A 72,089-nucleotide genomic window follows, 5' to 3' on the forward strand; every position below is an offset into this window, starting at 1 on the left:
TGAGAAAAAATTAAATTGTGTGTGCAGAGTATGAAGAGGTGAGGTGCGAGAGAGCAGGAAAGTGAAATATTGAAGCAGAGCTCATTGCAGCTCCTGGTCTATGTGTTTACCTGAAGATAAAGATCAGGAATATCCCTAGAAAGGGTCTATGAAGCACTTCAAGAAAGCCTGCCTGATGTTTTACAATTGGCAGAAGAGGCTGCCTGGCAGTTTGAATCCACCCAGAGGTGATGCAGAAAAACGTTCTGGCAATCTACTTCTGAAAGATCACAAACATTGAAAACCCTATGGAGTGCAGTTCTACTCTGACACACATGGGGTTCCCAAGAGTAAGAGTTGACTCCATGGCATCAGTTTTTCTTTTGTTTTATTTTATGGGCAAAAGAAATCTGGCTTTAAAATGTCATAAAAATTAATATGGAAAATACATTGAAAAGAGAAAAGAACATGTGAAAATAAAAGTAGATTACTTCATGATTAAGGTACAAAAATTGCTCTTCGAGAGACATGAAACTTAGAACAACACATCTGGTGCTGATTTCGCTTACAGTAGGAGCACTGACAGCTGGATACTGCTTCAGGTGCTTGCCTGCCCTTTCCATTAAGCAGATAGCTCCTTTTATCTCAAAGTGTAGGTCAGTTTTTTCCACTCAATACATACTTCAATATAGTAATTACTTTTTACAGTGAAAATGTCTTAATATCTTTTTCTTATTGTTAACACAAAACTGGCTCATTGTAAATTTTTTAAAACTATAGAGAAAAGTATAAAGAAGTACAAATTGCCCAAAATTCCTCTGTGCTAAATACTATTTAATTTTAGGTGACCATCTCCAGAGATCTATCTATCTGCACACCTGAATTTAGAGACTATCTGAAGAATAGATTTGATGCATTCAACACTAGTGACCGAAGACCAGATGAGTTGTAGCATGACATCAAGGACATCATCCATGAAGAAAGCAAGAGGTCATTGAAAAGACAGGAAAGAAAGAAAAGATCAAGATGGATGTCAGAGGAGACTCTGAAACTTGCACTCGAATGTCGAGCAGCTAAAGCAAAAGGAAGAATTGACGAAGTAAAAGAACTGAACAGAAGATTTCAACGGGAAGCTCGAGAAGACAAAGTAAAGTATTATAATGACATGTGCAAAAGCTGGAGATGGAAAACCAAAAGAGAAGAACACGTTCAGAGTTTCTCAAGCTGAAAGAACTGAAGAAAAAATTCAAGCCTCACCTTGCAATAGTGAAGGATTCTATGGGGAAAACATTAAACGACACTGGAAGCATCAAAAGAAGATGGAAGGAATACGCAGAGGCATTATACCAAAAAGAATTAGTCGATATTCAACCATTTCAAGAGGTGGCATATGATTAGGAGCCGATGCTACTGAAGGAAGAAGTCCAAGCTGCTCTGAAGGCATTGGCAAAAAATAAAGCTCCAGGAATTGATGGAATATCAACTGAGATGTTTCAACCAACAGATGCAGCACTGGAGGTGCTCACTCGTCTATGCCAAGAAATATGGAAGACAGCTTCCTGGCCAACTGACTGGAAGAAATCCATATTTATACCTATTCACGAGAAAGGTGATCCAACCAAATCTGGAAATTATAGAACAATATCATTAATATCACACACAAGCAAAATTTTGGTGAAGATCATTCAGATATGGCTGCAGCAGTATATTGACAGGAAACTGCCAGAAATTCAGGCTGGTTTCAGAAGAGGACGTGGAACGAGAGATATCATTGCAGATGTCAGATGAATCCTGGCTGAAAGCAGAGAATACCAGAAGGATGTTTACCTGTGTTTTATTGACTATGCAAAGGTATTCGACTGTGTGGATCATAACAAATTATGGATAAAATTGCAAAGAATGGGAATTCCAGAACACTTAATTGTGCTCATGAGGAATCTGTACATGGATCAAGAGGCAGCTGTTCGTACAGAACAAGGGGATACTGATTGGTTTAAAGTCAGGAATGGTGTGCGTCAGGGTTGTATCCTTTCACCGTACCTATCCAATCTGTATGCTGAGCAAATAATCCGAGAAGCTAGACTATATGAAGAAGAACGGGGCATCAGGATTGAGGAAGGCTCATTAACAACCTGCATTATGCAGATGATACAACCTTCCTTGCTGAAAGTGAAGAGGACTTGAAACACTTACTGATGAAGATCAAAGACCACGGCCTTCAGTATGGATTACACCTCAACATAAAGAAAGCAAAAATCCTCGCAACTGGACCAATGATCAACATCATGATAAACAGAGAAAAGATTGAAGTTGTCAAGGATTTCATTTTACCTGGATCCACAATCAACAACCACGGAAGGCGCGGTCAAGAAATCAAAAGACGCAATGCATTGGATAAATCTGCAGTAAGGACCTCTTTAAAGTCTTGAAAAGCAAAGATGTCACCTTAAAGACTAAGGTGTGCCTGACCCAAGCCATGGTATTTTCAATCACATCATATGCATGTGAAAGCTGGACAATGAATAAGGAAGTCCGAAGAAGAATTGATGCCTTTGTATTGTGGTGTTGGCAAAGAATATTGAATATCCCAAAGACGGCCAAAAGAATCAACAAATCCGTCTTGGATGAAGTACAACCAGAATGCTCTTTAGAAGCAAGGATGGCGAGACTCATCTTACATACTTTGGACATGTTGTCAGGAGGGATCAGCCCCTGGAGAAGGACATCACGTTTGGTAGAGTACAGGGTGAGTGGAATAGAGGAAGACCTTGAATGAGGTGGATTGACACAGTGGCTGCAACAATGAGCGGGGGTTTGGGGACCATGGTTTCAGGGGACATCTAAGGCAATTGGCATAGTAAAATCTATTAAGAAAACATTCGACATCCCAACTTGTAGAGAGGTGTCTGGGGTCTTAAACGCTAGCAAGCAGCCATCTAAGATGCATCAATTGGTCTCAACCCACCTGGGTCAAAGGAGAATGAAGAACGCCAAGGACACAAGCATAATGATTGTAAGGATGGCTCAGGACAAAGCAGTGTTTCATTCTGTTGTGCACAGGGACGCTAGGAGTCGGAACCAACTCGACGGTACCTAACGACAACAACAACAACAAAACATATTAGATATACGTATAAAGGCCTGGTTGTGCAGTGGTTAAGCACTAGACTGCTACCAAAAGGTCGGTGGCTCAAAACCACCAGCCACTCACAGGACAAAAGATGTGCTAGTCTGCTTCCATGAAGATTCACAGACTTGGAAACCCTATGGGGCAGTTCTACTCCATCCTACAGGGTCACTATGAGTCAGAATCAGCTCAATGGCAGTGCGTATGGTTTTGGTTTACCACATATATCTATATTTACCTATATGATCACAGCAGACATGATGTTTCTATAGAAGCCACCCTTCATTTTTTCCTTTCATCTCCCTTCCTCCATTCCTTCTCTTCTGTCTCCACAACCACCTCACACTCTAGCTAGATAAACAGTATCAATAATTAATAGCCCTCATCATCTTCCATGGGCATATAATTTCACACGTATATACATATACACACACTTTTCACACGCATATATTTACACACTCATGCACACATATACACTTATACACATATGGATTCACATAAATTTGGATTTTACAAATTGTCTTAAAATATGGAAAATTCCTTTCAGAATAAACTAAATTCTTCAAAGGCCAGCGTAGCAGGGGCGGGGGTTTGGGAACCATGGTTTCAGGGGACATCCAAGTCAATTGGCATAGTAAAATCTATTATGAAAACATTCAACATCTCACCTTGTAGAGAGGTGCCTGGGGTCTTAAATGCTAGCAAGCAGCCATCTAAGATGCCTCAATTGGTTTTCAACCCACCTGGATCAAAGGAGAATGAAGAACACCAAGGACACAAGGTAATTACGAGCTCAAGAGACAGAAAAGGCTACATAAACCAGAAACTACATCGGTCTGAGACCAGAAGAGCTAGATGGTGCCCAGCTACAACAGATGACTACCCTAACAGGGACCACAACAGAGAACCCCTGAGGGAGCAGGAGAGCAGTGGGATGCAGGCCCTAAATTCTCTTTAAAAGACCAGACTTAATGGTCTGACTGAGACTAGAAGGACCCTGGTGATCATGGCCCCCAGACCTTCTGTAGGCCCAGGACAGGAACCATTCCCAAAGCCAACTCTTCAGGCAGAGATTGGACTGGTTAATGGATTGGAGAGGGATGCTGGTGAGGAATGAGCTTCTTCTATCCAGTGGACACTTGAAACTATGTTGGCATCTCCTCTCTGGAGGGGAGATGAGAAGGTAGAGGGGGTTAGAAGCTGGCTTAACGCACATGAAAAGAGAGAGTGGATGGAGAGAGTGGGCTGTCTCATTAGGGGGAGAGCAATTGGGAGCATGTAGCAAGGTGTATATAAGTTTTTGTGTGAAAGACTGACTTGACTTGTAAACTTTTGCTTAAAGCACAATAAAAATTTTAAAAAATATGGAAGTTTCCATGCTATAATGTAAATTTCTCAACCTTGTTTTTTTCTCCCTTAACATTCCATTGATGAATTCCTTCAAAGTCAAATGGTATAGATTTTAACTCATTCCTCTTATTAGCTATTTAATAGTTCCTTTACCCACTATTCCCTATTTAAATGTATTAACTTCATTTTTGTCCTTTTGTCCCTAGAAACAATGCTGGAATACACATGCATATATAAATAAATGTGTGTGTGTGTGTATATATATATACTTGCATTTTTATTTTATAGGATAGATTCTCAGTGTATTTCTGGGTCAAAGGCCAATGCATATAATAAATATTATCAGATTACCTTCACTCGAGGCAGGACACATTCACATTTCCACCAACAATATGTGTATCATTGCTTTAAATTCTGCCACCTGGTAGGCCAGAAGAAATAGCGTATTGGTTATGTCATTGACACTTCTTTTACTAGTGATAATGTTGAGAATTTTTTTCCTATGTCATTGACCATTGGAATTACCACTGCTACAATTTTTTCTCTAATATCTTTATCTATTTTTAAATTGTTTATATTTTTCCTAAGAAATCTTTTATATTTTAGAGATAAACCCTTTATCTGTCATATGTATATAAATTTTTCTCTAATCCATCATTCACCTTTTGATTTTGTTTGTGGTATTTTTACGAAAATTTGATTACACGTACAGAACTTTTTTATACTAGAAGTTAGAGATTTATAAAGACTAAAGACAGGTCAATTTGGATCAGCAGAAGAGGATTATACTTAATGTCCCTCTTCACCAAATCAGGAATTGTTGGTACCACTGGGTTATAAAAAGGCAATTCACGAGTTTGGTTAATTCTCATTCCAAAAAAGACATGAGGGCAAAATTCAGACCCTTGTCAAGTAGGCTATGGACAAAAGGGTTTGAGATTGGTGTCACTACAGAGTGTATTCTTTTGATAATGTAGTAAATGCCTGCCTTTTTTAAGTACACCCTCCAATGTGGGACTCAGAGGATGGAATAGATATTCTATGATGGGGATGATGGCTCAGGACAGAGGTATCAGTCGGTTCGTGACACACAGAAAGTGAACAATAATATTAGAAAAAGATGAAAATGACAAGTGTATAAGGACACCAATGAGGGATCAGGGGGACACCAGTACGCCAAGAGCCACTCAGTCATGACAGTAGGGTAATGGAGAAGTTCTGATAATATTCAAAGTAAAATTTTAGTACAAACTCAATTTTTTTTCAGCCTTAATTGTCTGATGATGAAAATGCTCAACAAGTTTCATATACGAATTTTTTCCAGAAGTACAAGAAAATCCTCTAAGAAGGCTAAAAAGGCAAAAGACAGCCAGAAGAGGAGAGGAAAGGAAGGGGGAAGAGAGGAAGGAAGGGAAGGAGGAAAAGAATGAAGAAAGGTACCAGAAGAGAAGGAAGGAAAGAAAAGAGGACGGGAGGGAAAGAGAAAGTCTCTCTCTTGCAAGCACCCATACAAACACAGAAGAAGGGAAGGAGGAAGGAAGAATTAGCCAAAGCAACAATGGAATTTAAAAACAGAAAATGAGGATGGCAAACCTGATACCAGAAGAGAATATTTAAAAAGAAAAAAAAAAAGTGGTATCATTCTGTAGTTGTTGATAGTCCTGAGCTAACCATTCATACAGACATTCTAGGAAGAAGATCTGGAACTACCCAACAGGGGAGCTCACCTGAAATCATTTGGCTGCAGAAAATGATAGCCAGAGTGGGGTGAAGTCTCCCACACTTTTCCTACTAGAAAATGGTTTTAATTCCGAGAAATGACTTCCACTGCGTGGTATCAGAAAATGTGAGCAGCAGAGCAATTTTTGCAGTTCTGCTTCTAAGAGAAGTGGTAAAAAGCTTCTGCTCACCAGTAGCGAGTGTCAACCAAACTGTGGCCTCAGAAGGCAATATCATCTTCTGACATTTCTTTCCATACTAGAATGCTTATTGCTGATATCCAATTAGGGGAAAGAATCAGTGATGTATCTGATGAATCCTTTATTCCTGCAACACCTTCACGCATACTCCAGATATGAATCTATATATCCTGGTGTGTTATGGTGCTGTATAAACTTCTGCCTTTGAGGAAGAAAAAAAGGAATAGAGAAATAAAGGAAGTTATGAAGGAAGGGACAAAGGTCCCATCAAGTGATTTTTAAGAAGGAGATTGCTGCTATCAATAATGTGTACTTCATGTTTCTGAGTATGTATATTCCTGAAAATTTGGCTATAAAGCAAGTTTCTTTAAATTACATTTCTTTAAATTGATTCACCTCATTAAGTGAAAATGAATTCTCTTATGGATTGAATTGTGTCCCGAAAAATGTGTGTCAACTTGGCTAGGCCATGATTCCCAGTGTCTTGGTCATCTAGTGCTGCTATAACAGAAATACCACAAGTGCACGGCTTTAACAAAGAGAAGGTTCTTTTCTCACAGTAAAGTAGGCTAAAAGTCTAAATTCAGGGTGTCAGCTCCAGGGGAAGGCCTTCTCTCTCTGTTAGCTCTGGAGGAATGTCCTTGTCCTCAATATTCCCCTGGTCGAAAGTTCCTCAGGCACAGGGACCCCAGGTCCAAAGGACATGTTCTGCTCCTGGCACTGCTTTCTTAGTGATATAAAGTCGCCAACTCTCTGCTGGCTTCCCTTTGCTTTTATCTCTTGAGGAATTAAATGTGCTGCAGGCCACAATACAGGGAAACTCCCTTTACACTGGATCAGGGAGGTGACCTGGGTAAGGGGGCTGTTACAATCCACCCTAATCCTTTTTAGCAAAAAATTAAAATCACAAAATGGGGGACAACCACACAATACTGAGAATGATGGCCTAAATCAAATTGACACATATTTTGGGGGGACACAATTCAATCCATGACATCCAGTATTCAGAGGCTGTCTACCATTTTGTCATCTGATATGGTTTTCCTGTATGTTGTAAATCCTACCTCTGTGATGTTAATAAGGCAAGATTAGAGGAAGTTATGTTAATGAGGCAGGACTCAATCTATAAGATTAGGTTGTATCTTGAATCAATCTCTTTTGAGATAGAAATCAGAGAAGCAAGGAGAGACAAGGGGTCCTCATGCCACCAAGCAAAAAGAGTCAAGAGCCTGTGCATCTTTTGGACCCAGGGTCCCTATGCTGAGAAGCTCCTAGACCAGGGAGAGCTTGATGACAAGGATCTTCCCCCAGAGCCAAAAAGAGAGAAAGCCTTCCCTTGGAGCTGACACTCTGAATGCAGACATCTAGCCTCCGAGACTAAATGAGAGAATAAATCTCTGTTTGTTAAAGCCATCCACTTGTGGTATTTCTGTTATAGTAGCACTAGGTAACTGAGACAGACTCCTACAACAGCAAATATGATCTTAACAAATAATTCAGAAAAAGCTCATTTTATGAAATAATAACAATAAAACTCCCTTCCAAAATATTAATGCTAATTTCAGCTCTGAAATCTCTTGTGGCTTGGGAATACACTTGCCTGTATTGCTCTGTTTTACCTACATATATTTATTCAAAATGTATGACAGTGGAAGATATATAGTAGATGTTGAGTAAGAACTTGTTTCATTTCCAGGATAGCTATGCACAGGGCCAGGAAAACTGTCTTCCTGAGGTCTCCTGCTTCAATGCTGTTATGGCTAAATGGATTTCCTGAAAGACCTTCCTTTTTTTGTTTGTTTGTCTTGTTGTTTTGTTTTGTTTTTATGTTTATTAGAAAGAAAAGTGGGACAATTGGCAACAGTCAAAAAAAGTCTCTAGTTAGTAGCATGCTGTCAATGTGAGTTTAATGATTTTGATAATTATATTGTGCCTATTGAAGATGTTCATATTTGGGGAGTCTCAGCGGAAAACATACGTGAATTCTTTGTACTGCTTTTTCATGTTTTTGTAAGTTTGAAATTATTTCAAAATGAAAGCTTAAAAATCACACCTCCCACCCATCATCTCTTCTTTCTGGAAAATCAGAAGAGGTCCTGTCCCCAAAACCACTCACTAGAGTTCCAGTGAATAGCTTCCTGTATCTCAGCCATCTCAGCCTGTGTCACTTTGACAGATTTTTCCCTTAGACAGCTGGCAGGCACACTGACTGAGCTTAAAAAATTGATTGATTATATCTCATGCCAACCCTGAAAAGTTTGGGACCGTAAAAGTTAACTTCTTCTGGAAAGGAAAACAAACGCAGAAGGCATCAATGTCTCCAGAGAAGGCAGGCCCCAGAGGAAGGGAAGAATCAGCAAGAAACAACCTCCTGACACCATTCTCCTTCTAGAAGTGGTAAATTGATCCTCATGGAGCAGGGAAATAGGACTCACTCCCTGGAGGTTAGGCTTATAATCCTTCCATCCTCCAACAAACACCAGAAAGCTTCGCCCCAAACCTATTGCTACTCCTTTGCTCTTTGATGGTTGTTGTAGAGGAGAACACCTCTCCATTCCAGAAAGATCAGAAACTGTAGGAGAAACTTCAGGTTTGGATTCATTTCCCTCTTGCCCAGAAAATGACATTGTGTAATACTTAGAGGACAAGATAACTCTAATAAAAAAAAAAAAGAGAGAGAGAGAGCTGGAAAAAACTACTGCTCTCTAAAAAGGCACCTACTTACTTTGCTTCAGCTATACATTCTACAGCTGTCAATTCCTAAGCATTAGTATTTGTCAGACCTAGAGAAGGGACTTCCACAAATGTTACCTCATTCAGAGTGCTCAGCTCTTTGATGAAAGGGTTACAGGTGCATTTTACAGGCAGAAAAATTGGGTAATAATTAATATAATTGTCTTGACCAAGTTCTCACAGTTGGTAAAGTATGAGTTGTAATTCAAACCTAGGATCCTTACTCCTAATCCATTGCTTCTCTATTACATCTTAGCTGCCTACCATTTATCACAAATAAGAAAATTGTTGTTCATTTCAAGGGCTTTGCAAAATGGGATGGATGTGACCAAACGTCCAGATCAAATGAAATAGATGCTTATGCTGGTGTGAGAGACGGCACAGCAATAATGCTTCTAATAACTGTGCCTTCTTGGACTAGCCTTAGGGAAAAAGTAAAAATCAGAGAAACATCTCTCTCTCATTTAGAGCACAGGATCTGCCTCACTTGGGTCTGATCTATCCCAACCTTCCTGAGATATAATGGGAGGCGGGTTAGAGTTTGTTTTGTTTTGTTTTGCTTTGCTTTGCACATAAACTCATTCTGAGCAGCCTATGTACATTAACACAGCTCTAACACCACTGTACCCATATTCTCACTCCCTCTGCACAGCATCTTCTATGCTGGTTCAGGAAACTTTGGCTACCACATAACAGCTCCTGCATAGACTTCTTCTGGGTAAACACCACAGTTGATCTCTGTACAGTGGAGCTAAGTAGTAAAAGGTGAGCAACAATAGTATTGTTAGAAATAGTTTTCTGACCCACTATTAATTTAGTTAGGTCAAATGTAAAAGGCTGTGGGTACACAGAGAATCATTTTTCACACCTTGTTTTCTAGGGCAGATTTTTGAGACTCTCAAAGCTGGAGAATTACCCCAAGGGGGAACTGGCCTGGATCTTGTGGCTTTGATTATAAGTGACAAATTCTCCAACCAATGTTTTTGTCTGAGAGATAAATGTAACTAAAACATCTATGTCTATAAAGCCTTGATTTCGTGTGCAGTTGTCATATATTTGGGATAAGAATAAGCATTTTATATTGAAAAAGCATTAAGAATCACATAATCGAACTCTCTTATACTTCGTAAAGTTTGAACGATTCCACTGGAGTGACTAAGCAAGTGTACGGCAATGCTAAACTTAGAATCTCCACCCCACCTCCTCTCCTACTCCTACATCCAGGACTGTGGGGTCCTAATCATCTGTAGCCTCAAGACAGGAAACCATCTAGGGTGGAACATGTTCTACCACCCAGAGCATTCAGTCTCCCATTACTTCCTTTAAATGGAATTCCCCTTAAGCCTGGGTGAACTCTCTAGTAGCCTCAAGTCATTTGGAACCTTTCTTGTGTATGCCAGCCCCTCAAATTTCATCTTACAGGTTTTGTAAAGTTCAAATGAAGTAACTGGTTAAGTATCTATCTACTTACCTATCTCTTTCTCTCCTTCTCTCTCTCTATCTCTCTCTCTCTCTCGTGTATGTATATATATATATATATATACACATACATATGTAGAGAAAGAGTATACTTATTTTCTGTGTTTGTGACAGTGTAGACAATCATCTTTAACAGATATTTACATAATACCTACTTTCTTCCTCAGACTTTGCTGGGCATGGGCATAAACAGTGAGCAAGAAAGCAAAGACCTGATTCAGGAAAGAGCTTGGCTGTTTTTAGAAACAGAAAGAAAGGCCAAAGTTATATTACTGAAGTTTAATATAAGTGTTGGGAAAGGCTATGAGCACATGAGTGTGTCATTGTGTGTGGGGGGGTGTGTCTGTATGTAGAGACATATCACGCTGGCTTTGGAAACTCACTTCAGTAACTTAGCTGAAACCTGGCCCAGCAGGTTTGAGTTAGCTCAGTAGAAGAACAGGCTGATTCCAGCTGCTGGCCTATAGAGGCCCCTGCTTTCTAACAAGGCCACTTGCTCAACCAAGGAACTTCCACTGTTCTATAGTCAAATTGATGGTCCTTGCTTTCCTGTCCCTATAAATACATAGAGCAGGAGTGAGCAAATGATGGTTCATGGGTCAAATCTGGCCTGCTGCCTGTTTTTATATTACAGCAAGCTAAAAATGCTTTTCCTACGTTTTTAAATGGTTGGAAAAATTCATTGGAGAGTAACATTTCATAAAACATTAGACATACATGATGTTAATTTTATGAAATTCAAATTTCAGTGGACATAAATTTTTATTAGAATACAGCTATGTTCTTTCATTTAGGTATTATATATGGCTACTTTACCTTACAAAAATGGAGTTGAATTGTTATGACAGGGACTATATGGTCCACAAGCCTAAAATATTTAAGAAAAATTTGCCCACCCCTGGTATAGGACATTACAGGGGTATGGAAGTCCTTCTCTACTGAAACGCAGACCTTGAAGAGTACACTCCAAATATTCACACCTCTCAGTGGGATCATGAGAGCTCAGGGGAAGGTGGGCCCCCTGATACTTTTCACCTAGTCAGTTTTTCTCTAATAAACCCTATTTTGTATGTGCAGAGCTTATATTAGTAGAGCCTGTATGCACATCCCATTTGTATAACACTGTGTGCGTGTGAGAGAATTTGATTGCTAGAACTGTGAGATGTGGTTGGAGATATTTGTTGTTGTTGTTGTTAGGCACCATTGAGTTGATTCCGCTCAGAAGAACCCCATACACAACAGAATGAAATATTGCCTGGTCCTAAGCAACCTTCACGATGCTTCCTTTCTTTGAGCCTATTGTTGCAGCCACTGTGTCAGTCCACCTCGTTGAAGGTCTTCCTCTTTTTCACTGACCCTCGAATTTGCCAAGCATTATATTTTTCTCCAGAGACTCGTTCCACCTGATGACATGTCCAAAGTACATGAGATGAAGTCTAGCCATCCTCGCTTCTAAGGTGCATTCTGGCTATACAGATTTGTTTGTTCTACTGGCACTCCATAGCATATTCAATATGCTTCACCAACACCGTAATTCAAAGGCATCAATTCTTCTTTGGTCTTCTTTACTCATTGTCTACCTTTCACATGCATATAAGGTGATTGAAAATACCATGGCTTGGTGTTAGACACACCTTAGTCCTCAAGGTAACACCTTTGCTTTATAACACTTTGAAGAGGTCTTCTGCAGTAGATTTGCAAAATGCGATACGTCATTTGATTTCTTGACTGCTGCTTCAATAGGCATCGATTGTGGATCCAAATAAAATGAAATCCTTTACAACTTCAATATTTTCTCCATTTATGATGATGTTGCTTATAAGTCTAGTTGTGAGGATTTCTTTTTTATTGATGTGTGATCCATACTGAAGGTTGTAGTCTTTGATCTTCATCAGTAAGTGTTTCAAGTTCTCTTCACTTTCAGCAATCAAGATTGAGTCATCTGTGTATCGCAGGTTGTTAGTGAGTCTTCCTCCAGTCCTGATGCCATGTTCTTCCTCATATAGTCCAATTTCTTGAATTATCTGCTCAGCATGCAGATTGAATAAGTGTGGTGAAAAGATACAACCCTGACACATATCTTTTCTGATTTTAAACCACACAGTACCACATTCTTCTGTTCGAATAACTGCCTCTTGGTCTATGTACAGGGTCTACAGGAGCATAACTAAATGTTCTGGAATTTCCATTCATTGCAAAGTCACCCATAATTTGTTATGGAGATGTTTATTATGGAATTATTGTGGAGATGTTTAGAGGGGACAAATCAAAAACCAAGGTCTAGATATTTTATTCTAAGTGAATTCAGAAGCTACCTAAAGTCTATGTACAACAGAAGGAAATGATCTGATTTTCTTTGTTTAAAGCGTCACTTGGGCTCTGGCATGGAGGGCAGTCTGTTGTGAGGTCAGAATGGAAGCCAATTAAGACACTATCACAGTGGTCCATGGGAAAAAATGATGACTCGAACTAGGGTGGAGGCAGTGTAGCTAGGAGAAGCTTAACCAAAGTTTTGTTAACAAGCATTTCATTTCTGATTGATCGGTGGGAACAAGCAGTTCATAAGCTCAGTTAAGTAATTATGAGGTGAAGATGTGAATTTGGAGGATCTGTGTCTGACCTTGTCATAGATCCACAAGAGAGCATCAAAGAGTTGTATCTAAGTCATATGAAGAAGGATTGTTACCTGCATTGAGCCATTTTCCTGAACACAAAAGGCAAAGGGATTTCTTGAACCGTGGCTGTTTTCCAGGATAACAGGATTCAGGTAAAATTTAACATTGTCAGGTGATATATACATATGTATTCTACTAAGAGTAACTCTAATATAAATACCTCTACAGCACTGTACTTGAAGAGCTTATCAGTTCTGACCAAAAGTTTACTTGAGCCCTTAGTGAAAATGTGAATGAGAACAAAAAAGCGAGCTAGGAAATCTCTCAGCGTTGAATGAAAACAGTAGCAATTGATATTTAATTCTTTATTTTCTTTCCCAAGGTGTTTCAAATGTAAATCTGGGTCCCCATCTGTCTTTACACTGTTATTCAGTATTTGCTGGTCTTTTACAGCTCACAGACACATGAAAATCTTCAACACCCTCAACAACTCCAACACCATTGATGGCTTCATCCTCCTGGGCTTCACTTGCTCCAGGGAGGGTCAGATCCTCCTCTTTGTGCTCTTCTCTATTCTCTACCTCCTGACCCTCATGGGGAACGGTTCCATCATCTGTGCTGTGCGCTGGGATCAGAGACTCCACACACCCATGTACATCCTACTTGCCAACTTCTCCTTCCTGGAGATCTGCTATGTCACCTCCAGTATCCCCAAAATGTTGGCCAATTTCCTCTCTAAGACCAAAGTCATCTCCTTCTCTGGGTGCTTTCTCCAATTCTACTTTTTCTTCTCCCTGGGTTGTACAGAAGGCTTTTTCTTGACGGTTATGGCATTTGATCGATACCTTGCAATCTGCCGGCCTCTTCACTATTCAACCATTATGACTGGACGTCTCTGCATCAATCTTGTGGTCAGTTGCTGGATATTTGCTTTCCTCTGGTTCTTGATTCCTGTTATCATCATTTCCCAAATGTCCTTTTGTGGATCCAGGATTATTGACCACTTCCTATGTGACCCGGGTCCCCTTCTAGCACTCACTTGCAAAAGAATTCCTGTGATGGAGCTTCTCTTCTCCACCTTAAATCCTCTCCTCATTATTATTCTCTTTTTCTTCATGATGGGATCCTACACTCTGGTCCTAAGAGCTGTACTAAGAGTCCCCTCAGCAGCTGGAAAAAGAAAAGCCTTCTCTATCTGTGGGTCTCATCTGGCTATGGTTTCACTTTTCTATGGCTCAGTACTGGTCATGTATGGGAGTCTATCATCTCAGCAAGAAGAAGGAATGCAGAAAATTGTGACGCTATTTTATTCTGTCTTGACCCCACTCCTTAACCCTGTGATATACAGTCTTAGGAACAAAGATATGAAAAGAGCCCTGCAGAAATTTCTGGGAATACAAAAAACAGTGTTAATCAAGAAGACCCTTGAGCAATATTAAACTCATATTTAATCTCTTGTTCAGATTAAAAAAAAAATGGTATAGTTCATATATTTGTTCATCCTAGTATTGATCCAAAACCTTAATCACCTGTAAGTCTGCTTCTACTGTCTATTTCTTCTCTGAGTTTTTGATCATTTAGAACTATTTCTTAGCAGGCCTCAATTTTTTTTTCTTTTTTTTGAATGCAGGACTTTGCATTTAAAAAATTCTGCAGACATTGTGTGTAGCAACCCAACCAAGATAAGGTGTTCTTTTTGCAGGTAGATAGAGTAGAGGTAGATAATTTTAATCCCATTTAAAAGTTATCTTTATGTGTTTTAAAGATGATCCATGTCAGTAGTGCTCTTTCTGCTGGGATACAGCCCTTACTCAGGAACATGGCATTCATGAGATCTCAAATGAAGCCAGGACTATGTACCAGGGCCGCTCCTGTTTAGTATGCCCTGACTCCTATTTCACCCTCCGACTCCTGGAATCTCTCCCTAAATCTTCAGACTCTCAGTTTCTGCTTTCTTCTAGATTTCTTGAAGTATCATCTTGCATATTAACAGATTCAAAAAAAAAAAAAACCCCTAAACCCATTGAGTTGATTCCTACTCATAGAAATCCCATAGGTCAAAGTAGAACTGCCCCATAGGATTTCCAAGTTGCAGCTGGTGGATTCGAATTGCTGACCTTGTGGTTAGCAGCCACGCTCTTAACCACTACGCCACCAGGGCTCCATAAACAGTAAAAAAAAAAAAAAAAAACCCATTACCATCAAGTGGACCCCACAGGAATCCAAAAATGCCTTGAGGGAAGATTTCATCAAATTTTGGGTGTCATTCTCTGTGGTCCGCCTCTCTCAAGAATTTGTTCCTTTTGAAAACATAGTGAAATGAATGAATTTCTAGAAAATCTTTACCTACCTAAACTAACACAAACAGAAGTAAAAAAAAAAAAAAACTAAATAAACCCACAACAAGAGATTGCAAAGGTAATTAAAAACTCCAAACAAAAAAAAAAGCCCTGGCCTGGAAGGCTCCACTGGAGAGTTCTATCAAACTTTCAGAGAAGAGTTAATACCACTACTACTCAAGGTATTTCCAAGCAAGGACAAGGATGAAATACTCCCGAACTCATTCTATGAAGCCAGCACATCCCTGATAACAAAAGCAGGTAAAGACACCACAAAGAAAGAAAATTACAGACCTCTATCTCTTGTGAATGTAGATGCAAAAATCCTCAATAAAATTCTAGCCAGGAGAATTCAACAACATATCAAAAAAGTATTTCTCCATGACCAAGTGGGATTCATACCAGGCGTGCAGAGATGCTTCAACATTAGAAAAACGATTAATACAATCCATCATATGAATAAAACAAAAGACAAGAACCACATGATCTTATCAATTGATGCATAAAAGGCATGTGAAAAAGTTCAACCACTGATTCATTATAAAAAAATCTCAGCAAAATAGGAATAGAAGGAAAATTCCTCAACAGAATAAAGGGCATTTATACAAAGCCAGTAGCCAAAATCATCCTAAATGGAGAGAAAGTGAAAGCAATCCCCCTGAGATCGGGAACCAGACAAGGATGCCCCTTATCACCACTCTTATTCAACATTGTGCTGGAGGTCCTGGCCAGAGCAATTAGGCTAGACAAAGAAATAAAGGGCATCCAGAATGGTAAGGAAGAAGTAAAAGTATCTCTATTTGCAGATGACATGATCTTATACACAGAACACCCTAAGGAATCCTAAACACAACTACTGAAACTAATAGAAAGTTCAGCAGAGTATTGGGATACAAGATAAACATACAAAAATCAGCTTGATTCCTCTACACCAACAAAGAGAACATTGAAGAAGAAATCACCAAGTCAATACCGTTTACAGTAGCCCCGAAGAAGATAAAATACTTAGGATTAAATCTTACCAGAGATGTAAAAGAATTATACAAAAAAACTATAAGACACTACTGCAAGAAATCAAAAGAGACGTACATAAGAAGAAAAACATACCTTGCTTATGGATAGGAAGACTTAACATTGTAAAAATGTCTATTCTACCAAAAGCGATCTATAGATACAATGCAATTCTGATCTAAATTCCAAAGACATTTTTCAGTGAGATGGAGAAACAAATCACCAACTTCATATGAAAGGCCAAGAGACCCTGTTAAGTAAAGCATTACTGAAAAAGAAGAACAAAGTGGGAGGCCTCACTATTAAACCACCACATTAGTCAAAACAACCTGGTATTGTAAAAAACAGATACATAGACCAATGGAACAGAATTGTGTATCCAGATATAAATCCACCCAAATATGAGAAGCTGATATTTGACAAAAGCCCTAAGTCAGTTACTTGGGGAAAAGATAGACTCTTTAACAAATGGTGCTGGGGTAACTGGATATCCATTTGCAAAAAAATGAAACAAGACCCATGCCTCCCACCATGCACAAAAACGAGCTCAAAATGGATCAAAGACCTAAATATGAAAGCTAAAACGATAAAGATCATGGAAGAAAAATTAGGGGCAATGCTAGGAGCCCTAATACATGACATGAACAGTATAGAAAACATTACTAACATTGCAGGAAAAAAAAAGGGAGATAACTCAAAACTCCTAAAAACCAAACACCTATGCTCATCCAAAGACTTCACCAAAAGAGTAAAACAATAATCTACATATTGGGAAAGAGTTTTTAGCTATAACATTTCCCATCAGAGTCTGATCTCTAAAATATACATGATACAGCAAAAACTCAACTACAAAAAGACAAATAACCCAATTAAAAAATGGGCAAAGTATATGAACAGACACTTCACTAAAGAAGACATTCAGGTAGCTAACAGATACATGAGGAAATGCTCACGATCATTAGCCATTAGAGAAATGCAAATCAAAATTACAATGAGATTCCATCTCACTCCACCAAGGCTGGCATTAATCTAAAAAACACAGAATAATAAATGCTGGAGAGGTTGTGGAGAGACTGGAAGTGCTGGTGGGAATGTAACATGGTACAACCACTTTGGAAATCGATTGGGGGCTTCCTTAAAAAGCTAGAAATAGAACCACCATACGATCCAGCTATCCTTCTCCTTGGAATATATTCTAGAGAAATAAAAGAATTACACAGATACATGCACACTCATGTTTACTGCAGCACTGTTTACAATAGCAAAAAGATGGAAGCAACCAAGGTGCCCATCAATGGATGCATGGATAAACAAATTATGGTATATTCACACAATGGAATACTATGCGTTAATAAAGAAAAATGATGAATCCATGAAATATTTCAAAACTTGGAGAATCTGGAAGCATTATGCTAAGTGAAATTAGTCAGTTGCAAAAGGACAAATATTGTATGAGACCACTCTTATAAGAACTTGAGAAATAGGTTAAAGAGAGAGAAAATATTCTTTGATAGTTATGACAGTGGGAAGGGAGGGAGGGAAAGGGGTATGCACTAATTAGATCGTAGACAAAAACTATTTTAGATGAAAGGAAAATCAACACACAATATGGAAGAAGTCAGCACAACTGGACTAAACCAAAAGCAAAGAAGTTTCCTGAATAAACTGACTGCTTCAAAGGCCAGCGTAGCAGCGGCAGGGGTTTGGGTTACCATGGTTTCAGGAGACATCTAGGTCAATTGGTATAATAAAATCTATTAAGAAAACATTCTGCATCCCACTTTGGAGAGTGGCATCTGGGGTCTTAAATGCTAGCAAGCAGCCATCTAAGATGTATTAATTGGTCTTAACCCACCTGGAGCAAAGGAAAAATAAAGAACACAAAAGACACAAGGGAATTATGAGGCCAGGAGACAGAAAAGGCCACAAAAACCAGAAACTACACCAGCCTGAGACCAGAAGAACTAGATGGTGCCCGGCTACAACTGATGACTTCCCTGACATGGAACACAAGAGAAACCCTGAGAGAGCAGGAGAGCAGTGTGATACAGACCCCAAATTCTCATAAAAAGACCAGACTTAATGATCTGACTGAGACTAGAAGGACCCCAGAAGTCATGGTCCCCAGCCCTTCTGTTTAGCCCAAAAAAAAAAAAAAAAGACCTTCTGTTTAGCCCAAGACAGGAACTATTCCTAAAGCCAACTCTTCAGACAGGGATTGGACTGAACTATAGGACAGAAAATGATACTGGTGAGGGGTGAGCTTCTTGGATCAAGTAGACACATAAGACTATGTGGCCAACTCCTGTCTGGAGGGGAGATGAGAAGGCAGAGGGGGTCAGAAGCTGGCTGAATGGACAGGAAAATAGAGGATGGAGAGGACTGTGCTGTCTCATTAGGGGGAAAGCAACTAGGAGTATATAGCAAGGTGTATATAAATTTTGGTATGAGAGACTGACTTGATTTGTAAACTTTCCCTTAAAGCACAATAAAAATTAAAAAAAAAAAAAAAAAGAATTTGTACCTCAAACACCTGCTGCTTAGGCAGCTGCAAACTCCAAACCTTCTATGTCTTCAGTTCACAAAACCCACTGCTTTCTATTCAGATTTTATTCCTTCATCCCCCAACCCCGTCTCTTCCCCATGCCTCCACACCTCTATATTCCCCCCACCTAATGAATTGTCCGAGCCCTTGTGGCATAGTGGTTAAGAGCTACAGCTGCTAACCTTCAGGCTGACAGCTTGAATCCACCACCTGCTCCTTGGAAACCCTGTGGAGCAGTTCTATTCTGTTCTATATGATCGCTATGATTCAGAATCCACTCCAAGGCAATGGTTTTTGTTTTGCTTTGTTTCGTTTTGTTTTTAGTGAATTGTCAAATATCCTGAGGCGGGGGGCGGGGAGGTGAATGTGGAGCCCACTTCCCTGCTTTTGCCTTCTTCCAGGAATTATAGTCCCTGAAGTTTTACCTGTGTAGATTGCTCTCCAGTACATTCAAATGGTTGCTTGTATTTTGTCCAGATTTTATAGTTACTTCTCTCAGAAAGGTTAGTTGCTAAGCTGCTAAGTCATGACCATAACCCGGAAAGATACGCTAAAAAAAAAAAGCAAGACTGAATTGGATTTATACCTGAAAACTGCATGTTTGATTTAAAATTAGAAAATCAATGTAATTCATCACATTAACAAAGTAAAAGTGTATAAACATTATATCTTTTCAAAACATACAGCAAAACACATATTAAAACTCAATATAATCCATTTTAAAATATCTTAGTAAAATAGGGATAAAAGAACTGTTTCTTAACTGATAAAGAGGTTTTATTTAAAAAATAAACCTACATTAAATGCACTTACTGTTTTAGTTTGAAAGTTTTTCTCTTTGAGATTTGCAATGGAGACAAGGATGTTGATTACAAACACTAGTGTTCAACATTGTACTTCAGGTTCTAGCCAGTGCAATTATGCAGGAAAAATAAATTAAAGTTACAAGGAGTAGAAAGTTAGGATATAAAATTGAAAAAACTGTATATATTTATGTGCAATATCTAAAAGAAATTAAAATGGTATAATTATACATGTATTATGTCCAAAATAATCTCCCAAGAAAATATCACATTTAACAGGTGAATTTTTAAAAATCATAAAAAAAAGTTTTTTTTTTAATTGAATATGAGTCAATATATAAATTTTAATTTTATTTCTATATACCAGCAACAAAAGCTATATTTGAATGATACCACTTATAATGGCACCAAAAAATTACCATACAGAAAAAAAAAAAAATCTAACAAAAGAGGTAAAAGACCTCATGACAGAAGAAAAATTGTTGAAGATTTAAATAAATGGAGGTTGTATTATTTCATCACAGGGTTGGCTGGGGGTTATTATTTCATGAGTTGAAACTCAGTATTGTGAAGGTATTGATTCTCTCCAAATTGCTCTGTAGTTTTAACAAACTATCAACCAAAACTGCAGCAGTTATTTTTGGGAACTTAACAAGCTAGTCCTAATTTTAAATGAAATGATTGAAATAATCATGAACTGAGAACGGGGAAATAAATTGCAGTGTGTTCATACAATGTAATGCTAAATACCTATTAAAAAAAACAGTGAAGTAAAAGGAAAAGGAGGAGAATATGAAAGAAAGAAAAAAAATACACATGGTTGACATATTCCTAGACATCAAGACTTATTACAAAGGTAATGACATTGTGATATTAGGGCAAACATAAGCAAATAGGCCAAAGGAACCAATTAAAATCCAGTGCCCTCGAGTCGATTCCGACTCATATTGACCCTACAGGACAGAGTAGAACTGCCCCATGGAGTTTACAAGAAGTGCCTGGTGGATTTGAACTGCTGACACTTTGGTTAGCAGCTGTAGCTACTAACCACTATGCCACCAGGGTTAGCAAGTTCACTAAAAGACCCGCAGATATAAAGTCACTCGGTTTATGACAAAAGTGACATTGCAGTGCAGTTACAAAGGGATGGTCTGGAAGTGAAAAAAGGAATGAACTCTAGGGAGGATAAAAATGTGGATAAATAAAAACCTGTTTATAAAATAATTATAATATCTTGTGGGATTTATAACATATGTAGAAATAAAATATATGAACAAATACATTTAAACCATTGTTACAATCTTAAACTGTTCAGGAAGTGGTAAAAGTACGAACTTAAGATATACCAAAACTAACCCAAGCCCATTGCCATATGGTCAATTGCACCTAATAGCAACCCTATAGGACAGAGTAGAACTGCCCCATAGGGTTTCGAAAGAGAAGCTGGTGGATTCGAACTGCTGACCTTTTGGAAAGCAGCCTTAACAATTAACCACTGCACCAGGGCTCTAATTTAAGCTACATGCTGTAATAATCATGGAAGTGTATTGTAATCACTACAATAATTATCCAAGAGTGTATAACTAAAAAAACTAATGGGGATTATTAAATAATAAAATTACTTGAATAATCCAAAACAAGAAAGAACACAGAACAGATACGACAAATAGAAGAGAAATAGCCTATCAGTAGTTAAAGCCTGGAAGCAAAAACTTAGAGATGCCCATTGTGTGAAGGAAACGCACCCTCAGAGAATATAAACAATGTACATTTTCAACATTCTCTGGACTTCACAGTGAAAAACACATCCCCTGGGAAAAAAAAAAAGTTCTCTGTAAACCCATACAGATATCTCACCATTGCCTTTTTAAGACATTCTTCCTGCCTTCACTCTAGGGACCAACTTACCCCAAACTATATGAAGACTGTGGGTGGAAGAAAGGATGCTACACCAAGGACCCTTGAGCACAAACTGTCCCAATGGGAGACTGAAGGCTTCACAATAATTTTTAAGATGCACCTTTAATTGTACCCCTTGAGAGCCTCAACAACACTCTCTTCCCTTCCTTCACCTGTACCCCCTTTTTGAAATTGCGTCATGAGTTCATACCTCAGTATTTCCATCAACTCTGCAGCGTAAGTAACTAATCTATAAAAAACATCTGATGAACTTTCTCTGCTGGGCCAGACAGGAGAAAGATCTGGGTGCCTGTGGTTGACTGAGGTCTTGAGGAAAATACCAAACTGGCAGTTAAGGCCCACGCCTCAAGGACTGACTATAGGGTATGCTTCTTTCCATTGGCTATTACTATTGCCCAACTTTCTTTTTCGAGCTCCTCAGGAAGGGAGGAAAGAGAGGTTCAGTGGTTAGCTTTGTATTTCCTAGGATTTAGAATAACATCCAAGTGTGCACTAATGATCAGGATAACTCTTAAAGCTCAGATCCCTGGGTCCTGATTCCATGGTACGCATTGAAAACCATCCAAGAGGGTACCCAGACACAGTGTTTGTTCCCAGCTGCGTCCACACTTTGTCCTATCATGAGACGTAAGTAACTTTTCTCCCTATCTAGGCTTCACTGGATTTTTCCTGAGACATCCATACATAGACACTAGCTCCAGTGGAATCCCCTTTCACTATTAATATAGTTTTGCAAACTTCTGTGGGTTTTATAATTCTGGATATGTGATTTTATCCACAGTAAACTGTATCTCTAAAAAAAAAAACTTTTTTTTTTTTTTTAAATAATCAGGTATGTTATAATGAGCTGCTGACTGAGGACCCAGTTACTCAGGTGTTCTTCAGCTTAACATTCCCTTAAACTTTCTTGCCTCATGATTCACAAAGGAATCTCTCATTATTCATAAAATTGCTACATTTCATAATTTGATGTTAGAAGACTGTTCAGTGTGGTGCAGAACTCAGCTTTTAGAAAGCCCTCAGTTAAACAGCTTATTCTTATTTACTCTTATGCACACCCCAGCTAATGTAATGCCCTTCCTTTAATCATTTATTTTCTGCATATTGAATTGTGAACACTAGTGTGTTTTCATATCCTCCTACTTATGTCATATGAAGCTGTATGTTTCTGAGAGCCAGAATGTACAAGGAGATTAATAAAATAAATCTGAGCAACCTAGAGAGCTGCCTGTAGGTTTGTTTGTTATGTGACATATTGAAATGGGGTAACTTCTTAATCCCTTCTGTTAAAATAACTTAAAATTATTGTTTGTCAACTGGATTTTTAAGTAATTTTTAAACTAAGTGATTATGCTAAATGTTATCCCAATTACTTTCTAATTGTGTTTATTAAACCATGTTTATTAGTAGTAGTAAAAAAAAAAATCCATTGCTGTTGAATTTATTCTGACTCATAGGGACCCTACAGGACAGAGTAGAACTCCTCCATGGGGTTTCAAAGGAGCAGCTAGTGGGTTTGAACTGTCCACCTTTATGGTTAGCAGCGGTAGGTCTTAACCACTGCACCACCAGGGCTCCTGCTAGTAGTAGTAGTATTAAAATAACATCTACCTTTTTTTTTTTTTAGATCCTTGTATACTCCAAGCACTGTGCTAGGCATACACATTCAATGCTTTTTTCACAAGAATTCTTCTGCAAGATAGGTGTCAACTTGCCCAAGCTTCCACAGTAGGTCATAGCGTACTGGAACCAAATCAATTTGATTTTATTTATCTTCCTTTAAGTGGGTGGTGTAACAGTACTGCTGACTTAAGTATTACTGAATCTAGTCAATCAGTTGTGAACCTGTCTCAGCTGTGGTAGGACACCCCATAGATTGTCAGAGTGGGTTTCCTCTTCCTTTCTCATTAAACTACATGCTGCCTTCCTAAAACTGCCTTCCTAAAAAGCAGCCCATTTTTCTTTCTAGGTTATGTATGTGGCTGCTGCACTCCACTACTGAACCATCCAAACAAGGAGAGCATGCTTACATTGATTTCCCATGTGCTCCAGACAGATTTCAGAAACATTCGGCAGGGAAAATCAACAGGATTTGGTAATTAATTACACATGGGAGGCGACAGAATTAGAAGGTGCCTTGAATGTCTGTCAAGTTTCCTGCTTAGTAAATGCTAAATGGATTGATGAATGGACAGAAGAACCATTCACCAAGCAAGTACGGGGGGCGGGGTGGAATTAGGAAGAAAAAGATGGAATAAGGAGAAGGACTAACCAAAATGTAAACTAAACCCATTGCCATCGAGTCAATTCCGAATCATAGCCACGCTACAGGACAGAGTAGAACTGCCCCACAGAGTTTCCAAGAAGTGCCTAGTGGATTCAAACTGCCGATCTTTTGATTAGCAGTCTTAGCACTCAACCACTATGCCACCAGGGTTAAAATGTCAATAATAGGGTTGAAAATATGAAACAGAATAAGTGACTGGACAGGCTTACATTTAGAGTGGACCCTAAAGGATGACAGGGACATGAGACAAGGTGGGATTAGTGGGCCACAAGGTCTAAATGTGACCCTGCTGGCAAGTTTGGTCAGAGTCGCACAAGATTCTGCCCAATGATGTTCAGATTGGAAACTCACTAATGGTGATGTTCAGAAACTCAGCTTTTTGGTGACAGGGTGGCAAGTCTAGAATTCATTTATTCATTAACTCATTCAGCAAATGCCTACCATGCGCCAGAAACAGAGTCAACTGAGAATATAAAGATGAATTTACATCGTCCATGAAGAGTTTTCAGTCTAGAGTGAAATATAGAAACATATAATTTAGTCAATACATTATATGCTCTAGTGGACATATTAGTACATGTATGGAAATACTATATAGGAAATTCATCTCATGTGTAATAGGGTTTTATCTGGCTGGCTTCAGTGTATGATAGGTATCAAAAGCATACCTAACATATTCATCATCAAAAACTACGGCACTCTACACTGACTAATTATTAAATATTCTAATCATCTTAAGTTCATTTCATAGGTCACGTGTAAACCTATCACTAGGTGTGGATTCAGTTTGTGGAATAGAAGACAATGCAGTGATTGAAATGATGACATACAGCCACAGAGTTTTACATGGGAAGAATACTAAAACATATTAAGTTAAAAAAAACAATGTATTTTGAAAATCTAATTTTAGTTTTTTTCAAGAGAGGAACACAATTCTCCAAAGAGTTAAAATTGTTTTCTGCTGGGAGTAAGGTTATTTCTCATTTTTCTTTGCCTGTTTCCATATTTTTATGCTCTTAATTATTAAAAAGAGGGATTTCTATTTCAGAAAAGCAAATTTTAAATAGTGTGCTTTTAATAAAATAAAATGACAAAGCATGAGCACTTTAGATTATTTGAAATTTTGTACCAAATAATATTAATAAACATCCTTGCATTTGGATAAAGCCTGTTGAATATTTTTTACTTGTATGTTTCATGTATCATCAAACTGAAAGAAAATTATCATGTGTGCTCAGCAAAAAGAAATGATCTTTAGCAACATTTAGAGATATGTTTGCTTATCCATTTGTTTGATTTTTGATAAATGATCTTTCTGAGTTGATTAAGATTCTGAGTTTCCTGCAGGCGGGATTATAGTCAGAAATGTGGAAACCTATCATGCGCAATATCTGGATAGCACAAGAATGATTACTTGTAAGTAGCCAAGCTATGTGTTTTGAAAAGAATTGTTTTTTAATGAGATTTATGGTAAAATTATTTAAAACACTGTATTTGTTTAGGGTAGCACAGATTCAGTTCATAAATTAGAGGGGTTTAAAATAAAAGCTTGAAGTAAAGGAAATTCAAGGAATGTTCTGAGGTCACTATTAGCTCTCTACTCTCCAGGAAAATATTACTATGACCTTTCCTTTTAGCTTCTGTGTTAAAACTTATAATTCGCTAATACGTTACAAGAGAAAATTATTCTGATGAGAACAACACAGAGAAACAAGTGATTAACAGGTATTCACAGCTCCAGGTTGTCTGAGAAGTGTGTCACGTACTTTCTTTTGGGTGAGAGATGTCAAAAAGCGTAGTCATTCCACTCCTAATAAAAAGTAACTTAGACTAAGAGTGGGCCTATCAAAATAAATAACTATGGGTGTGAAAAAGAAACACAAACTAATAGCCACTCCTCTGATTTTCACAGAAGGAAGAGAGGGTGATGTTTCTGAGTTTTCAAAATTTCAAAGGGGAGAGAGAATTTTTAAAAAAGCTAACTCACTGATAAAGAAAATCCATAAAATATAAAGCTCCTATTCCTGCGAACCCAATTTTATTGAAATTGAGAATCACTGGGATCATTGACTGCTGGCTTTTAAGGCAGACTCAAAGGATGGATTATTCCAAACTAATTGCCAAATGGCCAACATATGTGCCATGTATAGGTTTCCTACATGTTTCTCAGGAAGCAAAACAACTTGTGTAATGGTGTTTTCTGTCTTCTCTGCAGCCCTGGGATTCATGAACAATTCAGAGACAAGCACCGTGACTGAGTTTGTCCTCCTAGGCTTCCCTGGTAGCCAGGAGATGCAAATTTTCCTCTTCTCGTTGTTCTTTGGAGTCTACTTATTTACCATGATGGGAAATGGCAGCATTGTCTGTGCTGTGAGGTGGGACCAATGACTCCACACCCCAATGTATATTCTCCTGGGGAACTTTGCTTTCCTTGAAATCTGGTACATTAGCTCCACTGTGCCCAGTATGCTGGCCAACATTCTCTTGGAGACAAAAACCATCTCCTTTGCTGGCTGTTTCCTGCAGTTCTATTTTTTTACCTCCCTTGGTACAACTGAAACATATCTCCTCTGCGTCATGCCATATGATCGGTACCTCGCCGTCTGTCGTCCGTTGCACTACCCAACCATCATGACCCTACAACTCTGCTATCTCTTGATGTTTCTTTGCTGGCTTTTTGGGTTCCTTAGTTACTCAGTCCCCACAGTGCAACTCTCCCACTTGTCTTTCTGTGGACCCAACATCATTGATCACTTTATGTGTGACATGGACCCACTGATGTCTCTGTCCTGTGCTCCAGCTCCTATCACTGAGATTGTCTTCTATATCCTGAGCTCCCTCATTATCATCCTCACACTTCTATACATCCTTGGCTCTTATACCCTTTTACTGATAGCTGTGTTAAAAGTCCCTTCAGCAGCTGGCCAACGAAAGGCCTTTTCCACCTGTGGATCACATCTGACAGTGGTGTGTCTATTCTTTGGGGGTCTCTTGGCAATGTATGTGAGCCCCACATCTGAAAACCCAGCTGAACTTCAGAAGATTATTACTTTGTTCTATTCTGTGGTCACTCCCTTCTTAAACCCTCTGATTTACAGCCTACGAAACAAGGAGATGAAGGCTGCATTGAAGAAAGTCTTAAGGATACAAGGAGCATAAAGCAATCTACATGAGACCAAGCAGACCACTGTACACACATAAAGGATCACTTAAAAAAGATTTGCTTTCAGCTGCCAATGCACACTTTAAAGAAGATATTTTCTCAGTGGGGTCCTTCATTGATTTATTGCTCAACTAAACAGGAAGAACTATGTTATAATTGACTCAAGTGCAACATTTTCAACATCGGTGATCCCAGTTGGTATAAAGGCATTATATCTGTGGTATTTCTCACTGCTTTAGCTGTGAATACTTGAGGGATGTGTGTAGAAGGTAGGAGAGCTGTTATCCCAGGTGGGTCATCAATGATGTAGTGAAGGCATATCTTAACACACTCTAATATTTTAAAAAAGTGAATAAGAATCAACCTTCAATACCAATGACTACAGAACTAAAGGATTTAGTAACAGGACAACTTTCTACTTCCTTTGGCTCTTGATACTTAAGAATCTTATAGACTAGGGACAAACTGAAAGTTTCCTGCTTACATAAGTAGGAAATGTTATAACATTAGAAAAAGTAGTAGTCATTCTTTCATTGGGCAACAAATACTATTGAGCACCTACTATGTTCCAGGAACTATTCTAGGCACTAGAGAGACTCTATAACCAAAATGGTGAAAAAGCACTCCCCATACGGAGTTTACATTCTAGCTGGGGAGAGAGAAACAATAAATAAGTAAAATGTATAGCATGTCAGAAAGAAATAAGTACTATGGAGAAAGGGGAAAGAGGGTGGGAAGTATAGCATAGAAGGCTGAAATTTTAAATAGGGTGGTCAGGGAAGGCCACCCCGAGAAAGCAAATTTTAAGCAGAAGCTTGAAAGAGGTGAGGGAGTGAGCCATGTAGACAGCTGAGGAAAGGATATTCCATGCAAAAGCAAGTTCTCTACAAAATCCTGAGGCATGAGTGTGTTCAAGTAACACCAAGGAGGTTGGTTTGGCAGCAGAGAGAACAAGGGAAAGAGTATTGGAGATCAAGTCAGAGAGTGAACAGGGAGGCAAATTGCTCAGGACCTTATAAGTCATTTTAAGAACTTCTATTTCTGCATGAAATGAGAAGCCTTTGGAAAGGTTTGAGCAAAGGAGTAACATAATGGTATTTACATCACAAATATTCAACCCCTTGGATGTTTAATTGATAATAGTCTGCAGGTAAGAGGTTACTGTGAGACTGAATCTGAGATGAAACCCACATAGGACCTTAAGCACCTCATTTTACTATTATTTCTACTGCAAAAATGACTAAGTTCTAAAGTCCTGCTAGCAAGATTAGATAAAAGAGCAACTTTCATGAAAGATGGACAAAATGTACTCATTTTACAATTCAAACCTTTCTTGTTTGAGTCCGCTAAAATTATCTCATGAAATGGTGCTAGCATGAACACAAAAGGGAAATATTAGGACTACAAAGGGAAAATCAGCATGAACAAATCTTTCATATAGGCATGGCTCACATCCTACTCCTTAATACCTAAGCAATACAGTTGATTAAAGATCCTCTCCTTCATGATTTTTATCTCTTTTTTTTTTTCATCATGTGATCCACATACACAGATGTTTCTGGTCATGAGGAGTCATACTATTGAAACATGCTAGATGACTCTAGCCCTTAAGTCTTTGCTGTTGAGTTGATCCAAAGGCTCTTCCTTAAAAGGCTAGAAATAGAAACACCATACAATCCAGCAACCCCATTCATTGTGACCCCACGTGTTACATAGAGAAATGGTCCATTAGGGTTTCCTTGGCTATAAGCTATAGGTAAACAGATTGCCAGACCTTTCTTCCCTGGTGCCGGTGGACAAGTTCAAACAACCAACCTTTAGTTTAGTAGCCAATCACAAGTTACTTACACTACCCAGGGATTCAGGACTCTGACCCAGAGGCTGAGTAATTCTTCCTAAACACTACACCTGCTGTTCAAGAAACTGTGATCTACTAGAAGGTGAAGTCAAGCAGAATAATTTAGGCTAAAGCATTACCTTAAATGTAAAAGTGACATATAAATTTATAATATAGTTGATTTTGTTTTTATCTAAAAAAAATAAACTCCCTATTAGAATAGTAATTTGAATAGCATTTAAACTGCAATGGAGTATGTGAAGAAGTTCTGCCCCGTGATTCTACATGTCCTGCATAGATAATGACAAAAGTGGGGGAGAGGGCACACTCAGCAAAACTGCAACGCTTTGGAATTTTCCTTGGGTATATTAAGCATCTCCACCTCATTCTATTCTATTTTTTTTTAATATTTGCACTTTATTATAGTCAATAAGGGGAAGTTCAGATTATTTTATTCTAAATCACTTTTGCTCCCTCTCCACCCCCATTGTACCTTGTAAGCAGTCCCTTGATTGCACAAATGCTTAACACACTTGTTTCCTAACCAAAAAGTTGGAAGTCAACCACTGTGGAAAACGATATGGTGCTTCCTTGAAAGGCTAGAAATAAAAATGCTATACAATCCAGCAATCCCTCCCCTAGGAATATATCCTAGAGAGATAAGAGCCGTCACGGAAATACATATATGCACACCCATGTCCATTGCAGCACTATTGACAATAGCAAAAAATGGAAACAACTTAAGTGCCCATCAAGAGGTGAATGGATAAATTATGGTACACACACAATGAAATACAACACTGATAAAGGGCAATGATGAATCCTAGAAATATCTCACACATGGATGAATCTGGAGGGCATTATGCTGATCAAATAAGTCCATCACAAAAGGACAAATACTGTATAAGACCCCTATTATAAAAACCCAAAAGGTTTACACATAGAAAAAAATAATCTTTGATGGTTATGAGGAAGGGGAGGGTTGGGAAAGGGAAATCATTAACTAAATAGTAGACATGTATTATCTTTAATGAAGGGAAGTGCAGTACACAGTATATGGGAAGTCAGCACGACCTGACCAAGGCAAAGCCATAGAAGCTTCCTAGACAACATATCCAAACACCTTGATGGACTTGAGTTACCGGGGCTGAGGGCTAGGGACCATGATAGAGAAAGACATCTAGGTCAATTGACAGAACATAGTTCATAAAGGAAATGCTCTACATCCAACTTTGGTGAGTAGCATCTGGAGTCTTAAAAGCTTGCAAGGGTCCCATCCCATCCAGAGCAAAGAAGAATGAAGAAAACCAAAACCACAAAGAAAGTATTAGTCCAGAAGACTAATAGACCCTTACCACAGCCGCCGCCACCAGCCACTCTGACAAGGAAAACAGTAGAGGGTCCCAGGCAGAGGGGGAGAAAAATGTAGAACAAAATTTAGATTCACAAAAAAAGATCAGACTTACTGGCCTGACAGACTGTGGCCCCTGAACACCCTACTAACTCAGAACTCAAGCCACCTCTGACGTTCACCCTTCAGCCAAATATTAGACAGGTTTATAAAACAAACAATAACACATGTAAGGAATGTGCTTCTTAGTTCAATCAAACATACAAGACCAAATGGTCAAACCTGCCCAAAAGCAAAGACAAGAAGGTGGGAAGGGACAGGAAAAATGGACAGATGGAAACGGGGAACCTGGTGTGGGGAAGAAGAGATGTTGACACATCTTGGAGATTGCAACCAATGTCACAAAGCAATTTGTGTATGAATTGTTGAATGAGAAACTAATTTGCTGTGTAAACTTTTACCTAAAGTAAAATTAAAAAAAAAAAAAGCTTGAAGGTTGGAATCCCTCCAGATTTTTACTTCCAGAAAAACCAGCCATTAAAAATCCTAGGGAGCAGAGCACAGCCCTAATCTGACATACATGGGGTTGCCACTAGTCAGAATCAACTGGATGGCAACTAATTTGTTTTTGTTTTCCTCTTGTCACTTACACAAATATTTTTCCAAAGTAATATTTTAAAAGTTTTTTTTTAGTTGTGTTTTAGGTGAAAGCTCACATAGCAAATTAGTTTCTCATTCAAGAATTTATACACAAATTGTTTTGTGACATTGGTTGCAGTTTCCACAATGTGTCAGCACTCTTCCCCTTTCCACACCATTCTTCCAGTTTTCCTGTCCCTCCCTGCCTTCTGGTCTTTGCTTTTGGGCAGGAGTTTCCATTTGGTCTCATATATTTGACTGAATTAAGAAGCGTGTTCCTCATGTGTGTTTTGTTTTGTTTTGTTTTGTCCTGTCCTGTCCTGTCCTGTTCTGTTTCATTTTAATAGGCCTGACCAATCTTTGCCTGCAAGGTGGGCTTCGGGAGTGGCTTCAGTTCTGAGTTAGTAGGTTATCCAGGGGCCATAGACTCAGGGGTGTCTGGTCTTTTTTTGTGAATTTACATTTTGTTCTACATTTTTCTCCCCCTCTGTCAGGGACCCTCCATTGTGTTCCTTGTCAGAGTGGCTGGTGGTAGTAGCCAGGCACCATCTGGTTGTTCTTGGTTCAGGCTGGTGGTGGCTGTGGTACTTGTGGTCCATTAGTCCTTTGGACTAATATTTCCTTTGTGTCTCTGGCTTTCTTCATTCTTCTTTGCTGCAGATTGGATGGGACCCTGGCAAACTTTTAAGACCCCAGATGCTACTCATCAAAGTTGGATGTAGAACATTTTCTTTACGAACTATGTTATGCCAATTGAACTAGATGTCCCTTGTGACCACGGACCCTAGCCCCCAGCCCCAGTAACTCAGTCCCTCAAGGTGTTTGGATGTGTCTAGGAAGCTTCTATGGCTTTGCCTTGGTCAAATTGTGCTGACTTCCCCTGTATTGTGTACTGTATTTCCCTTCATTAAAGGTAATACTTGTCTACTATCTAGTTAATGATTTCCCTTTCCCAACCCTCCCCTCCCTCATAAACATCAAAGATTGTTTTTTTCTCTGTGTAAACCTTTCTTGGGTTTTTATAATAGGGGTCTCATACAGTATTTGTCCTTTTGTAATTGACTTATTTGATTCAGCATAATGCCCTTCAGATTCATCCATGTTGTCAGATATTTCTCGGATTCATCACTGTGCTTTACCATTGGATAATATTCCATTGTGTGTAAAACAAACCATTGCCATCAAGTCCATTCTGACTCATAGGGCCCTCTAGAACACAGTAGAACTGCCCAGTAGGTTTTCCAAGTATCGGCTCTTGGATTCAAACTGTTGACTTTTTTTTGGCAGCCGAGCTGTTAGCCACCACACCACCAGAACTCCCATCACTTATTTATCCATTCATCTGCTGATGGGCACTTAGGTTGTTTCCACCTTTTTGCTATTGTGAGTTATGCTGCAAAGAACATGGGTGTGCAGATGTCTCTTTGTGTGACTGTTCTTATTTCTCTAGGATATATTTCTAGGAGTGGGATTGCTGGATTCTATAGTATTTTTTTTATTTCTACCTCTTTAGGGAGACACCATATCATATTCCATAGTGGTTGTACAATTTTACATTCCTACCAGCAGTGCATAAGAGTTCCAATCACCTCAAAACCTCTCCAACATTTGTTGTTTTCTGTTTGACTGATTAGTGCCAGTAAAGTCAAGGTGAGATGCCATCTCATTGTAGTTTTGATTTGTATTTCTCTAATGGCTAATGATTGAGAGTACTTCCTCATATGTCTGTTAGCCTCCTGAATGTCTTCTTTGTCTGCCCATATTCTTTGCCTGTTTTTGTAATTGGATTGTCTTTTTGTTATTGAGGTGTTGAAGTATTCTATAGATTTTCAAGATTACACCCTTATCAGATGTTGTAGCCAAAAATTTTTTCCCACCCTAATTTCTTTTCATACTCCTTTAGTGATATCTTTTGATGAGCTCCCAATAATCTAGCTTCTCTTCTGGTGTTTGTGGATCATTAGTTATTGTTTGTATCGTATGTATGCCACGTGATAGGGCCCCTAGCATTGTCCCTATTTTTAATTCCATGATCTTTATCATTTTAGGTTTTATAGTTAGGTCTTTGATCCACTCGGAGTGTTTTTGTGCCTCATTCTATTCTTATTTCCCCACTCCACCCTGTAGCTTCAGTATATCTTCTGAATCCCTCACTATTACAAATTCAGAAAGAATGTTCCAATATCATTTATAAGTTTTCCTAGAAGCCTTTCTTGCTAATTTGTCAACTATTCTGGATACTTGCATTTTAAAACTCATATTTCTAGTTCTCAAATAAAAAGTGTTTCTCGTTCTGCATCCCACTTTGATGAGAGGCGTCTGGGGTCTTAAATGCTAGCAAGTGGCCATCTAAGATGTATCAATTGGTCTCAACTCACCTAGAGCAAAGGAGAATGAAGAACACCAAAGACATACTGTAAAGATGAGCCCAAGAGACAGAAACTGCCACACAAACCAGAGACTCCCTCAGCCTGAGAGAGAAGAACTAAGTGGTGCCCAGCTACCACTAATCACTGCCATGACAGGGAATACAACAGAGAATCCCTGATGGAGCAGGAGAATAGTGGGGCATAGATCTTAAATTCTCATGAAAAGACCAGGCTTAATGGTCTTACTGAGACTAGAGGGATCCTGGAGGTCATGGCCCCTGGACCCTTTATTACCCCAAAGTTGAAACCATACCTAAAGCCAACTCTTCAGACAGAGATTTGACTGGACTATAAGAAAGATAATGATACGGGTGAGGAGTGAGCTTCTTGACTCAAGTAGATACATGAAACTATGTGAGGAACTCTTGTCTGGAGGTGAAGTGAGAAGGAAGAGAGGGACCAGAACTGGTTGAATGGACACAGGGAATACAGGGTTAAGAGGAGGAATGTGCTCTCTCATTAGGGGGAGAGCAGCTAGGAGTACATAGCAAGGTGTGTATAACTTTTTGTATGAGAGACTGACTTGATTTGTAAACTTTCACATAAAGCACAATAAGTAAATAAATAAATTTTTTAAAAGAAGTGTTGTTTCATCTTAAAAGAATTTGTGTCTTTCACCCGCCCTTGAGAATATGTTTTTGGGGAGGGGGAAAAGCTAGGGAGCTTAGTTGCCCCAGAGGAATGGAAAGTCCTCCAAGACCTAGGGAAGGAGATTCTGATTCAGGAATGATGTTTTCATGACAATCTTGAGGGAAAAGTGGGAAGTTAGAAATCAATGCTTGAGGCCCTTGAACTACATATAATCTTAATTATTACTATAAAAATTTACAAAACATTTTTATATCCTTTATCTCATTTTGTAATCCAACCGTATGAATGCCAGTAAATTTCCAGTAGTCAGAGAGACTGCCTTAAACTAGCCCAACCCAGATTCAGTCCACCCTGCATGCCCAAAAAGGCCAGCTGTGACCATTAGTTGACCTCAACAGAGGACAGAGCAACAGGTAGAACAAATAAGAAGGAAAATCATCACCTGGACCCCATTCCGAAGTAAGAGGTCTCAAAAAGAACCATGTCATCTCTGTTTTTTGGCCACCATAATTCCTATAATGTCTTCCTTCTAGAATTTTCCCTCCCAATTAATCCTGTGTGGCTGTTGTCTTGCTACCGAAATCACACCTAAGCCCTACTTATGCATAGCTCAAGGAGTCAGATCTGAGGAACTGACTCTTTTCTCCAAGCATTACAACGAATTTGCTTTCTCTTTCTCAAGGGCTGGTATCCAGATTATAGGCAGGTCTGAGCACTCTGGACAGAACCCACCTTCTAAGGTTTGGCAACAATTTCACCCCATATCCCATATCAGCCCCATACAGGAAAGGTATGTATTTTATACTTGATGAAACTGTACCTCACCAAGCTCTTACATCTAATAAGTGAAAATACTCAGACTAGGACACAAATTATCTGTGTCCCAATATTCTTTCTGCTACCCCTAGCTTCTCTCTAGATTCAACCCTCCTCTCACCCAGTGTCCCTCTTTAACCCAGGTCGCCCACACTCATAAAATATCAGAATTATCTTTTCCACCATTTCCTTACCTGTCCTATGCGTCTTTCAAAATTTCCTCCAGTTGCTTAAATCCAACTCTGCTTTTCAATATGCCTAGATCTTAGTCCCACACTGTCATGGATTGAACCGTGTCCCCAAAAAGTGTGTGTCAACTTCGCTAGGCCATGATTTCCAGTATTGTGAGATGGTCCACCATTTTGTCATCTGCTGTGATTTTCCTATGTGTTGTAAATCCTACATCTATGCTGTTAATAAGGAAGAATTAGAGGTAATTCTGTTAATGAGGCAAGACTCAATGTACAAGATTAGCCTCTGTCTTAACCCAATCTCTTTTAACATATAAAAGAGAGAAGGGAGTAGAGAGAAATGGGGATCTCATACCACCAAGAAAGCAGCACTGGGAGAACAGTGTGTCCTTTGGACCCCAGGTTCCTAGGCTGAGATACTCTTTGACCACAGGATGACAAGAACCTTCCCCCAGAATCAACAGAAAGAAAGCCTTCCACTGTAGGTGGTACCCTGAATTTGGGCTTCTAGTCTCCTAAACTATGAAAGAATCAATTTCTCTTTGTTAAAGCCATCCCCTTGCAGTATTTCTGTTATAGCAGCACTAGATAACTAAGACACACACTGAACATCACCTGTAGCTCAGCTCAAGGTGACAGTTATCCCTACAAATATCATTCTTAACCCACTGTTGGAATTATGTTCAATCGATTCCTGATCCTACTGACTCCAATGCTTTATCTTCTATCACAGTGGTTGTCAAACTTTAGGGTGCACCACAAACACTGGAAAGCTTGTAAGCACAGATTGCTGGGCCACACACTCAGAGTTTCTGATTCAGTAGGTCAGGCTGGGGCCTGAAAATGTGCATTTCTAACAAATTGTCAAATGATGCTAATACTGCTGGTGCAGGGACTACATTTTCAGAAAACTTACCCTTCCTCATTCTCGCTCCTAAACTCAGACAAGATCTCTACTTGAGCTCTTAATAGCTCAGATTGAATTCATCTTTCTCTCAGGTCTTCAGGTTCTCTGCCTCCTGTCATTTGTCCTCCTTCCACTGATATCACTGGAAGAATTCATACTTCCCACCTCTGAACCATTTACAGTGCCAAACCTTCATTTTCAGTAATATTGCATCATGTCAACCAACAGCCTTACAAAATTTGTTTTACAGAACACTAACTTTTTTCAAACAGATGCTTTCAAACCGCATTTAAAATTGAAAAAGGGGATTCTTTGTTTTATATTGAATGTAACAAAATTAAATTATGTACAGACAGAGATTTTTTTTAATGTAATTGCTTATCGGTTAGTTACCAAGAATAAAGTAAGTCTATTTTCCAGAGAAGATCAAACACACACTCACGCTGTTGTCTCTCCTCCCCCATCAACCACAACTCCCCACCTCCCACCCCCACCCTCTCATCCCTACTCCCTTTTCACCTTTCTCTCTCTGCACGGTAGATTCGATCCTTAGAGGATGATATCTTCACTAAGAGGAAAATTTCCCTGGCCTCTTTGATAATTATCCTGATCTCTGTGTCTCACTAATCCAGCCCCTGGGGAAAATATATGCAAATATAGATCAGATTAGATACAAGCACAGGGAGTGATGCCTCCCAAGGAGGACACTGGGGAACTATGGGTCCTTGCAAGAGAGACTTGTAAACTCTTAATAATCACTGACCAGGAGAATGAATTCCATTTGTTCAGGTTCTTTACACTGTAAGGAAGCAAGCATCTGGAGCCACAAATATTGTTCTCCGTCCTTGGCTCAGTTTTTTGGTCATAATAATAAGGAGAGTCTTGTGGCTGGAGTTTCTCTCACGACTTCCTCTTGGAGCCAGAAATGCCACCAGGTACATAAGGAGGATGCACGCATCAGTACATCACAGCGCCTGTGCACCATTGCTATCAGAGCCTAAGAGGATGCTGGCCCTTCCGTAAGTCCACTGAGTCTTCATTCCTTTGTTTTTTATAGGACTCTGCAGTTCTCTTCTCCCAACACACTACTGAGAAGTCCTCAAGGTGATATAGTCACATTTAGGACTCACAAGGTACCATACAGTGCCCATGGTACAGCACACTTGGTGAAAATGTTGCTCAGGAGTCTTGGGCATTATTTTTTGGCCACTAAATTTCCTTCCATTAGAAGGTAGCCTGAATCTGATAAGCAGACCAACTGCTGTGGAGTCAATTCCAACTCATGACACCCCATCTGTGTCAGAGGAGAACTGTGCTCCATAGAGTTTTCAATGGCTGAATTTTCAGATACAGGCCTTTCTTCCAAGATGCCTCTAAAAACCCACTGCCATCTCTAGGTGGACTCAAACCACCAACCTTACAGCTAGCATCCAAGTGCATTAACTCTCTGCACCACCCAGGGAATCTGTCAGGCTTTGTTTTTAATATTGATGCAATGTAGTTTTCATTGATGGATTATCCTTCATCGAGAGCAATTAAAGCAGGTCATTCTGATTTTTTTCAAGTTGTTGGCAAGTGGCAAAGAGATACTGAGAAAGAAGTAGCCCAAAAGACTCCCTTGCCTTTCAGATTTATCTAAAGGTTAGCCATAAATACAGAAATATTTAAAAGAAGAAGAAGCCATTCATTTATAATTTAAAAAGTAAAAGCTCCTTACTGGTCAAATGGCTTAAATTCCCAGCATATGATTGGTTATCAGGAGGGTCCAGCCCCCTTTCTAGTGCATTCAGGTTGGACTGCCCTGGCTCACTGTTCCTCGTCTTCTCTGCAGCTGTCCGTTTGTACTAACACTTGAGGTGATCAGGAAGGTGAATGAGGTAAATTTTATTTTCCATTTAAGCTACTAATAGGTGTGCTTTGGAACTAGGGGCAGTAGAAAGAGATTCAATAAGATTTCAATTTATCTGTGAAGTTCATTTATCCACATTTCCATCTTTCTCTGGTCCTGTATTCCATAGATAACTGAGATTTCACTGCAGCACAAATAGTGTAGGCAGAAAGAAAGGCCAAAGTTATGTTACTGAAGTATCGTGTTGAGGAAAGCTATGAGTGTATGAGTGTGCCATTGCGTGTGTGGTGTATGTGTGTGTGTGTGTGTGTGTGTGTGTGTAGAGGCAAATCCCGATGGCTCTGGAAACTCATTTCAGTAACTTCACTAAAAGCTGGCTCAGCATGTCTGTTAGCTCAGTAGAACAGGCTGATTCCAGCTGCTGGTCTGTACAGGCCCCTGCTTTCTAACAAGGCCACTTGCTCATCGGAGGAACTTCCGTTGTTCCGTAGTCAAATTGATGGTCTCTGCTTTTCTGTCCCTATAAATATGTAGAGCAGGAGTCAACAAACCATGGTTCATGGGTCAAATCTGGCCTGCTGCCTGTTTTTATAATACAGAAAGCTAAGAATGTTTTTTACATTTTTAAACGGTTGGAAAAATTAATTGGAGAGTAACGTTTCATAAAACATTTGACATATGTGATGTTAATTGTATGAAATTCAAATTTCAGTCGACATAAGCAAAATTTTATTAGAATACAGATATGTTCATTCATTTAGGTATTATGTATGGCTACTTTTGCACTACAAAAACGGCGCTGAGTTGTTTTGACAGAGCCTATTATTGTGCACAAGCCTAAAATGTTTTAAAAATTTTTTTTTTTTTTTTGTATAGGGCATTACATGGGTAGGGCAATCCTTCACTACTGAAACGCAGACCTTGGTGAGTACATTCTAAATATGCACACCTCAGTGGGATTGTGAGAGCTCAGGGGATGGTGGGCCTCCTGTTACTTTTCAGCTTGTCAGTTTTTCTGCAGTGAACCCTATTTTATATGTGCAGAGCTTACGTTAGTAGGGCATGTATGCACACCCCATTTTCACAGCACTGTGTGTGAGAGAGAGAATGAGTGACAGTTTGATTGACAGAACCATGAAAAGAGGTTGGAGATGTTTGTTTTTGTTGTTGTTAGGCACCATCAAGTAGATTCTGCTCATAACAACTCCATGCACAACAGAATGAAACACTGCCTGGTCCTGAGCCATCCTCACAACGCTTGCTATGTTAGAGCCCATTGTTCCAGCCACTGTGTCAAACCACCTCGTTGAGGGTCTTCCTTTTTTTTTCACTGACCCTCTACCGTACGAAGTATGATCTTTTTCTCCAGAGATTGGTCCCTCCTGATAATATGTCGAAAGTACATGTGATGAAGTCTAGTCATCCTCGCTTCTAATGTGCATTCTGGCTGTACAGATTTTTTCTTTCTATTGGCAGTCCATGGTATATTCGATATTCTACACCAACACCATAATTCGAAGGCATTAATTCTTCTTTGGTCTTCCTTACTCATTGTCCAGCTTTCATATGCATATGAGGCCATTGAAAATACCATGGCTTGGTGTCAGGTGCACCTTAGTCCTCAAGGTGACACCTTTGCTTTTTAACACTTTAAAGAAGTCTTTTTGCAGCAGATTTGCCCAGTGCAATACATTATTTGATTTCTTGACTGCTGCTTCCATGGGTGTCGATTGTGGATCCAAGTAAAACGAAATCCTATTGGTTCAGTTGCTAGGCTTTTTGTTTTGTTTTACTGAGTAGTAATCCATAGTAAACGCTTTTAGTCTTTGATCCTCATCCGTTGAGTGCTTCAATTTCTCTTCACTTTCAGCAATCAAGATTATGTCATCTGCAGATCACAGGTTGTTAGTGAGTCTTCCTCCAGTCCTGATGCCATGTTCTTCTTCATATTGCCCAGTTTCTTGAATTATCTGCTCAGCTTACAGACTGAACAAGCATGGTGAAAAGATACGACCCTGACATATACCTTTCCTGGCTGTAAACCACATAATATCCCCTTGTTTGTTCGAACAACTGCCTCTTGGTTTACGTACAGGTTCTGCAGGAGTACAATGAAGTATCCTAGAATTCCCATTCTTTGCAATGTCATCCATAATTTCTTATGGAGATGTTTATTATAGAATTTTGTGGAGATATTTATAGGGGCTAAATCAAAGACCACAGTTTAGAGATTTTATTTTATTCTGAGTGAAGTGGGAAGCTAACTAAAGTCTATGTACAAGAGAAGGAAATGATCTGATTTTCTTTGTTTAAAGAGTCACTCTAGCTGTGGCATGGAGAGCAGTGTACTGTGAAGCAAGAATGGAAGCAGGAAGCCAGTTAAGACACCATGACAGTGGTCCAAGGGAAAAAAGATGACTTGAACTAGGGCAGAGGCAGTGGAGGTGGGAAAAGCATCACTCAAGTTTTCTTAACAAGCATTTCATTTCTGATTGATCAGTGGGAACAACCAGTTCATAAGCTCAGCTAAGTACTTACAAGGCAAAAATATGAATTTGGAGGACCTGTGTCTTACCTTGTCATAGATACACAAGGGAGCATCCAGGAGTTGTATCCAACTCATATGAAGAAGGAATGTCTCTTGCAGTGAGCCATTTTCCTGAAGACAAAGGACAAAGGGGTTTCTTTAATCATAGCTGTTTTCTAGGCTCACGGGGTTCAGGTAAAATTCAACATTGCCAGGTGATATATATATATATATATATATATATATATGCACATACATATATATGTACTACTAAGTGTAAGTCTTATATAAACACCTCAACAACACTCTATTTCAAGAGCTTATCAGTTCTGACCACAAGTTTTCTTGGGTCCACAGTGAAAATGTGAATGAAAGGAAGCCAGGACAATATTTCAGGATTCTAGAAAAAGAGTACCAATTGATACTTAATTCTTTATTTTCTTTCCAAAGATGTTTCAGATATAAATCTGGGTCCCCATCTGTCTTCACACTGTTATTCAGTATTTGTTGGTCTTTTACAGCTCACAGACATGAAAATCTTCAACACCCCCAACAACTCAAGCACCATCACTGGCTTCATCCTCTTGGGCTTCCCCTGCCCCAGGGAGGGTCAGATCTTCCTCTTTGTGCTCTTCTCTATTGTCTACCTCCTGACCCTCATGGGGAATGGTTGCATCATCTGTGCTGTGTGCTGGGATCAAAGACTCCACACTGCCATGTACATTCTTCTTGTCAACTTCTCCTTCCTCGAGATCTGCTATGTCACCGCCACTGTCCCCAACATGTTGGCCAACTTCCTCTCTGAGACCAAAGTCATCTCCTTCTCTGGGTGCTTTCTCCAATTCTACGTTTTCTTCTCTCTGGGTTCTATAGAATGCTTATTCTTGGCGGTTATGGCGTTTGATCGATACCTTGCAATCTGCCAGCCTCTATGTTATCCAACCATTATGACTGGATGTCTCTGCACCAAATTTGTGATCAGTTGCTGGGTATTTGGTTTCCTGTGGTTCCTGGTTCCTATTATCATCATCTCCCAGATGTCCTTCTGTGGATCCAGAATAATTGACCACTTCCTATGTGACCCAGGTCCTCTTCTAGCACTCACTTGCAAAAGAGCTCCTGTGATGGAGGTTGTCTTCTCCACCTTAAGTCCTCTTCCCCTCATTGTTCTCTTTCTCTTCATCATGGGGTCCTACACTCTGGTCCTAAGAGCAGTACTAAGGGTCCCCTCAGCAGCTGGACAAAGAAAAGCCTCTTCCACCTGTGGGTCTCATCTGGCTGTGGTTTCACTTTTCTGTGGCTCAGTACTGGTCATGTATGGGACTCCAACATCTCAGCATAAAAACAGAATGCACAAAATTGTGACCCTGTTTTACTCTGTTGTGACCCCTCTCCTTAATCCTGTGATATACAGTCTCAGGAACAAAGATATGAAAAGAGCCCTGCAGAAATTTCTGAGAATATAAAGAAGGGTGCTAATCAAAAAGGCTCTTGAGCAATATTAAACTCATATGTAACCTCTTTTTCAGATTAAAAAAAGAAAAACAGATGTCATTCATATACTTGTTCATCCTAGTATTCATCCAAAACTTTAACCACCGGTAAGCCTGTTTGTATTATCTGTTTCTTCTCTTGGTTTTTGATCATTTAATCCTATTTCTTAGCATGCCTCATTTTTTTTGGAATGCAGCACATTGTGCTTAAAAAATTCTGTACACATTGGGTGTAGTAACCAAACCAAGATAAGGTTTCCTTTTAGCAGGTAGATAGAGTAGGCACAGATAGTTTTAATCCCATTTAAAAGTTATTTTTATGTATTTTAAAGATAGTCTATGTCAGTTTTGACCTCACTCCTGGGATACATTCCTTAGGAACATGGCCCTCATGAGATCTCAACTGAAGCCTGGACCATGTACCAGGGCCACTTCTAGTGTGCCCTGACTCCTATTTCTGTACTTCTTGCACCCTGTGACTCCTGAAACCTCTGCTCATCTCTTCAGACTCTCAGTTTCTGCTTTCTGCTAGATTTCCTGAAGTCTCATCTTGCATATGAACATCTCCAAAAAAACCCAAACCCATTGAGTTGATTCTGACTCGTAGCAATCCTATAGGACACAGTAGAACTGTCCCATAGGATTTCTGAGGAGTGGCTGGTGGATTCAAACTGTCAACCTTTTGGTTAGCAGCCAAACTCTTATATACTAGCCACTAGGGCTCCATGAAGAGTTAAAAAAACAAAAAACAATCTCTTTGCCATTGAGTCTATTCCAAGGCATAGGAACACAATTAAAAACAATCAACAAACAAAAAAAACCCAAACCCATTGCCTTTGAGTCAATTCCGACTCATAGAAACCCTATAGGACAGAGTAGAACTGCCCCACAGTGTTTCCAAGGAGCAGGTGTTGGATTCGAATTGCTGACCTTTTGGTTAGCAGCCACGCTCATAACCACTGCTCCCCCAGGGCTCCTAGGAAACCCAAAGTGCGTTGAAGGAAGGTTTCATCAAATTCTGGGTGTCGCTTCTCTGTGGTCAGCCTCTCTCAAGAATATGTTTCTCAAACACTTACTGCTTAGGCAGCTGTAAACTCCAATCTTTTATCTCCTCAGTTCAGTAAAACCACTGCTTTCTACTCAGACTTTATTCTTCCATCCCCCAACCCCCAGTCTCTTCCCAATGCCTCCACATCTCCATATCCCACACACCTAGTGACTTGTCCAGAGCCCTGGTGTAATAGTTAAGACCTCTGCTTGCTAACCAAAAGTGTGGCAGTTTGAATCCACCAGCTATTCCTTGGAAACCCTATGGGACAATTCTACTGTGTCCTGTAGGGTCACTATGAGTTGGAATCCACTCCATGGCAATGGGTTTGGTTTTTTATTGGTTAATTGTCAAACATCCTTGGGTGGGGGTGTACGAGGTGAATGGAACACATTTCCTTGCTTTTGCTTTTTTACAGGAATTGCAGTCCCTGAAGTTTTACCTGTGTAGATTGCCCTCCAATGCATTCAAATGGTTGCTTGTATTTTGTCCAGATTTTATAGCTACATTTGTCAGAAGGGTTAATTGCTAAGCTGCTAATCATGATCATAACCAGGAAAAATATATTTTAAAAAAATCAAGACCAAATTGAATTTATACCTGAAAACTTCATGCTTGCTTTTACATTAGAAAATCAATCTATGTAATTCATCACATTAACAAAATAAGAGAGTATAAATATTGTGTCTTATCAAAACATACAGCAAAACACGTATTAAAACTCAAATCACCCATTTTAAAACATCTTAGTAAAATAGCGATAAAAGAATTACTTCTTAACTGATAATGATGTTTTATTAAAAAAAAAAAAAGCTACATGAAATACATTTAATGTTTTAATTTGAAAGTTTTTCTCTTTCAGATTGAAAAGGAGACAAGGATGCTCATTGTGTTTAAAATTGTACTTGAGGTTCTAGCCAGTGCAATAAGACAGGAAAAATAAAGTTACAAGGAGTGGAAAGTTAGGATATAAAATTGAAAAAATTGTATACATTTATGTGTAATATCTAAAAGAAATTAAAATGGTATAATTGTGTATGTATAATATCCAAAATGATCTCCCAAGAAAATATCACGTTTAATAGGTGAATTTTTAATAATCATTGAATGAGTCAATATGCAAATATTTATTTTATTTCAGCAACAAAAGCTATAAAATATTTTAATGATACCACTTATAATGGCATCAAAAAGTTATCTAATGACAAAAAATAAATCTAACAAAAAATGTACAAGGCCTCATGACAAAAAAAAAAATTGAAGATTCAAGTAAATGATGGTTATATTATTTCACAAATTGAAACTCACTATTGTGGAAGTATCAGTTCTGTCCAAATTGTTCTATGGATTTAACAATATACCAACCAAAATTCCAGCAGTTATTTTTGGTAACATTAACAAGCTAGTCCTAATTTTAAATGAAATAATGGAAATAATCATGAACAGACAATGGGCAAAAAAATTGCAGTGTGTTCAAACAATGTAATACTATATAGCTAGAAAAAAATAGTGAAGAAAAAGGAAGAGGAGGAGAAGGGAAAGAGAAATATGAAAGAAAGAAAGAAAACAGCATATAGGTAGATGACTTATATTTCTGGACAACAAGACTTATTACAAAGATAATGACATTGTGATATTAGGGCAAAGGTAAGCAAATAGGCCAATGGAACCAATTAGAAAGTCCAGTAAAAGACCAACAGATGTAAAGTCACTTGGTTTATGACAAAAGTGACATTGCAGTGCAGTTACAAAGGGATGGTCTGGAAGTGAAAAAAAGGAATGAACTCTAGGGAGGATAAATATGTGAATAAATATAAAACAACCGTTTACAAAATAATTATAATATCTTGTGGGATTTATAACATATGTAGAAATAAAATGTATGAATAAGTGGGTTTAAACCATTGTTACCATCTTAAATTGTCCCGGAAGCGGTAAACGTATTAATTTAAGGTATACCAAAACCAAACCCAAACCCATTGCCATACACTCAGTTGCAACTAATAGCGACCCTATAGGACAGAGTAGACCTGTCCCATAGGGTGTCCAAAGAGCAGGTGGTGGATGTGAACTGCCGACCTTTTGATTAGCAGCTTAAATGCTTAACTACTGCACCACCAGGGCTCCAATTTAATGTATAGGCTGTAATAAAATAAGTATGCATATTATGATTACTAGAATAATTATCCAAGAGTGTACAACTAAAAAGCTAACAGAGGAAAACAAAATAATAAAATTACTTGGGTAATCCAAACAAGAAAGAAAGAAAAAAGGAACAAAGAACAAATAGGACAAACAAAAAAGAAATAGCCTATCAGTAATTTAAGCCTGGAAGCAAAAATTTACTGTTGTCAGTTGTGTGAAGAAAACATATCCTCAGAGAATACAAACAATGTACATCTTGAACATTTTCTAAACTTCACAGTGAAAAAGCATTTTCCTGGAAACAAAAAGAAGTTCTCTGTAAATCCATACAGACATCTCACCATTGTCTTTTTAAGACAATTTTTAGACCAATTTACCCTAAACTGTTTGAAGATTATGGGTGGAAGAAAGGATGCTACACCAAGGACTCTTGAGCACAAACCACCCCAAGGGGAGACTGAAAGCTTCACAGAAATTTCAAAGATACAACTTTAATTGTACCCCTTGAGAATCTCAACAACACTCTCTTCCCATTCATTCGCATGCACCCCCTTTTTGAAATTGCCTCATGACCTCATACCTCAGTGTTTCCATCAACTCTGCACCAAAAATAACTAATCTATAAAAATCATCTCATGAACCTTCTCTGCCGGGCCAGACAGGGGAAAGATCTGGGTGCCTGTGGGTGACTAAGGTCTTGAGGAAAATACCAAACTGGCGATTAAGGCCCACAACTCAAGGACTGATTATAGGGCTATGCTTCTTTCCATTAGCTATCACTATTGCCCAGCGGAAGTACTCTGTTGCTATAACTTTCTTTTTTGAGCTCCTCAGGAAGCGAGGAAAGAGAGGTTCATTGGTTAGCTTTGTTATTTCCTTGGATTTGGAATAACATCCAAGTGTGCACTAGTGATCAGGAGAACTCTCAAGGCTGAGACCTCTGGGTTTTGATTCCATGGAAGGGATTGAAAACCATCAATGACGGTACCCAGACACAGTGTTTGTTCCCAGCTGTGTCTACACTTAGTCCTATCATGAGGGGTAAGTAACTTTTCTTCCTGTCCAGGCTTCACTGGGCTTTTCCTGAGGCATCCACATGGACACTAGCTCCAGTGGAATCATCTTTCACTATTAATATAGTTTTGCAAATTTTTGTGGGTTTTATATTTCTGGACATGTGATGTCATTCACAGTAAACTGTATCATCAGTAATATAATAATCAAATATAATGAGCTGCTGACTGAGGACACAATTATTCAGATGTTCCTTAGCTTAACACTCCCATAAACTTTCCTGCCTTGTGATTCACAAAGGAATGACTCATTACTCAGAAAATTGATAAATTTCATAATATGATATTAGAAAACTGTTCAGTGTGGTATCTAACTCGCCTTTTACACTGTCAATACAGTTAACGGATACCTATTTACTGTTATGCATACCCCAGTTAATGTAATGCCCTTCCTTTAATCATTTATTTTCTGCATATTGATTGGGAACACTAATTTGTTTTCATATCTTCTTCCTTATGTCATATCAAGCTGTATGTTTCTGAGTGCCAGAATATACAAGAAGATAATAAAATAAATCTGAGCAACCTAGAGAGCTGCCTGTAGCTTTGTTATGTGATACACTGGAAGAGGGTAACTTCTTAAACCAGCCTATTAATTTCATTTGAGTTTATTGTTGTTATTTAGGTTTGTAAGTGATTTTTAAGCTAAGTGATTCTCCTAAACATTGTTACCCCAATTAAGTTGTAATCATGTTTGTTAGTGGCAATATTAATTAACAATTTAACAGCAATTTTTTTTTTTTTTTTAGGTCCTCATGTATTGCAAGCACTGTGCTAGGCATGTGTTCAATTCTATTTTCACAAGAGTTCTGCAAGATAGATGCCAACTTGCCCAAAATGACACAGTGGGTCATATAATTCTTGAACCCAAATCAATTTGACTTTATCATTTATTTTCCTTTAAGTACATGACATACCAGGACTGCTGATTTCAGTGTTACTGGATTGAATCAGATAAGGAGCCCTGGTGGTGCATTGGTTAAGAGCTCAGCTGCTAACCAAAAGGTTGGCAGTTTGAATCCAACAGCTGCTCCCTGGAAACTCTATGGGGCAGTTCTAGTCTGTCCTACAGGGTTGCCATGAGCTGGAATTGACTCGATGGTAATGGGTTCTTGGTTTGGATTGAGTAATCCGTTGCGAACATGTCTCAGCTGTGGTATGTCACTCCGTAGATTGCCAGACTGGGTTTCTTCTTTCTCCCCAACCCACGTGCTTTCTTCCTGAAACTATACTCTTCATCTGTCCTAAATATCAGCCCATTTTTCTTTCTAGGTTACATGTGTGGCTGCTGTGCTCCACTACTGAACCATCCAAACAAAGAGAGCATACTTACATTGATCTCTTATGTGCTCAAGACATATTTGAGAAACATTTGGGAGGGAAAATCAACAGGATTTGGTAATTAATTGCACATAGGAGGTAACAGAATTAGAAGTTGCCTTGAATGACTGTCAAGTTTCTGGCTTTAGTAAATGCTGAATGGATTGATGAATGGAGAGAAGAACCATTCACCAAGAAGCAAGTACAGAGGAGGAGCACTTAGGAAGAAAAAGATGGAATAAGGAGAAGGACTGAGCAGAATGTCAATTATAGGGTTGAAAATATACAACAGAGTAAATGAGTGGAGAGGCTTACATTTAGAACGGACCCTAAAGGATGATAGGGATATGAGGCAAGGTGGGATTACTGGGCCCCAAGGTGGAATTAGTAGCCCTGCTGACAATTTGGTCAGAGCCACACAAGATTCTACCCAATGATGTTCAGATTGGAAACTCAGCAATGGCAATGTTCAGAAAAACTCAGGTTTTTGATGACAGGATAGCAAGTCTGAAACTCTAGGGGAGGGTTGGGGACGGAAAATAACTAACTAGATAGTTGTTGTTGGGTGCCTTCCAGTCAGTTCCAACTCACAGCAGCCCTATGTACCACACTGCCCAGCCCTGCGCCATGCTCACAACCCTTGTTATGCTTGAGCCCCTTGTTGCAGCCACTGTGTCAATCCATCTTGTTGGGGGTCTTCCTCTTTTCTGCTGACTCTCTACTTTACCAAGAATGGTGTCCTTCTCCAGGGACTGATCCCTCCTGACAACATGTCCAAAGTATGTAAGACACTGTCGCACCATGCTTGCTTCCAAGGAGTATTCCGGGTGTACTTCTTCCTTGACAAATTTGTTTGTTCTTTGGGAGTCCATGGTATATTCAATATTCTTCTCCAACACCACAACTCAAAGGCGTCAATTCTTCTTCAGTCTTCCTTATTCATTGTCCAGATTTCACATGCATAGAATGCTTTTGAAAATACCATAGCTTGGGTCAAGCACACCTTAGTCTTCAAGGTGACATCTTTGCTTTTCTACACTTTAAAGAGGTACTTTGCAGTGGATTTACCCAGTGCAATTTGTCTTTTGAGTCTTGATGGCTGCTTCCATGGGCGTTGGTTGTGGATCCAGGCAAAATGAAATCCTTCACAACCTCAATCTTTTCTCCACTTGTCATGATGTTGTTATTGGTCCAATTCTGAGGGTTTTTGTTTTCTTTATGTTGAGGTGTAATACCTACTGAAGGCTATGGTCTTTGATTTTCATCAGTAAGTGCTTCAAGTCCTCTTCACTTTCAGCAAGCAAAGTTGTGTCATCTGCATAACGCGGGTTGTTAATGAGTCTTCCTCCAATCCTGATGCCACATCCTTCTTCATATAGTCCAGCTTCTCATATTATTTGCTCAGCATACAGATTCGATAGGTGTGGTGAAAGGATACAACCCGATGCACACCTTTCCTGACTTTAAACCACACGGTATAATCTTGTTCTGTCTGAAAAACTGTGTCTTGATCTATGTACAGATTCCTCATGAGCTCTATTAAGTGTTCTGGAATTTCCAGTCTTCACAAGTTGTTACAACCCACACAGTCAAATGCCTTTGTGTAATCAGTAAAACACAGGTAAACATCCTTCTGGTATTCTCTGCTTTCAACCAGGGTCCATCTGACACAAGCATTGATATTCCTGGTTCCACATACTCTTCTGAATCCAGCCTGAATTTCTGGTAGTTCTCTGTTGATATACTGCCACAGCTGCTTTTGAATGATTTTCAGCAAAAATTTGCTTGCGTGTAATATTAATGATATTGTTTGATAATTTTCACATTTGGTTGGATACCTTTCTTGGGAACAGGCATAAACATGGATCTCTTCCATTTGGTTGGCCAGGTAACTGTTTTCCAAATTTGTTGACATAGACAAATAAGCACTTCCAACACTACATTCATTTGCTGAAACACCTCAATTGATATTCTGTCAATTTTTGAAGCCTTGTTTTTTTCCAATGCCTTCAGTTCAGCTTGGACTTATTCCGTCAGTACCATTGGTTTCTGATCATATGCTACCTCCTGAAATGGTTGAACATCATCCAAGAACTAGATAGTAGACGAGTGTAAAGCTTGATAAAGGAAAAGAGTATACAATATATGGGAAATCAACACAACTTGACAAAGGCAAAGCCATAGAAACTTCCTAGGCACAAGCAAACACCATGAGGCACTGAGTTACTGGGGCTGAGGGCTGGGGACCATGGTCTTGGGGGACATCTAGCTCAATAGGCATAACATAGTTCATAAAGGAAATGTTCTACATTCAACATTTGTGAGTAGCTTCTGGGGTCTTAAAAGCTTGCAAGTGGCCATCTAAGACACATCTCTTGGTCCCATCCCATCCAGAGCAAGGGAGCATGAAGAAAACCAAAGACATAAAGGAAATATTAGTCCAAAAGACTAATAGGCCACATGAACCACAGCCTCCACCACCCTGAACGCAGAACAACCAGACTGTGCACAACTACAACCATGGACTGCTCTGACAAGAATCACAATACAGGGTCCCAAACAGAGCTGGAGAAAAATGTAGAACGGAATTCAAATTCACCAAAAAAAAAAAAAAAAAAAGAAAGACGAGACTTACTGGTTTGACAGAGACTAGAGGAATTCTTAAGACTATAGACCCCAGACACCCTTTTAAATCAGAGCTGAAGCCAGATGGTATAGTTTTATAAAATAAACAATAACACATGTAAGGAAAGGGCTTCTTATTTTAATCGTGTACACAAGACCAAATGGGCAATACTTGCCCAAAAGCAAAGACGAGAAGGCGGGAAGGACAGGAAATATGGATGGGTGGAAACCGGGAAAGATGGGGGTGGCGGAAGTGTTGACATATCATGGGGGTTGCAATCAATGTCACAAAACAATTTGTGTAGGAATTGTTGAATGAGAAACTAATTTGCTCTGTGGACTTTCACCTAAAGCACAAAAAAAAAAAAAAAAAAATGAGTTTCGAATCCACCCAAAGTCAGGTTGGAATACACATCTACTTCAGAAAAAATGAGACACATGGGATCGCCATTAGTCAGAATCAACTCAATGTCAACTAGTTTGGATTTGGTTTATACAATGTAGACTTGTTTTTCCCTTTTGTGTCTTTCACAGATTTTTCTAAAGTAATATTTTATAAGTTTTTTAAAAATTTTATTGCATTTTAGGTGAAAGTTTACAGAACAAATTAGTTTCTCATTCAAAAATTTAGGCACAAATTGTTTTGTGACATTGGTTGCAATCCCCACAATGTGTCAGCACTCTCCCTCTTTCCCTTTCCACACTGTTCATCCAGTTTTCCTATCCCTTCCTGCCTTCACATCTGCTTTTGGGCAGGTGTTGCCCATTTAGTCTCATGTACTTGATTGAACCAAAAAGCACGCTCCTCACCTGTGTTGTTTTATAGGTCTGTCCAATCTTTGACTGAAAGGTGGACTTTGGGAGTGGCTTCCGTTCTGAGTTAGCAGGGTGTCTGAGGGCCATGGTCTTGGGGGTTCCTCCAGTCTCTGCCAGGCCTGTAAGTCTGGTACTTTTGTGTGCGTGTGTGTGTGTGTGTGTGTGTGTGTGTGAGTTTGAATTTTGTTCTACATTTTTCTCCTGTGCTGTCTGGGACCCTCCAATGTGATCTCTGTCATAGTGGTTGGTGGTGGTAGCCAGGCACCATCCAGTTCCTCTGGGCTTAGGCTGGTGGAGGTTATGTTTCATGTGGTCCCTGAGTCCTTTGGACTAATATTTCCCTTGTGTCTTTGGTTTTCTTCATTCTCTTTTGCTCTCAACATGGTGGAACAAATAGATGTATTTTAGACAGCCATGGGCAAGCTCTCAAGACTCCAGTTGCTACTCATAAAAGTTGGATGTAGAACACTTCCTTTATGAACTATATCATATCAATTGAGCATGATCCTCAGACTCAGCCCCAGTAACTAGGTCCTTCAAGTTGTTTGGATTGTCTAGGAAGTTTCTATGACTTTCCCTTGGCCAAGTGGTGCTGACTTCCCCTATTATGTGTACTGTCTTACCCTTCACCAGAATTAACACTTGTGTTAATTGTGTTTCTCCTCTCTGCCCTTCCTCTCCCTCATAAACCTGAGAGATTGTTTTTTACTACATATAAAACGTTTGTTGGAGTTTTATGATAGTGGTCTCATGCAATATTTGTCCTTTCGTGATTGATTTCTTTCACTCAACATAATACCCTTCAGATTCATCCATGTTTTAGATGTTTCGATGATTCATCATTGTTGTTTACTTATGTGCAGTATTCCATTGTGTGTATGCACCATAATTTGTTTATCCATTCATCCGTTGATGAGCACTTAGATTGTTTTCATTCTTTTGCTATTGTGAAAAATGCTGCAATGGACATAAGTGTGCATATGTCCATTCTTTTGATGGCTCTTATTTCTCTAGGATATATTCCTAGGAGTGGGATTACTGGATTGTGTGGTATTTCTATTTCCAGCTTTTAAGGAGGTGCCATATTTTTATATCATTTTCCATAGCGGTTGTACCTTTTGCATTCCCACTGGCAGTGCATAAGAGTTCCAGTCTCCCTGAAACGCCTCCAACATTTCTTATTTTGGGGTTGATTTTGTTTTTGTTTTTTTGATTAGTGCCAGTTATGTCACGGTGAGATGGTAGCTGATTGCTGTTTTGATTTGCATTATCTAATGGCTAATGACATAGTGGTTAAGAACTACCTCTGCTAACCAAAAGGTCAGCAGATCGAGCCCACCAGGCACTCCTTGGAAACTCCATGGGGCAGTTCTAGTGTGTCCTAGAGGGTCACTATGAGTCCAAATGGACTTGACGGCAAAGGGTTTTTTTTTTTTTTTAATGGTTAGTGTTCAAGAATGTTTCCTCATGTATCTGTTAGCCTCTTGAATGCCTTCTATGGTGAAGTACCTGTTCATATCTTTTGCCCATTTTTTAAATGGATTATTTGTGTTTTTTTATTGAGGTATTGAAGTATTCTATAGAGTTTAAGATTAGACCCTTGTTGAACGTGTTGTAGCCAAATATTTTTTCCCAGTCTGTTGGTTCTTTTTTTACTCTTTTGGTGAAGTCTTTTGATGAGGATAAGTGTTTAATTTTTAGGAGCTCCTGGTTATCTTGTTTTTCTTCTAGTGTTTGTGCGTTGTTATGGTTTGTATTGTATATATGCCATGTATTAGGGCCTCTAGCATTGTCCCTATTTTTTCTGCTGTGATCTTTACATTTTAGGTTTTATATTTAGGTCTTTGATCCATTTTGAGTTAGTTTTTGTCCCTCATTCTATTCTTGTTTCCCCACCCTACCCTCTAGCTTCTGGTTCCTTCTCTATTACAAATTCAGAAAGAACTTTCTATCATCATTTGTAAGTTTTCCTAGAAGTCTTTCATACCGATGTGTCTACTCTCTTGGGTATTTGTATTTTTAAAATTCTTATTTCTAGATGTCAAATAAAAAAAAAGGTGTTTCCTCTTAAAGTAGTTTATATATTTCACCTGCCCTTGAGAATATATTTTTTGGGGCGGGGGGAAAGCAAGGGAGCTTAGTTGCCCCAGAGGAATGGAAATTTCTCCAAACCTTAGGGAAGGAAATTCTAATTTAGGAATGATGTTCCCATGACAGTCTTGAGAGAGAAAATGGGAATTTGGAAATCAATCCTTGAACCTCTTGAACTACATGTAATCAAATTATTATTACAAAATAATTGATAAAACATTTATATTCATTATTTCATTTCTTACCCATATTCCATATCTGCCCTATGGGGCACGCAGGAAAAGTGAGTATGTATTTCATACTTGAAGAAACTGGAGCTCACCACGCTGTTACACTTAATAAGTGAAAATGCTCAGATTAGAACTCAAATTACCTGTGTCCCAGTTTTCTTTCCATTACCCCACCTTCTCTTTAGATTCAACCCTGCTCTCACCCAGTGTTCCTCTTTATCCCAGGGCACCCACACCCATAAAATGTCTGAATAATCTTTTTCACCATTTTCTTGCCTATCCTAGGCCTCTTTCAAAAGCCTCTCCTGTTGATTAAATCCAACCCTGCTTTTCCAGACCTAGATCTTAGCCCCACACTCACCATCACGTGTACCTCAGCTCCAAGTGCCTATTATCCCTACAAATATCATTCTTATTCCTTTGACAAACTATCCTCAATTGATTCCTGACCCTACTGACTCCAATGCTCTATCTTCTATCACAACAGTTGTCAAACTTTGGTGTGCGCCACAAACACTGGAAAGCTTGTGAACACAGATTGCTGGGCCCCACACTCAGAGTTTCTGATCAGTAGGTCAGTATGGGCCCTGAAAATGTACATCTCTAACAAGTTGTCAAGTGATGTTAATACTGCTGGTGGTGGTGCAGGGACTACATTTTGAGAAAACTTATGCTTCCTCATCCTCACTTCTAAACTTAGCCATGGTCTCTACTTGAGCTCTTGCTATGTTTGAATTCATCTTTCTCTCAGGTCCTCGGGTTCTCTGCCTCATGTTTTTTGTCCTCATTCCACTGATATCCCTGAAAATTCATACTTCCCACCTCTGAGCCATTTACAGTGCCAAACTTTCATTTTCAGTAATATTACGTGGTATCAACCAACAGCCTTTCAAATTTGCATTTACAGAAGTCTAACTTTTTTCAAACTGCATTTAAAGTTGAAAAAAGGAGATATTTTATATTGAATGTAACAAAATTAAATTATGTATAGACAAAGATTTTTTAAATGTAATTGCTTACTGGTTAGTTACCAAGACTGAAATAAGTCTATTTTTGAGAGATCAAACACACATTCACACTGTGATCTTTCCTCCCCATCAACCACCACTACTCACCTCCCACCCCACCTCTCCACCTCCCACTCTCATCACCTTCCCCCCCTTCTCCCTATAGATTCAATACTTAGAAGATGGTGCCCCCCTAAGGAAAGTTTCCCTGACCTCTCTGGATAATTACCCTGACCTCTGTGTCTCACTAGTCCAGCCCCTGGGGGAAAGTCACACAAATATAGATCAGATTAGATGCAAGCCCAGGGAGTGATGCCTCCCAAGGAGCACACTGGGGAGCTATGGGTCCTTGCAGGAGAGACTTGTAAACTCTTAATAATCACTGACCTGAAAAATAAATTTCATTTTGTTCAGAGTACTAAAAGCTCTATACGCTGTAAGGAAGCAAGTCTCTGGAGCCACAAATAACGTTCTCCAACCCTGACTCAGTTTTTAGGTCATGTTAATAAGGAGAGTCTTGTGGCTGGAGTTTCTCTCACAACTTCCTCTTGGAGCCAGAAATGCCACCACGTAGGTAAGGAAGTGCACACATCAGTGCATCACCGCTCCTGAGCACCACTGCTGTCAGAGCCTAAGACCATGCTGACCCTACTGTAAATCCACTGAGTCTTCATTCCTTTGTTCTTTATAGGACCCGCAGTTCTCTTCTCCCAAGACACTCCTGAAGAGTGCTCACAGTGATATAATCACATTTAGGGCTCACAAGGTACCACAGTGTGCCCACCGTGCAGCTCACTTAGGGAAAATGATGCTCAGATGTCTTGGGTATTATTTTTTGGCCACTAAATTTCCTTCCATGTGATACCCAGACCAATTGCCATGGAGTCAATCCAACTCATTGTAACCCCATGTGTGTCAGAGAGAACTGTAGTCCATAGGGCTTTCAATGGCTGATTTTTCAGAAAGAGATGACCAGGCCTTTCTTTCAAGGTGCCTCTGGGTGGTCTTGATCCTCCAACCTTTCAACCAGCATCCAAGTGCATTAACTGTCTGTACCACCCAGGAAATTTGGTAGGGCTTTGTTTTTAATATTGGTGCAAGGTAGTATTCATTGATGGATTATCCTTCATCGAGAGCAATTAAAGCAGGTCATTCTTATATTTTTCAAGTTGTTGTCAAGTGGCAAGGGGAAACCAAGAAAGAAGTAGCCCAGCAGACTCTCTGGTCCTTTAAATTTATCATAATACATAAATATTAAAGGAAGAAGAAGCTTTTCACTAATAACTTAAGAAGTGAATGCTCTTTGCTGGTCAAATGGCTTAAATACCCAGCAAATGGTTGGTTATCAGGGAGTCTGGCTCTCTTTCTAGTTCATAAAGGATGGATTCCACAGGCTCTCTGCTCCTCCCCTTCTGTGCAGGTGCCCATTTGTACGAACACTTTGGGTGAATAGAAACATAAATGAAGCAAATTTACTTTTCCCTTTAAGCTGCCAATAGACGTACCTTGGGGCAAGAGGCAGTAGAAACATATCCAGTAAGATTTCGAATTATCCGTGAAGTTCATTTATCTATCTAATCCATCTTTCTCTGGCCCTGTATTCCATAGATAACTGAGATTTCACTGCAGCACAAATCATGTCAACAAAATCTTAGACGTTATGAAGTCAAATCACGAGCTGGGAGTCAAGACTTACAAGATCTGGTTCCAGGCCAGGGACCATGAGTTGGGATGATATTTCTGTTCTTAATGCCAAAATCTGCCTGGCCTGTGACTAAGGTAAGTTAATTTCTGTCTCATATTTCTGCCTGTTGTCTCAAAAAGTCCAAAATGTCCATTTTTGGATGTACAGGTGTGCTAAATTATAATTGCCCCCTTACCATCTCCCTATCTGCTAATGGACATAATAGCTATTAAAAAAAAAAAAAAAAAAGCTATTAATGAACATAAAGTAACATATGTCCTTTGAGGGGAGATTGTTGCCCCCCGAAGAAACCCAGAACTCTATTAATCTCTCTTAGTGAGGTAAAGGAGGAAGGACTATTCTCTGGCACCAGTAAATCTAGCCCACTCTGAACAGGGGCAAGAAATGATGTCCATTGCCCATACAGAGCACTCCACTATTTTTTCTTTCCACCTTTTACTTTTTATTATCCTCCTTTTATTACCCCTTCCCCTACTTATTCTCTCTACATGCTATTTGACACATAGAGATGTCCATATGATTAGTATTTAATCCTGAAGAAGAGGAACTTAGGAGTTATCTTCCCAAGACTTAAACTGGGGCATGCTTGGATACGATCTAACTCTGTGGATGGGAGCCTAAGTTCAGAGACCCTAGGCCGATGATGATGCATGCTGTTCTACTCATCCCTGCCCTGTTTCTTCTGTGAGTAGTAAATACCTCTTGGCCCTGCCATAAGAAGTGTCTGGTCTGTGCTCTGCTCCAAACAGTCCTCCACTAAGAAACTGTGAATATAGTTACATTGCCCCCATTTTATGCCATGTAGAGCTTGTTATCATGCGGCCCTCACTACATCTGTTTATCTAAATTGCTTCTAACTGGAGTAAATATTGTTTTCCAGGTGCACAGCATACTGTGGGGTATTCATGAAACACACTACTCCAAAGCCCCATTCACGTGGACACACAACTGTACAGATGTAGATGGCAGCACTGATTGTTTCCACAAATCATAAGTTCCAAAGGCGGAGACATTTTATTTTTTATGCTCATCATTGTGCCCAAGAACTTAGCACACTGCTAGGAACCTAACAGTGAAAAAAGCAATTGTTAAATGTCTGAATTAATAAGTAAATCAAGGAAATTCTGCAATCTATATTCAGCATTCAATTTTTTTTTATTATTACAAGCCCAGTAACTATAATTTCCAATCAAAAATGGCAGCATGTGGTCTGACAAATATAAGTATAGCTGTAGGAAGCATATCAGAAATTATCCCTCTGCTAGAAATTTTGGTGCACAGGTCATCACAATTACAGTCCAGTGAACCAAATCTCTTGGACAAAATTTACATTTTCATAAAAATCATGTTTGTGAAAGATAATATTTTTCATCATTCTAAAAAAAAATGTTAATATAAATATCCAAAGTAACCTTGGTAATAAGACATTTATCCTCCTGAGTTTGTTCCAGGTTTGAGCAAGAAGTAGGCCTCTTGCTCTCTGCAGATGGTATAAATGGCATAAGGATGGAATTTGGTGAGTATCTTAACAGTGACCTAAGTAAATAATATAGTAATTTCTTCCATTTTTAAAGTCAAGACACTGCTAAACTTAAAATATTAATGATGACTTACCCAGAAAAACATTCTGAGTTTTAGCTGGCAAAGTTTAGGGCATAGAAGTCAACCCAGACTGATAGTTTCAAGAAGCTTGTTAGCAAAATATCCAGGTTTATAGTTTTGTCTCCACTCCTCATTCAGCCATCATCAGAAAGATCTTTTTGGTCTCTGCACATCTTAAGGAGACGTCTCTATTCATTACTGAATTTAGGTAAAAGAAAGATTATGAAAGGACATAAATTGTGTTTAGGGCTTAATTCCTGGCAAAAATGTAGGCACATGACTGCATATACTAGAGAAACTGACTTACCAGCAGCAAAACATCAAGGTGCCTCAGGTGCCCAGTTGTGACTGTGGGGCTGTGGAATAGTACAGCTGCTGGGGACAACAAGCCAGGGGAAACGGTGGCAAAAGAAATGATCTATACAGCACATAACAGCTGTCCTCAGTAACCCTGGTGGAGTAGTGGTTAAGTGCTATGGCTGCTAACCAAAGGGTTGGCAGTTCGAATATGGTGCTCCTTGGAAACTCTATGGGGCAGTTCTACTCTGTCCCATGCGGTCGCTATGAGTCGGAATCACCTTGACGGCACTGGGCTGGGCCCCCCGTGAATGAGGAATTAGACTTATTTTGTGTAGCTGCAAAGAGGAACCCCAGCATCGGTGTGTAGAAGTAGTAAGCAAGACAGAGTTTGTGCAACATAAGGAAATGCTTTGAGAGAACCAGGGCTCCTTAAGTGGGAAATGGGCTGAAGTGTTCAGCAAATCCAGATGCCACAGAAGAGACGTAGTCTAGAGGGAACCGGATTGGTGATTTGGGAACTGCTTTTTACAGAACCCTAAGAGCTCTGCAGCACCTCATTGGGAGCAGTGAAGGCAAGGGAGCTCAAGATTACCACCTAGCTCCATTCTTACCTGCTTATATTGGATGTCTGCATATGAAACTCTGAGTAAGGAGGCAACTTAACAGATATTTTTGTTTCAGATTTATACTCAATTTTGCTTCAAAATGAAAGGGGGGGTCCAAAGTTTATACTTGTATGTAGAATATCCAAAAGTCGCTGATTCTATCCATTAAAGCTGAAAGTGAGATTTAGGATTACAGGAACATTTTAAATTAACTGGCATTTATTCCAAACCACCTTCCAAATGGGCAGTTGTATCTAGGGATTATTGGCTTTGCACATTCAAGAAAACTCCTTAAATCTCTCTGAGCTTCAGTTTTCTTATCTGTAAAAAAAAGAAAAAGAAGACAATAAAGCACACTTCCCTATAGCTCAAGGGGCCATGAGGAAGACCAAATGAGATAAAGTATGTGAAAATGCTTAGTACATTTTCAAGCATTTATTAGCTTATCCTACAAATGTTCATAAAGAGACCTACAAATGTTGGTCTCTTCTGTTTCTTGAAAAGCTTTCAGAGCCCAGAACAGAACGATGCATGTTATGACTGACTTTGTCCTCTTGGGTTTCCCTGGTCAAAGAGAGACACAGAATTTCCTGTTTGCATTAATCCTACTGGTCTATCTCCTGACTTTGCTGGGGAATGGGGCTATTGCCTGTGCAGTGAAATTGGACAGGCAGCTCCACACATCCATGTACATACTCTTGGGAAACTTCGCCTTCCTGGATCTGGTATGTTTCCTCTACTGTTCCAAACATTCTGGCCAACATCCTCTCTGAGACTAAGACCATCTCTTTCTCTGGCTGCTTCCTCCAATTCTACTTCTTTTTTTCATTGGGTAAGACTGAGTGCTTCTTCTTATCAGTTATGGCCTATGATTGATACCTGGCCATCTGCCACCCACTGCACTACCCCTCTATCATGACTGGAAAGTTCTCTGTGATCCTAATCTGTGTTTGCTGGGTGAGTGGATTCCTCTGCTATCCAGTTCCCATTGTCCTTATCTCCCAACTTCCCTTCTGTGGAGCCAATATCATTGACTAGATCGTGTGTGACCCAGGCCCATTGTTGGCACTGGCCTGTGTCCCTGCACCTTCTACTGAGCTTATCTGTTACACCTTGAGCTCCGTGATTATCTTCCGGCCCTTCCTATCCATGTTGGGATCTTTACCCTGGTGCTCAGAGCTGTTCTTCATGTTCCCTCTGGAGCTGGTCGAATTAAAGCTTTCTCCACATGCGGGTCCCACCTGATGGTGGTGTGTCTGTTCTATGGAAGTCTTATGGTTATGTATGTGAGTCCAACATCAGGGAACCCAGCAGGGATGCAGAAGATCATCACTTTGGTGTGCTCAGAAGTGACTCCACTACTAAATCCCCTTATCTATAGTCTCAGAAACAAGGACATGAAAGATGCCCTAAAGAAAGTCCTGAGACTATGAATTAGCCAAAATTGAGACACCTTTGGAAGAGAAACTGAGTTTGTCACTTCTGGCCTGTGTTATTTATAATAACAATAGAGAATGGCATCAGTACATCATGTTCTGGCTCGTACTTAAGAGAGAGAATTCTCTTTCACTGTTCCTTAACAGTTCAGTGGACCCTGGAGGTACAGTGATAAAAGGACTTGGCTGATAACTGAACTGTCAGCAGTTAGAACCCACCAAATACTCCATGGAGAAAGATGTAGCAGTCTGCTTCTCTAAAGATTTACAGCCTTAGAAACCCTATAGGGTAGTTCTACTCTGTCCTATAGGGTCGTTATGAGTCAGAATCAACTCAAAGACAGTGCGTTTGATTTGGTTTTTGGCAGTTCAAGTTCAGTTTACTGATGATATATTCAGTAAAACATTTTAAATATGCATAGCTCACTGAGTAATTATGTAGGGTTGTTATATACATGTACTTTTTCTAGGATGTGTCTTTGTTGGTTTTACTCTTCACTGGCAGAAGGAATTGATTGCACGTGTTCCTGAAGCCTTTCAAAAGAGGGAAGAATCTTCTAACTTCAGAAAATAAATACTCTGAAAGACAATGGGCCAAGGAGCCTCAAAAAAAAAAAAAAGCAATGGACATCTTCCATTGTTTGAGGTTGTCTTTCACACCAAAAACAGAGTATGCTTCATATCTCTATCAATTATGAATGAACTACAAACTCTTCATTTGCCATTCAAAGTCTATTCAATAGACTGCTAGGTCCAGTCTTCTTTTCCACTTATCCACTGTATAACCCTGCACTTCACAATGATCAGCCTTCTTACTTCTTTTAAACACATTTATTCCCAGCTGAGCCCTGGTGGCATAGTGGTTAAGAGCTTGGCTGCTAACCAAAAGGTCAGTAGTTTGAATCCACCAGCTGCTCCTGGGAAACCCTATGGGACAGTTCTACTCTGCCCTATAGGGTTGCTATGAGTCAGAATTGACTTGATGGCAGCAGGTTTGTTTTGGGTTTGGATGTTTTAATCATAGTGCTTCCCCTGACCATGAGACTTGCCCCTGTCTATCTACTGAAAACCAAAAAAACCAAAACCACTGCCATCGAATCAATCCAACTCGTAGCGATCCTATAGGACAGAGTAGAACTGATCCATAGAGTTTTCCAAGGAGCACTGGTGGATTCGAACTGCTGACCTCTTGCTTAGCAGCCATAGCACTTAATCACTACACCACCAGGGTTTCTATCTACCGAAGTAAATCTTAATCAACCCTTTCTCTTCCATGAGATAATACCTGATGTCTCCTTGAACTCTCCCTTCCCCAAAACGTATCTTTATCTGCAATATGGCCGTTTAATTGCATTCTATTTTGTAGGGTTGTTTAGCTGTTCTTTTATGAGCAAGTCTAAAAACTAGATATCTTTTGCTTTGCCCCTCAATGCCCAAGCCGGGGCAATGTACACAATAGACACAAACCAAATACCTATAAGTAAGTTAATAAATATCTAGGATACTGACTCTATCATCAAGACTAGCCAGAAGTATATCTAAATTCCTCAATTTGATTTCTAATCTTGCAAGTTATTCATGCAAAGTACAGTCATATAGATAAACATTAATTTATTCTTCACATATACTTAAGTGGGTCCTAACTTTACTGGAATCTTTTTAAATGGCCTTATCACCTCCAGGAGAAAACTCTATAAGTCATACTAAAGTGTGTCCATGGGAAAGGGGACTCCAAAGCAGGTTTTCAGGGCAGGCTGTTCAGCACTGAGAAGAACACTACAAAATTTAACACTCAATTCTACTAGATTCAATCTTACATTGCTTCCTAATGTTTTTACATCAATACACCTTGGACGGTGAACTGTGGAAAGGGAATAATCCATACCTTCTATCTCTGTAATAGTCTCCTGGTTGCTTAGCTCATACTAATTCTTCAAAAGGAGCTTAATTACTAATGTGCTACATGTAGCAAATTTCTGCTAGACTGTTGGATTAACACGACACTGGAGCAGCAATCACTTTGAAATTCCCTTTGATGATAACCTGTGATAATCATTGTGATGTCAATCCACTCCATACGGATTGAAGGTACTTATGAATTGCAGACAAATACAAGAATCTTTGAGTATACGAGCTCAGACTGAGTTCTATATACCATATATCTTGGAGATTAAAATAATGTTTTATAGTTAATATAATGGCACAAAATGTTCATTAGCTTTCCTAATTCCTGAACCCCACCTATTCTAATTCTATCATGTTGTTGCTGACTAACCGAGATTACCCCTACGTTCCCAGATGTGACAGTCATTTTCTGCCTGTTTAATGATATTCTGCTTTCACAGCACAGAAACAAGTGGTAAATTAACTTTGATAGGAGGAGTTTTAAAGTTTGCCTGATGATGAAAACTTGCTGAAACTAGAAGCAAACACATCAGACGGCAACCACAGAAGACATGAAGCTGCCCAGCAGCCCTTCAGGCCTCCTTCATGGATGGTTCTCTCCTAGATGTGCCAGGAAATACGTAGAACTCATCATCCCTAAACTGACTATGACAACTTTAATATCACTTGGAATATAGACAGAAGACAATAACCTAAGCATATTTTATTTGTATGCAGCACTTTCCATGTCAACCACAGAGCAATGCATGCCTCTCAGAAGGCTGTAGGGCAAAGCCTCAGGCAGAAAAGTGTGCACAGAAAACAACGCCAAGAATTCCATGTTTGTGCCCAAACCCCATAATGAACAGGAAGACCATCAGCTGAGAAGCCAACCTACTTAAAATGAGAGAATCCCCAGGGGCTGGAATGAGGTGCGTGAGGAGGAAGGACCTTCTGGGTGCCAAGGGAAGAAATGCACCAGCATGGTGTTTCTCAACCTTTCCACAAATGCGTGCTTGACAACAGTGGTCAGAGAACAGAGGGCATGTAGGAACAACAATTCTTTGAAATCCAAAGTTTTGTCTTAAAGTTCATTACAAATTATACTTCGTATTCAAGGTCGTTAATGCACTTGGCTGCCAACCAAAAGTTGGTGGTTCGAACCCACCAGCCACTCCATGGAAGACAGCTAGAGCCGTCTTCTCCTGTAAAGATTACAGCCTTGGAAACCCTATGGGGCGGCTCTACTCTGTGCTTTAGGGTTGCTCTGAGTCGAAATCGACTCCAAGGCAATGAGTGGGGGCTATTCCATAGTATAAAGAGCCCTGGTGACACAATGTTTAAAGCACTCAGCTGCTAACCAGAAGATTAGTAGTTCAAACCCACTGGTAGCTCCAAGGGAGAAAGATATGGCATTCTGTTTCCATAAAGACTACAGCCTTGGAAACCCCATGGAGCAGTTCTACTCTGTCTTATAAGGTTCCTATGGGTTGGCATTGACTTGACGGCAATGGGTTTATTCCATAGTATACACGTATTTTGTATAATATAAAATTATTTTCTCTAAATAAAATTGACCCTTCAGAAAATGAATGCTTCAAAGATCAGCGGAGCAAGGGTGGGGGTTTGGGGACCCTGGTTTAAGGGGACTTCTAAGTCAATTGGCAAAATAATTCTATTATGAAAACATTCTGCATCCCACTTTGAAATGTGGCGTCTGGGGTCTTAAATGCTAACAAGCGGCCATCTAAAATGCATCAATTGGTCTCAACCCACCTGGAGCAAAGGAGAATGAAGCACACCAAGGTCACACGACAACTAAAAGCCCAAGAGACAGAAAGGGCCACATGAACCAGAGACCTACATCATCCTGAGACCAGAAGAACTAGTTGGTGCCTGGCCACAATTGATGACTACCCTGACAGGGAGCACAACAGAGAACCCCTGAGGGAGCAGGAGATCAGTGGGATACAGACCCCAAATTCTCATAAAAAGACCATACTTAATGGTCTGACTGAGACTAGAGGAATCCCGGTGGCCATGGTCCCCAAACCTTCTGTTGGCACAGGACGGGAACCATCCCTGAAGACAATTCATCAGACATGAAAGGGACTGGACAGTGGGTGGGAGACAGATGCTGATGAAGAGTGAGCTAATAATATAAGGTGGACACTTGAGACTGTGTTGGCATCTCCTGTCTGGAGGGGAGATGGGAGGATAGAGAGAGTGGGAAGCTGGCAAAATTGTCACGAAAGGAGAGACTGGAAGGGCTGACTCATTAGGGAGAGAGCAAGTGGGAGTACAGAATAAGATGTACGTAAACTTATATGTGACAGACTGACTTGAATTGTAAACGTTCACTTGAAGCTCAATAAAAGTTAATAAAAAAAAAAAAATTGACCCTTCAGGAAAACTTTGAACTGGGGGCTTTGTGAGAAGCACAAGGAGGGGTGCTTTAGGAGATCATGGGGTCTCCCAAGAGTTAAAATTGCACATTATTTTTAATAATCCCTAGGGATCAATTTATCAAATAAATGAATGAAATCCCAAGACAAGAAGTAACAAAGTCCCTAGGGAAAACATAGAAAGTTGAAAGAGACTTGAGGATTCTCAACAGTGGCTAATATGAACCATAAAACAAGACCAGAATGCAGTTTCAACACACTATAGGAAATAGGCCACGAGAATCTCAGGGAGCAAGAGAAGAGAAACAAGCCAAGCACGGAGCTCTCTCACAGGGTTTCCACACTAGAGCCAGTGAGGAAGAGAACATTTGTGATCTCCCTACAGACTCCCTGCAGGCTGACCTAGGAAAGCTTCATGGTATGTATGGGACATTTCCTATGATGGGAGCCGCTGCTATGATACACCACAGGTGGGCCTATCCAACTGTAGATTAGTTCACTCAATATGCTCAAGGTTTCAAGTACCAAGGAATATCAGTTTCTGTTCAGCACAATAACAAATTAAAAAAAAAAAAAAAATCCCTCAAAGTATTTATATCACCTGGGAATTCACACTCACCAAAATAAGTGCACTAAAAAGGGAGCCAAAGTCATCCTTGGATGACCAGAAATGGTCTGACTCTTCTAGATATTTGAGCAAAATGGTATGGAGCTAACTCTACCAACTGAGGCTGAAAACCAAGAGAAAATTGGGATTTTTTTTGTTTTTTTTTATTTCCTCTCACCAGCTTTCCCCTCTTTACCCATTACTCATCTGCACCTTCCAATGAAGTAAGAGAAAAGAAAAAATTTTTTAATAGATCAGTCAGCATGAGGAGTAAGATTTCCCACAGGGTTTAATCATAAATATATTGGGAACTACTTCCTACGGTTACATTTGCAATTATCTGTGAAATTCATTTAGCATGCTTTCCCTGTGGCTGACTAGTAGTTTCTGGAAGGTTAGTTGTTTATGTTATTTTGTATGTCAACTAGAGCTATCTATAGCTCAAATACATGGAGTTCAGCCTTCTGCATTTTGGGTCAAAGAGTGTAACTCTGAGTTCAGAGTCACTGCTGATGCTGCTCTGTTCCAGGGATAATGGTTGTTCTCTGCATCACTGCTTTCTCAATCTTGTTCAGTTGTGTTTCTTGCTTAGAAAAATGAAGAATATATAGAGCTCCTATGGTGGGGAAACTTTTTTCACGATGCCTCACCACAATGATCATCAATGCAGGTTAGTTTAACTGTTCACAAAAATCTTAGCTTCAAAAAGCATTTTAAACTAGGATTTATGTATTTTGTATACAAAGACTCTCAGCAAGATGGATTGACACAGTGGTTACAACAATGGGTTTAAAAATAGCAACCATTGTCAGAATGGCTCAGGACAGGGAGTGTTTTGTTCTATTGTACATAGGGTACTTTTCAGTCAGAACCAACTCAACAGCACCTAACAACAACATATGTGTGTGTGTATACATATGTATGTGTGCGCACACACGTGTGTGTGTGTGTATATATATATGTCTTTTGGTTCCCTTCTCTGCTTGGTTTCTTGTCTGTTAGACTACAACCTGGTTTGACATAACCAACCCAATAGAAAGGTTATGGTTTTTCTAGATACATAGGCTCATAGGTTACTAACTTTTATGCATTACGCATTTAGTGAGCCTGCAACAGCTACATAATATATTTCTCTGATTTCACATAATCACATTGAATAGAAGGGATTTTTTTTCAATTTCATTATTTCAGGGAGAACTTTTATTTATGGACCATCACCCTTTGTTCAATACAGGAAATTAAATCAACCTAGTCACAAAATACACTACTTACATGAAAAATATTTTTAAGGTAAATTTTCCTCTTATCAATCAAGAAGTTAAAGGTATCCTGCTAAATTTTTCTGGAGATTCTATGTTAGAGCTATTGCTGTGCTCTTTTCTCTGAGTTACTTGTTATTCTTAAAAAGAAACCTCCTGTGCTAATGGTGTTCTGAAGGGACCAAGGGGAAATTTTTTTAAGTGGGTGAATAATATTTCTTTGCAACAGTATCTTTGATTCTCTAGTATTCTGTCGTATGGGGGCCTATTTTTGAACTGGACTAGAATAAAATCTTCCAAATCATGAATTTGAAACAAAACTTCTGGCAGCGATAGTATGAAGAGCTTTAGAAAATAATCTCTTTAGTGATTGTAATTTTCTTCTCAATACATCCAATGGGTTATATGTGTCTTTAATGACATATCTTTTTAAATATATATGAAGGATGAGAAATTAACAATCAGCCTTTCAGAAGTGGTAATAGTGACTTTTTTATTGCTAAAAACAAAGGATTATGGGGCCAAGATGGCTAACTAGGTAAAAGCTACCTTGGATCCCTCTTGCAACAAAGACCCGGGAAAACAAGTGAATCGATCACATTCGTGACAATCTACGAACCCTGATCGTCAAACACAGATCTAAAGAGTTGACCTGAGTGACAGAGACTGAAAACAAGCAACTACGGGGAAGCAACGACTGTTTTCAGAGCCTGGAGCCAGCGTCCCAGTCAGAAAACCTTAGTGCCGGGCTTTGGACTGGGCACGGGGAAGCTGAGCAGGTCATCCTGAGATGGTGCAAACACGGGACGCAGTCCTAGCCCCCAGAAGTGACCTCAGGGGAAGCCCAGCCAGTTCACGCAGGCAGCGCATTGAAGAGGCTGACAGGAGGAGAAGTCACCGGGAGGCAGCAACTGGTTTTGGAGCCTGGAGTGCAGCGTCCCAGCCGAGGAACCTTGCCGCTGGGCTTGGACTGGGTACGGAGGAACTCACCATGGCTTCTGAGACAGCACGAGCACAGGACGCAGGCCTGACCCTCAGGGGCAATCTCGACCCAGCCAAGGCACACAGGCTACACACCCCTCGGGAATCTCAGATAAAACAGTCATCACCAAACAAGATAAGTAACTTTGTCTGTATTCTATGGTGCTACTCTCTCCTATCTATCTGATCCCTTCCCTCCCCTTCCCAGGTGGCTTCATTAACATTGGAATTTCCTGAGCCAGAGAGTGAAGTGCTCTTGCAGATTTTCTTTTTTTCTTTTCTTTTTTTTTTTTTTTTTTTTTTTTGGTCTCTTCCTAACCCATTCTCCTGGCCTGAGAAAAGCAGCTACAAAAAACACAGGGACCGAAAATCCTTCCCTGACTTCCGGAAATTGGACTAAAAATACAGAATCAGCTCTAGCCAAGCATATGTGATCCACAGTCTTGGGCTTTCATCCCTACAGGGAACAAGGTGGCTATTATAATGCAAAGGCAATTCTAATAGGGATCTGACTGTAATTGTTTTAGCAGATTACTGGAAAGACAAGTTTCCCAGGTCTGATATCTCTGCATATTCAACAGAGCCCTCACTGACCCACAACAGGGAACTGAGAGCTGAAGCTCCCCCCAGATCACCTAGCCTCCTGCCTTAGGGGTCTGAGGATGGTGACACCTACCAATCTGTAGAGGTACTTGCATTGGGGCTCGAAGGTACAGCTGCAGAGCCCACCCACCAAAGTGCTTTAGGAATAGAGACACACCTACCTCACCAGCACTTGGGGGAAGATTGTCAGTATCCTGCCCCCCTCCCCCCGGAGTGTGATCCCCTTCTGCTACTAGAATCTGGTGCACACAACTATCACCACTACTCCTTTAGGTGGATAGGTGACAGTCTGCACCACACACCTGGTGGCCCCAAATCAGATTCTACTCAAGAATAGTGAATGGAATCTTAGGCTTATATATCTGGTAACAGCCCAAACCAGCTGGTAATTGGACATAAGTGATTCAAGGGCTACAACAATCAAGACAGTGCAATCTAGTAGCCCATCTACATATATTGAAAGAAAACAAAACAAGGTAAGACTCAGTGAGCAAATGTAAAATAAATCATTACAATATCTTCTAGATGGCTCAGAAACAGCAGTCCATAGTAAACCACATAAAGAAGCAGACCATGATTGCTTCTAAAACTCCCCAAATTAAAGAATCAAAATCTTTCCCAACTGAAGATACAATCCTGGAATTGCGAGATGGAGACTACAAAAAACTAATTTTCAGAATGCTTCAAGACATCAGGGATGACCTCAGAAATGAAATAAGGCAATCAACAGAAAAAGCCAAGGAACACACTGATAAAGCAGTTGAAGAACTCAAAAAGATTATTCAAGAACATGGTGGAAAAATTAATAAGCTGCAAGAATCCATAGAGAGACAGCATTCAGAAATCCAAAAGATTAACAGTAAAATTACAGAATTAGACAACTCAATAGGAAGTCAGAGGAGCAGAATAGACCAACTGGAATGCAGAGTGGGGGACCTGGAGGATAAGGGAATTGACACCAATATAGCTGAAAAAAAATCAGATAAAAGAATTTTAAAAAAATGAAGAAACCCTAATAATCATGTGGGACTCTATCAAGAAGAATAACTTGAGTGTGATTTGAGTTCCAGAACAGGGAAGGATGACAGAAAATACAGAGAGAATAGTTGAAGATCTGTTGCCAGAAAACTTCCCTGCATCATGAAAGACGAAAGGATATCTATCCAAGATGCTCATTGAAACCCATATAAGACTGATTCAAAAAGAAAATCACCAAGACATATTATCATCACACTTGCCAAAACCAAAGATAAAGGGAAAATTTTAAAAGTAGCCAGGGATAAAAGAAAGGTCTCCTATGGAGTGTGTGAAGAAGTTCTACCCTGTGATTCTATGTGTCCTGCATAGATAATGACAAAAGAGGGGGAGAGGGCACACTCAGCAAAATGGTAATGCTTTGGAATTTTTCCTTGGGTATATTAAGCATCTCCACCTCATTCTATTCTCTCTATTTTTTTAATATTTGCACTTTATTATGGTCAATAAGGGGAAGTTCAGATTATTTTATTCTAAATCACTTTTGCTCCCTCTCCACCACCATTGTACCATGTAAGCAGTCCCTTCCTTGCACAAATGCTTAACACACTTGTTTGCTAACCAAAAAGTTGGAAGTCAACCACTACGAAAAAGATATGGCACTTCCTTAAAAGGCTAGAAATAGAAATGCTATACAATCCAGCAATCCCACTCCTAAGAATATATCCTAGAGAGATAAGAGCCATCACAGAAATACACATATGCACACCCATGTCCACTGCAGCACTAGTGACAATAGCAAAAAGATGAAAACTACTTAAGTGCCCATCAAAAGATGAAAGGATAAATTATGGTACACACACAATGAAATACGACACTGATAAAGGGCAATGATGAATCCTAGAAATATCTCACACATGGATGAATCTGGAGGACATTATGCTGAGTCAAATAAGTCTATCACAAAAGGACAAATACTGTATGAGACCACTATTATAAAACTCAAGAAAAGGTTTACATACAGAACGAAACAATCTTTAGTGGTTACGAGGGAAAGGAGGGTTGGGAAGGGGAAGTCACTAACTAGATAGTAGACAAGTATAAACTTTTGTGAAGGGAAAAACAGTACACAATATATGAGAAGTCAGCACAACCTGAACAATGCAAAGCCATAGAAGCTTCCTAGACACTTCCAAACACCTTGGGGGACTGAGTTACTGGGGCTGAGGGCTAGGGACCATGGACGAAAAGAGACATCTAAGTCAATTGGCATAACATAGTTCATAAACAAAATGTTCTACATCCAACTTTGGTGAGTAGCATCTGGGGCCTTAAAAGCTTGCAAGGGTACTATCTCCTCTGGAGCAAAGAAGAACAAAGAAAACCAAAGACACAAAGGAAATATTAGTCCAAAGGACTAATGGACCACAAGTACCACAGCCACCAACAGCCTGAGCCAAGAACAACTAGATGGTGCCTGGCTACTACCACCAGCCACTCTGGCAGGGAACACAGTAGAGGGTCCCTGACAGAGGGGGAGAAAAATGTAGAGCAAAACTTAAATTCACAAAAAATGATCAGACTTACTGGCCTGACAGAGACTGGAGGAACCCTGAGACTATGGCCTCTGGACACTCTGGTAACTCAGAACTCAAGCTACTTTTGAAGTTCACCCTTCAGCCAAATATGAGATAGGTTTATAAAACAAGCAATAACACATGTGAGGAACGTCCTTCTTAGTTCAGTCACGTATACGAAACCAAATGGTCAAACCTGCCCAAAAGCAAAGACGAGAAGGCTGGAAGGGAAAGGAAAAATGGACGGATGGAAAAGGGAAAACTGGTGTGGGGAAGAGAAGATGTTGACACATCGTGGCAATTGCAACCAATGTCACAAAGCAGTTTGTGCATGAATTGTTGAATGAGAAACTAATTTGCTCTGTAAACTTTCACCTAAAGCACAATTAAAAAAAAAAAAAGTTTGAAGGTTGGAATCCACCCAGAGTCTGGTGATATACTTCCAGAAAAATCAGCCATTAAAAATCCTGTGGAGAAGAGCACAGCTCTAATCTGAGATACAGAGGGTTGCCATTAGTCAGAATCAACTTATTGGCAACTAGTTTGTTTTTGGTTTACACAACTTAGCCTTCTTTTTTTCCTCTTGTCACTTACACTAATTTTTTCCAAAGTAATTTTTTAAAAGTTTTTTTTATTCTGTTTTAGATGAAAGTTCACATCGCAAATTAGTTTCTCATTCAAAAATTTATACACAAATTGTTTTGTGACATTCATTGCAATCCCCACAATGTGTCAGCACTGTTCCCCTTTCCACGCCATTCATCCAGTTTTCCTGTTACTTCCTGCCTTCTCGTCTTTGCTTTTGGGCAGGTGTTCCCATTTGGTCTCGTATATTTGATTGAACTAAGGAACGTGTTCCTCGTGTGTGTGTGTGTGTGTGTGTGTGCATGGTTTGTTTCTTTGTTTCTTTGTTTGTTTAATAGACCAATCCAATCTTTGACTGAAAGGTGGACTTCGGCAGTGGCTTCAGCTCTGAGTTAGCAGGTTATCCAGGGGCCATAGTCTCAGGGGTGTCTGGTCTTTTTTTGTGAATTTAAATTTTGTACTACATTTTTCTCCCCCTCTGCCCAGGACCCTCTATTGTGTTGCCTGTTGGAGTGGCTGGTGGTAGTAGCCAGGCACCACCTAGTTGTTCTTGGCTCAGGCTGGTGGTAGCTGTGGTACTTGTGGTCCAGTGGTACATTGGGCTAATATTTCCTTTGTGTCTTTGGTTTTCTCCATTCTCCTTTGCTCCAGATGGGATGGGACCCTTGCAAGCTTTTAAGGCCCCAGAGGCTACTCAGCAAAGTTGGATGTAGAACATTTTATTTATGAACTATGTTATGCCATTTGAACTAGATATCCCTTGTGACCATGGTCCCTAGCCCCCAGCCCCAATAACTCAGTCCCTCAAGGCGTTTGAATGTGTCTAGGAAGCTTCTATGGCTTTGACTTGGTCAAACTGCTCTGACTTCCGCTATACTGTATACTGTCTTTCCCTTTATCAAAGATAATATTTGTCTACTGTCTACTTAATGATTTCCCCTTCCCTAACCTCCCCACCCTCGTAACCATCAAATGACTGTTTTTTTTCTCTATGTAAACCTTTCTTGGGTTTTTGTAATAGCAGTCTCATATAGTATTTGTCCTTTTGTGATTGACTTATTTGATTTAGCATAATGCCCTCCAGATTCGTCCATGTTGTCAGACATTTCTTGGATTCATCATTGTGCTTTACCATTGTGTAATACTCCATTGTGTGTAAAAAAGTCATTGCCATCAAGTCCATTCTGACTCATAGGGCCCTATAGGACAGAGAATGTCTGTTAGCCACCCTCACGTCTTCTTTGGTGAAGTGTCTGTTTATATCCTTTGCCCGTTTTTTAATTGGATTGTCTTTTTGTTATTGAGGTGTT

General features: G+C 39.5%; 2 protein-coding genes and 2 pseudogenes across 2 annotated transcripts; all 4 read left to right on the forward strand.

The window, feature by feature from the left end:
- The first annotated feature begins 12,397 nt into the window (after positions 1-12,397).
- LOC100665078 (olfactory receptor 11G2-like) lies at positions 12,398-14,641 on the forward strand. Its single transcript, XM_010601023.3, has one exon. The coding sequence runs from the start codon at positions 13,667-13,669 to the stop codon at positions 14,639-14,641; it is 975 nt and encodes a 324-aa protein (XP_010599325.2). The 5' UTR covers positions 12,398-13,666.
- Positions 14,642-26,297: 11,656 nt separating this feature from the next.
- Positions 26,298-27,337, forward strand: LOC100664789 (olfactory receptor 11H4-like; annotated as a pseudogene).
- A 13,335-nt stretch (positions 27,338-40,672) lies between these two features.
- Positions 40,673-42,016, forward strand: LOC100664508 (olfactory receptor 11G2-like). The gene has a single exon (XM_064291927.1). It carries the CDS (start codon positions 40,938-40,940, stop codon positions 41,871-41,873), a length of 936 nt encoding a protein of 311 aa, XP_064147997.1. The 5' UTR covers positions 40,673-40,937; the 3' UTR covers positions 41,874-42,016.
- Positions 42,017-57,466: 15,450 nt separating this feature from the next.
- On the forward strand, positions 57,467-59,909 carry LOC100664222 (olfactory receptor 11H6-like; annotated as a pseudogene).
- The last annotated feature ends 12,180 nt before the right edge of the window (positions 59,910-72,089 follow it).

This window comes from Loxodonta africana, chromosome 10 (genome assembly GCF_030014295.1).
Source record: "Loxodonta africana isolate mLoxAfr1 chromosome 10, mLoxAfr1.hap2, whole genome shotgun sequence".
Classification (NCBI taxonomy): domain Eukaryota; kingdom Metazoa; phylum Chordata; class Mammalia; order Proboscidea; family Elephantidae; genus Loxodonta; species Loxodonta africana.

Coding starts and splice junctions, on each gene's coding strand:
- LOC100665078 (XM_010601023.3), top strand. CDS start 13,667: ATGAAAATCTTCAACACCCTCAACAACTCCAACACCATTGATGGCTTC.
- LOC100664508 (XM_064291927.1), top strand. CDS start 40,938: ATGAAAATCTTCAACACCCCCAACAACTCAAGCACCATCACTGGCTTC.